This window comes from Rutidosis leptorrhynchoides, chromosome 7 (assembly GCF_046630445.1).
Source record: "Rutidosis leptorrhynchoides isolate AG116_Rl617_1_P2 chromosome 7, CSIRO_AGI_Rlap_v1, whole genome shotgun sequence".
In the NCBI taxonomy this organism is placed as follows: domain Eukaryota; kingdom Viridiplantae; phylum Streptophyta; class Magnoliopsida; order Asterales; family Asteraceae; genus Rutidosis; species Rutidosis leptorrhynchoides.
Window position 1 is genome coordinate 200,666,417 of NC_092339.1, and position 72,089 is coordinate 200,738,505.

The window sequence follows — 72,089 nt, forward strand, 5'->3', positions numbered from 1 at the left end:
TGTTAGGTGACTCAAATGGGCTGCTAAGAGCTGATCATTGGAGTGTATATACCAATAGTACATACATCTAAAAGCTGTGTATTGTACGAGTACGAATACGGGTGCATACGAGTAGAATTGTTGATGAAACTGAACGAGGATGTAATTGTAAGCATTTTTGTTAAGTAGAAGTATTTTGATAAGTGTATTGAAGTCTTTCAAAAGTGTATAAATACATATTAAAATACTACATGTATATACATTTTAATTGAGTCGTTAAGTCATCGTTAGTCGTTACATGTAAGTGTTGTTTTGAAACCTTTAGGTTAACGATCTTGTTAAATGTTGTTAACCCAATGTTTATAATATCAAATGAGATTTTAAATTATTATATTATCATGATATTATCATGTATGAATATCTCTTAATATGATATATATACATTAAATGTCTTTACAACGATAATCGTTACATATATGTCTCGTTTAAAAATCATTAAGTTAGTAGTCTTGTTTTTACATATGTAGTTCATTGTTAATATACTTAATGATATGTTTACTTATCATAGTATCATGTTAACTATATATATATATCCATATATATGTCATCATATAGTTTTTTACAAGTTTTAACGTTCGTGAATCACCGGTCAACTTGGGTGGTCAATTGTCTATATGAAACATATTTCAATTAATCAAGTCTTAACAAGTTTGATTGCTTAACATGTTGGAAATATTTAATCATGTAAATATCAATCTCAATTAATATATATAAACATGGAAAAGTTCGGGTCACTACAGTACCTACCCGTTAAATAAATTTCGTCCCGAAATTTTAAGCTGTTGAAGGTGTTGACGAATCTTCTGGAAATAGATGCGGGTATTTCTTTTTCATCTAATCTTCACGCTCCCAGGTGAACTCGGGTCCTCTATGAGCATTCAATCGAACCTTAACAATTGGTATCTTGTTTTGCTTAAGTCTTTTAACCTCACGATCCATTATTTCGACGGGTTCTTCGATGAATTGAAGTTTTTCGTTGATTTAGATTTCATCTAACGAAATAGTGAGAACTTCTTTAGCAAAACATTTCTTCAAATTCGAGACGTGGAAAGTGTTATGTACAGCCGCGAGTTGTTGAGGTAACTCAAGTCGGTAAGCTACTGGTCCGACACGATCAATAATTTTGAATGGTCCAATATACCTTGGATTTAATTTCCCTCGTTTACCAAATCGAACAACGCCTTTCCAAGGTGCAACTTTAAGCATGACCATCTCTCCAATTTCAAATTCTATATCTTTTCTTTTAATGTCAGCGTAGCTCTTTTGTCGACTTTGGGCGGTTTTCAACCGTTATTGAATTTGGATGATCTTCTCGGTAGTTTCTTGTATAATCTCCGGACCCGTAATCTGTCTATCCCCCACTTCACTCCAATAAACCGGAGACCTGCACTTTCTACCATAAAGTGCTTCAAACGGCGCCATCTCAATGCTTGAATGGTAGCTATTGTTGTAGGAAAATTCTGCTAACGGTAGATGTCGATCCCAACTGTTTCCGAAATCAATAACAGATGCTTGTAGCATGTCTTCAAGCGTTTGTATCATCCTTTCGCTCTGCCCATCAGTTTGTGGATGATAGGCAGTACTCATGTCTAGACGAGTTCCTAATACTTGCTGTAATGTCTGCCAGAATCTTGAAATAAATCTGCCATCCCTATCAGAGATAATAGAGATTGTATTCCATGTATGGAGATGACTTCCTTCAAATACAGTCGTGCTAACTTCTCCATCTTGTCATCTTCTCTTATTGGCAGGAAGTGTGCTGATTTGGTGAGACGATCAACTATTACCCAAATAGTATCAAAACCACTTGCAGTCCTTGGCAATTTAGTGATGAAATCCATGGTAATGTTTTCCCATTTCCATTCCGGGATTTCGGGTTGTTGAAGTAGACCTGATGGTTTCTGATGCTCAGCTTTGACCTTAGAACACGTCAAACATTCTCCTACGTATTTAGCAACATCGACTTTCATACCCGGCCACCAAAAATGTTTCTTGAGATCCTTGTACATCTTCCCCGTTCCAGGATGTATTGAGTATCTGGTTTTATGAGCTTCTCTAAGTACCATTTCTCTCATATCTCCAAATTTTGATACCCAAATCCTTTCAGCCCTATACCGGGTTCCGTCTTCCCGAATATTAAGATGCTTCTCCGATCCTTTGGGTATTTCATCCTTTAAATTTCCCTCTTTTAAAACTCCTTGTTGCGCCTCCTTTATTTGAGTAGTAAGGTTATTATGAATCATTATATTCATAGATTTTACTCGAATGGGTTCTCTGTCCTTCCTGCTCAAGGCATCGGCTACCACATTTGCCTTTCCCGGGTGGTAACGAATCTCAAAGTCCTAATCATTCAATAATTCAATCCACCTACGCTGCCTCATATTCAGTTGTTTCTGATTAAATATGTGTTGAAGACTTTTGTGGTCGGTATATATAATACTTTTGACCCCATATAAGTAGTGCCTCCAAGTCTTTAATGCAAAAACAACCACGCCTAATTCCAAATCATGCGTCGTATAATTTTGTTCGTGAATCTTCAATTGTCTAGACGCATAAGCAACCACCTTCGTTCGTTGCATTAATACACAACCGAGACCTTGCTTTGATGCGTCACAATAAATCACAAAATCATCATTCCCTTCAGGCAATGACAATATAGGTGCTGTAGTTAGCTTTTTCTTCAATAACTGAAACGCTTTCTCTTGTTCATCATTCCATTCAAATTTCTTCCCTTTATGCGTTAATGCAGTCAAGAGTTTTGCTATTCTGGAAAAGTCTTGGATGAACCTTCTGTAGTAACCAGCTAGTCCTAAAAACTGGCATATGTGTTTCGGAGTTTTCGGGGTCTCCCACTTTTCAACAGTTTCTATCTTTGCCGGATCCACCTTAATACCTTCTTTGTTCACTATGTGACCGAGGAATTGAACTTCTTCCAACCAAAATGCACACTTTGAAAACTTAGCGTACAATTCTTCCTTCCTCAATACTTCTAACACCTTTCTCAAATGTTCACCGTGTTCTTGGTCATTCTTTGAGTAAATAAGTATGTCATCAATGAAAACAATGACAAACTTGTCAAGGTATGGTCCACACACTCGGTTCATAAGGTCCATGAACACAGCTGGTGCATTAGTTAAACCAAACGGCATGACCATAAACTCGTAATGACCGTAACGTCTTCTGAAAGCAGTCTTTGGAATATCATCTTCTTTCACCCGCATTTGATGATACCCGGAACGTAAGTCAATCGTTGAATAAACAGACGAGCCTTGTAGTTGATCAAATAAGTCGTCGATTCTCAGTAGTGGGTAGCGGTTCTTGATGGTAAGTTTGTTCAACTCTCGGTAGTCGATACACAACCTGAATGTACCATCTTTCTTCTTGATAAACAAAACAGGAGCTCCCCACGATGATGTGCTTGGTCGAATGAAACCATGCTCTAAAAGTTCTTGTAATTAGCTTTGCAGTTCTTTCATCTCGCTGGGTGCGAGTCTGTAAGGAGCACGAGCTATTGGTGCAGCTCCTGGTACAAGATCTATTTGAAATTCAACGGATCGATGTGGGGGTAATCCCGGTAATTCTTTCGAAAATACATCAGGAAATTCTTTTGCAATGGGAACATCATTGATGCTCTTTTCTTCAGTTTGTACTTTCTCGACGTGTGCTAGAACAGCATAGCAACCTTTTCTTATTAGTTTTTGTGCCTTCAAATTACTAATAAGATGTAGCTTCGTGTTGCCCTTTTCTCCGTACACCATTAAGGGTTTTCCTTTTTCTCGTATAATGCGAATTGCATTTTTGTAACAAACGATCTCTGCTTTCACTTCTTTCAACCAGTCCATACCGATTATCACATCAAAACTCCCTAACTCTACTGGTATCAAATCAATCTTAAATGTTTCGCTAACCAGTTTAATTTCTCGATTCTGACATATATTATCTGCTGAAATTAATTTACCATTTGCTAATTCGAGTAAAAATTTACTATCCAAAGGCGTCAATGGACAACTTAATTTAGCACAAAAATCTCTACTCATATAGCTTCTATCCGCACCCGAATCAAATAAAACGTAAGTAGATTTATTGTCAATAAGAAACGTACCCGTAACAAGCTCCGGGTCTTCCTGTGCCTCTGCCGCATTAATATTGAAAACTCTTCCGCGGCCTTGTCCATTCGTGTTCTCCTGGTTTGGGCAATTTCTAATAATGTGGCCCGGTTTTCCACATTTATAACAAACTACATTGGCATAACTTGCTCCGACACTACTTGCTCTGCCATTACTCGTTCCGACACCATTTGTTCCTTTCGTTCTATTAACCCCTGGTCCGTAGACCTCACACTTCGCCGCGCTATGACCATTTCTTTTACACTTGTTGCAAAATTTGGTGCAGAACCCCGAGTGATACTTTTCACACCTTTGGCATAGCTGCTTCTGATTGTTGTTGTTGTTGCGGTTATTATTGTTGTTGGGATGATTGTTGTAGTTGCTGTTGTTGTTGTTGTTGTTGTTGTTGTTGTTATTGTTGGGCCGTTTGTTGTAGTTGCGATTGATGTTGCGATTGTTGGGATAATTGTTGCGATTATTGTTGTAATTGCTGTTGTTGTTGTATTGGTGATTCTTATCACCGTTTTCCTCCCACTTTCTTTTGACTTGCTTCACATTGGCCTCTTCAGCAGTCTGTTCTTTAATTGTTTCTTCAATCTGGTTCACTAGTTTGTGAGCCATTCTACATGCCTGTTGTATGGAGGCGGGCTTGTGTGAACTTATATCTTCTTGGATTCTTTCCGGTAATCCTTTCACAAATGCGTCGATCTTCTCTTCCTCATCTTCGAATGCTCCCGGACACAATAGGCACAATTCTGTGAATCGTCTTTCGTACGTGGTAATATCAAATCCTTGGGTTCGTAACCCTCTAAGTTCTGTCTTGAGCTTATTGACCTCGGTTCTGAGACGGTACTTCTCGTTCATCAAGTGCTTGAATGCTGACCATGGTAGTGCGTACACATCGTCTTGTCCCACTTGCTCTAGATAGGTATTCCACCATGTTAACGCAGAACCTGTGAAGGTATGCGTAGCGTACTTCACTTTGTCCTCTTCAGTACACTTACTTATGGAAAACACCGATTCGACCTTCTCGGTCCACCGTTTCAGTCCGATCGGTCCTTCGGTTCCATCAAATTCTAAAGGTTTGCAGGCAGTGAATTCTTTGTAGGTGCATCCTACACGATTTCCTGTACTGCTAGATCCAAGGTTATTGTTGGTATGTAGCGCAGCCTGTACTGCGGCTATGTTTGAAGCTAGAAAAGTACGGAATTCCTCTTCATTCATATTCATGGTGTGTCGAGTAGTCGGTGCCATTTCCTTCAAAATAGTCAAATGGAACAAGTTAATCATACAGAATATTAAGTGTAGTTAATAGTATTTCGTAGCATAATATGAACTCATTTATAAAAGCTTTTTCTTCATATTAGCGTTTTATAAGTTTAAATTCGGGTAGTACCTACCCGTTAAGTTCATACTTAGTAGCTAATATACAATTCAACTACTACAATTCTATATGAAAAACTGATTAAAATAATATTTCGCGTTCAAACTTTTACACAATATTTTACAAACTTAAAATACCGCTTATTTTACATATAGCATGAAATATAGCACACAATAAATTTGATACAAGATGGTTGTGAAGATAATTCTAGCTAGTACACAAGTCGTTCAGCAAAGGCAATAAAGACACGTAATTCATACGTCCAGAAACAAGTCGTGCATTCTGGTTTTACTAGGATTACTTCCCATCCTTGGTCTTGTGGAACATAACCGTTATCGCCGTTGATAAGACAGCGTGTTGTAATGTAGTCAAAGGGACGAGGGTTATGTAATGTCCAACAGTCCAGTAACAATCTAAAAACCTCATTTCTTACCCCAATTACCGACTCCGTCACTTGTGGGAACGTTTTGTTTAATAGTTGTAGCCCGATGTTCTTGTTCTCACTTTGGTGAGAAGCGAACATTACTAATCCGTAAGCATAACATGCTTTTTTATGTTGCATGTTAGCCGCTTTTTCTAAATCACGAAGTCCAATATTCGGATATATTGAGTCAAAATAATTTCTTAACCCATTGCGTAAAATAGCATTTGGGTTCCCCGCAATATATGCGTCAAAGTAAACACATCGTAACTTATGGATTTCCCAATGTGATATACCCCATCTTTCAAACGAAAGCCTTTTATAAACCAAGGCATTCTTGGAACGTTCTTCGAATGTCTTACAAACTGATCTCGCCTTAAATAGTTGTGCCGAAGAATTCTGACCGACTCTAGACAAGATTTCATCAATCATGTCTCCGGGTAGGTCTCTTAAAATATTGGGTTGTCTATCCATTTTGTGTTTTTATACTGTAAAATAGACAAGAGTTAAATTCATAAAAAAAAATACTTATTAATACAAGCAATTTTTACATATATCATAAAGCATAAGCACACTATATTACATATATTACACCATACGAATACAACTATCTTATTCCGACTCGCTTGTTTCTTCTTCTTCGGTTTTGGATCGTTTTGCCAAGTTTCTAGGGATATATGATGTTCCCCTAATACTAGCCGTCGTTTTCCACATTAGTTTAGAAAAACCTGGTGGTTTAGAGGTTCCCGGGTCATTTTTACAACTTAAGGACTTCGGGGGTTGATGATTCATATAAAGTTCATCGAGGTTGGAATTAGATTTCTCTATTTTTATGCCCTTTCCCTTATTATTTTCTTTTGCCTTTTTAAATTCAGTTGGGGTAATTTCTATAACATCATCGGAATTCTCGTCGGAATCCGATTCATCGGAGAATTGGTAATCCTCCCAATATTTTGCTTCCTTGGCGGAAACACCATTGACCATAATTAACCTTGGTCGGTTGGTTGAGGATTTTCTTTTACTTAACCGTTTTATTATTTCCCCCACCGGTTCTATTTCTTCATCCGGTTCCGATTCTTCTTCCGGTTCCGACTCTTCTTCCGGTTCCTCTTCGGGAACTTGTGAATCAGTCCACGAATCATTCCAATTTACATTTGACTCTTCATTATTATTAGGTGAGTCAATGGGACTTGTTCTAGAGGTAGACATCTATCACATAATATCAAACGCGTTAAGAGATTAATATATCACATAATATTCACATGTTAAAAATATATAGTTTCCAACAAAATTTGTTAAGCAATCATTTTTCAAGTAAACAAGGTCGAAGTCCAGACTCACTAATGCATCCTAACAAACTCGATAAGACACACTAATGCAAAATTCTGGTTCTCTAAGACCAACGCTCTGATACCAACTGAAATGTCCCGTTCTTATTGATTAAAAACGTTCCATATTAATTGATTTCGTTGCGAGGTTTTGACCTCTATATGAGACGTTTTTCAAAGACTGCATTCATTTTAAAACAAACCATAACCTTTATTTCATCAATAAAGGTTTAAAAAGCTTTACGTAGATTATCAAATAATGATAATCTAAAATATCCTGATTACACACGACCATTACATAATGGTTTACAATACAAATATGTTACAACAAAACAAGTTTCTGGAATGCAGTTTTTACACAATATCATACAAGCATGGACTCCAAATCTCGTCCTTATTTAAGTATGCGATAGCGGAAGCTCTTAATAATCACCTGAGAATAAACATGCTTAAAACGTCAACAAAAATGTTGGTGAGTTATAGGTTTAACCTATATATATCAAATCATAATAATAGACCACAAGATTTCATATTTCAATACACATCCCATACATAGAGATAAAAATCATTCATATGGTGAACACCTGGTAACCGACATTAACAAGATGCATATATAAGAAAATCCCCATCATTCCGGGACACCCTTCGGATATGATATAAATTTCGAAGTACTAAAGCATCCGGTATTTTTGGATGGGGTTTGTTAGGCCCAATAGATCTATCTTTAGGATTCGCGTCAATTAGGGTGTCTGTTCCCTAATTCTTAGATTACCAGACTTAAAACCTGTATCTATTTTGTAAATCATTTTGATAATTCAACCATAGAATGTAGTTTCACGTACTTGTATCTATTTTGTAAATCATTTATAAAACCTGCATGTATTCTCATCCCAAAAATATTAGATTTTAAAAGTGGGACTATAACTCACTTTCACCGATTTTTACTTCGTCGGGAAGTAAGACTTGGCCACTGGTTGATTCACTAACCTATAACAATATATACATATATATCAAAGTATGTTCAAAATATATTTACAACACTTTTAATATATTTTGATGTTTTAAGTTTATTAAGTCAGCTGTCCTCGTTAGTAACCTACAACTAGTTGTCCACAGTTAGATGTACAGAAATAAATCGATAAATATTATCTTGAATCAATCCACGACCCAGTGTATACGTATCTCAGTATTGATCACAACTCAAACTATATATATTTTGGAATCAACCTCAACCCTGTATAGCTAACTCCAACATTCACATATAGAGTGTCTATGGTTGTTTCGAAATATATATAGATGTGTCGACATGATAGGTCGAAACATTGTATACGTTTCTATGGTATCTCAAGATTACATAATATACAATACAAGTTGATTAAGTTATGGTTGGAATAGATTTTTACCAATTTTCACGTAGCTAAAATGAGAAAAATTATCCAATCTTGTTTTACCCATAACTTCTTCATTTTAAATCCGTTTTGAGTGAATAAAATTGCTACGGTTTCATATTGAACTCTATTTTATGAATATAAACAGAAAAAGTATAGGTTTATAGTCGGAAAAATAAGTTACAAGTCATTTTTGTAAAGGTAGTCATTTCAGTCGAAAGAACGACGTCTAGATGACCATTTTAGAAAACATACTTCCACTTTGAGTTTAACCATAATTTTTTAATATAGTTTCATGTTCATAATAAAAATCATTTTCTCAGAATAACAACTTTTAAATCAAAGTTTATCGTAGTTTTTAATTAACTAACCCAAAACAGCCCGCGGTGTTACTACGACGGCGTAAATCCGGTTTTACGGTGTTTTTCGTGTTTCCATGTTTTAAATCATTAAGTTAGCATATCATATAGATATAGAACATGTGTTTAGTTGATTTTAAAAGTCAAGTTAGAAGGATTAACTTTTATTTGCGAACAAGTTTAGAATTAACTAAACTATGTTCTAGTGATTACAAGTTTAAACCTTCGAATAAGATAGCTTTATATATATGAATCGAATGATGTAATGAATATCAATAATACCTTAAGTTCCTTGGATAAACCTACTGGAAAAGAGAAAAATAGATCTAGCTTCAACGGATTCTTGGATGGCTCGAAGTTCTTGAAGCAGAATCATGACACGAAAACAAGTTCAAGTAAGATCACCACTTGAAATATGATTGTTATAGTTATAGAAATTGAACCAAAGTTTGAATATGATTATTACCTTTTATTAGAACGATAACCTACTGTAAGAAATAAAGATTTCTTGAGGTTGGATGATCACCTTACAAGATTGGAAGTGAGCTAGCAAACTTGAAAGTATTCTTAATTTTATGTAACTAGAACTTGTAGAATATATGAAGAACACTTAGAACTTGAAGATAGAACTTGAGAGAGATCAATTAGATGAAGAAAATTGAAGAATGAAAGTGTTTGTAGGTGTTTTTGGTCGTTGGTGTATGGATTAGATATAAAGGATATGTAATTTTGTTTTCATGTAAATAAGTCATGAATGATTACTTATATTTTTGAAATTTTATGAGATATTTCATGCTAGTTGCCAAATGATGGTTCCCACATGTGTTAGGTGACTCACATGGGCTGCTAAGAGCTTATCATTGGAGTGTATATACCAATAGTACATACATCTAAAAGCTGTGTATTGTACGAGTACGAATACGGGTGCATACAAGTAGAATTGTTGATGAAACTGAACGAGGATGTAATTGTAAGCATTTTTGTTAAGTAGAAGTATTTTGATAAGTGTATTGAAGTCTTTCAAAATTGTATAAATACATATTAAAACACTACATGTATATACATTTTAATTGAGTCGTTAAGTCATCGTTAGTCGTTACATGTAAGTGTTGTTTTGAAACCTTTAGGTTAACGATCTTGTTAAATGTTGTTAACCCAATGTTTATAATATCAAATGAAATTTTAAATTATTATATTATCATGATATTATCATGTATGAATATCTCTTAATATGATATATATATATATATATATATATATATATATATATATATATATATATATATATATATATATATATATATATATATATTAAATGTCTTTACAACGATAATCGTTACATATATGTCTCGTTTAAAAATCATTAAGTTAGTAGTCTTGTTTTTACATATGTAGTTCATTGTTAATATACTTAATGATATGTTTACTTATCATAGTATCATGTTAACTATATATATATATATATATATATATATATATATATATATATATATATATATATATATATATATATATATATATATATCCATATATATGTCATCATATAGTTTTTTACAAGCTTTAACGTTCGTGAATCACCAGTCAACTTGGGTGGTCAATTGTCTATATGAAACATATTTCAATTAATCAAGTCTTAATAAGTTTGATTGCTTAACATGTTGGAAATATTTAATCATGTAAATATCAATCTCAATTAATATATATAAACATGGAAAATTTCGGGTCACTACAGATATGATATGTCAAAACCTTATATACGTGTCCCAATATTTAAAGTGCGTAAAATAAATAACAGAAATTAAATGACGATAAATTAAATTGCGAGAATATAAATTACGATAAATAAATTGCGATAAATAAAATGTAATCAGTTAGCTAGGAACAGTTAGCTGGAAACAGTTAGCGTGGATTCTTAATAAAATTTCTCATAATTAATTTGTTTGTTTCTAACAAATTTTATTTTTTTTGTCCAATGTTTTCTTCATTATGCCACTTGTTAGATTCTGATAGGTCAAAATCCAAATATGAAATTGAATGAAAATGCTTATTCTGCGGTGAACGAATACGTATATCGGTGGATGTAAGTAGGATAGTAAATGACTGTTGAATCAGATTCGCAAGAATGTACAGTGTAACTTATTAATGTGAAATCTAAATATTACTCAGGTATTACCTACCTGTTAAAATATTTTCACCATTAACAGTTTGTACAAAAGAACTTTTAATTACAATCTTTATTAAAATATATATACATATATATTTTCTTCAGATGAAATCATGGATTTAATGAGTCAATATAATACTAAACTCATCTGATTTTCGGTTTGAGGTAGATTAAGTAATCTCTAAAACTATTAGGAACCACATATTCTTCGCAGAATATTTCTTCAATGAAGTTATGGATCAATACTTCATCGTTCATTGTTGTTGGTACTCCTTGGTATCTATGGTGCATATGATGTTGATGTTCGAGGTATAAATTGTGATGACGAGATGTGTGATGCGGATGTTGTTGTTGTTGGTAATGGTACTGTTGATGCTGGTGCCGTTGCTGAAGTTGGTACGTTTTGCACCATATTTTCCAAAGCTACAACTCGGGCGCGAAGCACGTTCGCTTCTGCTATTACTCCGGGATGATTGTCGGTCGGAATGAGCGGATGAATAAAATCTAGAATTCAAGATAGTGTATAATCATGACAAGATACTCTGGAAATGAGAGAGAAAATGGTATTTCGAATAGGTTCGCCGGTAAGCGCTTCAGGTTCTTTGCCAAGAGGTGAATTCGGTTTGTGGAAAGGATCGACTTATTCTCATCTTCATTGATTAAGTCGACTACGAACCCATCCCCAATACATCCAAAATTGATGATGGCTAATTGGTTGATCCATTCCGGTTACACTGCTTTCGGAGCTCGAGTGGAAATCCATATCGAAATCCGAGGAACTTGAACTGGTGACGAGTTCCATTTCGTACGATTAAATAAAGGATTTTTGATATGAAATGAGTTCCGGCTATCGGATGGTATTATAATTACATAGAATATCTATATATATATATAGAACAAAGGATTTCATAGATTACGGAATGATTTACAGAATATGTCAGGCAAAGTTTTATAGTAACAGATACGCTAAGATATGAATTAGCAGATACGCTAAGATATGAGTTTTTTCTATACACTAATCATGCAGTCAATGCAGTAACATGTGTCTAGACTAAGAATAATGAGCAGGTAATTTCCTAAGGATGATACGCAGGTAATTTTTGACACGGAACGATAAGCAAAACTTTTGACATGCAGACACGGTCGAAGTCCAGACTTACTAATGTATCTAACCAACTATCAGTTAGACACACTAATGCAAGACCTGGTTCGCTAAGACCACCGCTCTGATACCACCTGTAGTGACCCGTCCTAATCCATCTGGACGAAGTCTTCAACAGTTGGTCCCATTGCAAGGTTCTGACCTCTATATGCCATGAACGACTCCATGTAATATGAACAAGTTTTATATATAGTTATTCATTAGTTATATCATTTTTATATTAATAATCTATATGTTTCATATTTTTAAAATCAATAAAACTATAAATTTTGTTATGTTATATGTATTTAATACATTATTATATGTATATGTATGTATATCTTTTGTTTTGTTAAAATTAAAATAATATTAGAAATGATTAAAATAATAATAATGATAATAGAGTTAAAAATGATACTTTTAATATTAATGATAAAATGATAACTTTTATACTAGTAATAATAATAATAATAATATTATTAGAAATGATAATTTTTATATAAAATGATAGTTTTAATAAAAGTGTTAATTCTTAAAATAAGGATACTAATAGTATTACTAATATCAATAATCTTAGTCATAATACTAATAATACCTATTCTAATACTAATTGTGTCATTAATAATACTTAGGATGATAATAATAATAATAATAATAATAATAATAATAATAATAATAATAATAATAATAATAATAATAATAATAATAATAATAATAATAATAATAATAATAATAATAGTAATAATAGTAATAATAATAATAATTTTGATAAAATTGATAATTTTTCTAATAATGATAATAATTATAATAATGATAAGACTAATAATAATAATGATAGTTATAATGATAATATTGATAATAATAATAATAATAATAATAATAATAATAATAATAATAATGGGTAAAAATAATAATAGCGATAATGATAATAATAATAGTTATACTAATAACTAATAATATTTGTAATAATAATTTTTTTAATAATGATAATACTAGTAATATTCTTAATGATAATACTAATACTAATGTTAATAATACTAACAATCATAATTTTAATATTAGTATTAATAGAATAATAACAATAAAAATAATAATAGTAATTATACCTTTCACAAGTAAATATATGTTGAAATGAAGTCCAATAACAAGAAGGCCCAAATTTGCAATTAAATCCATTTTATATAAGTGATCCAATCCATTAGCAAACCAATATCATTTATCCACTAAATGATCCATTTAGCAATTGCAAGTTAAAAGGTATATGGTTTTAGGGCAGTGAGCGGAAGCAGCACGAAGCTACGGTTCAAGCAGAGGTAATTAGCAACAATCTCTAGTTCAATCCATAAATTGCAGGTTAATTCTCTTGTAAATTCATATTCATTAATGTTTGTTTCAATTATTTGAAGCTTCAAACAGTTTTAAAACATCGAATATTTCATGAATTTTTTTGGATGTAGAGTTTATGACCGAAAAGTGAGATTTTCAATTGGATTGATGTAAGTGTTTTCTGATTCAATCAATGATCAACGAAGGTTATTCCAGGGATTTGCAACATATTATATGAAGAATTCGAGGTCTGAAAACACTTTGAAATCGAGTTTTAATTTTGAAGTTCCTAAAATGAAGTCCGTCACTGTTCATATTAAATTTGATAAGTCTGTTGTTGTTTGATTGATGATACTTCACAAATAGATTAATCGTTACATTTGTATGATTATGAAACCATTTTGGAGTTCAATCTCATCAAATTCGAATTTATGAATATTTGGTGCTTGTTGTTCTTGAAGGTTTCTGTACAATGAATCTGCTTCTCTGTGGTCAAAGCAAAATGAATCATCATTGAGCAAGTATCAAAACTTGAATTATATATTATAATAACTAATTGTTGAACTTACTAGAGAAAGCAAAAAATCCACAGAATAAAGAAAAAGGAACATGCACGTCCATGAGGTTTAGTTTTTAATTATTAATTTTGCATCGTCTTTTGCATTTGAATTCCGGATATCATTGTTGATGTTATTGCTGCAGTAAAAAAATACTGGTTTGATCAGGTGATGGTCGTTGAGGGTGACTAAACGAAAACAAAAAAAAACTATTTGCATAGGTAGTAGGTTTAAAGGGGTTTGGTTTTGGTTTTAGCTCATCTACAGGAACAGTCACGAAGTAGCAGCCTAAATTGGTCTCAGTGGTGGCAGTTTGGTGCTGAGCAGCTGTAATGCTACAGCAGTAACAACTGTAGTTTGTTTGGGTAGTGTTTGCATGATTAAATGGACGTTATAGTAGTATCTACGAAGCAGAAACAAGAATGAGGTGATTCGAAGGAGGTGGTGCTTTGTTAGGTGGTAGTTCTAATGGTGGTTATGAATGCTTGACTGAAGTATCCAAGGATGATGGTGGTGTTCGATATAGATCATGAAGGTGTCCTCGATTATTAAACAGAAACGGGTAGGGAGATTGAAGGATTCATTATGTAAGTATGTATATGTTTACACTAGAGAGATAGATGATTGATGATACTTCGGTGGTATGATCACATGGTGATCGATATATATATATATATATATATATATATATATATATATATATATATATATATATATATATATATATATAAATATATATTAATAATATAAAGATAAAAATAATAATAAGATAATAATAATAATTTTATATAAGTCAAATTTCCAGTTGGAGGCCACCTCTTTTGTCCACAATTATTGTGACTAGAATTATTGATTAGCTTTTGACAAAAGAGAAAAACAAATATAGTAATTGATACATGTTTTATTTGGTAAAAATTGAGACAAGTGTGGTTGTGAATGATGACTCAAAACAAGAAAAGATTGAATTATTATGTGTTGGTAATAATACGGCTAGTTTAATCGAGAGATATTGTCTACATTATATCACAAGCGAAATAGTATTTATTGGAAAAGTTGATGGAAATGTTTAACAACTTATACACATAATTATTTATTCTTATATATTATATTATATCTAATATTAACATTAAACAAATATAGGTATATTAATAATAATAAGTTTTAAACATGTGTTTGATGAAAGAAAAAAAAATAAGCAGTTTCAATGATTCATGGTGCCACATTAAATCACGAGAATGAATAAGGGAAGAGACAGTTTGACAGAGATGTTTAACGGATCCTAAATATCTGATGTTATAAATTATATTTATATTAATAATTAATAAATATAAATATATTAATAGTAATAATACTTTTAATATTAATAATAATAATATTAATGTTAATGATGATTATAATTGTAATAAGACTTAATAATAATACTTTGTTAATGTTTTTGCAAGTTATTTTATTTATATATATATATATATATATATATATATATATATATATATATATATATATATATATATATATATATATATATATATATATATATATATATATATATATATATATATATATATATATATATATATATAATCACATTTAATTATAAACTACTATTCGTGAATCGTCGAGGGTAGTCGAAGGTCAAATGAATATATGAAACAGTTCAAAATTTGTGAGACTCAATCATTGTAGACTTTGCTTATCGTGTCAAAAGATATTAAATCGTATCGAGAGTTTAGTTCAAAATTAGTCGAAATTTTTCGGGTCACTACATTTTCGATACGAAATGATAAGTAAAAGTTTTGACATGCAGACACGGTCGAAGTTCAGACCCACTAATGCATCTAAACAACTATCAGTTAGACACACTAATGCAAGACCTAGTTCGCTAAGACCACCGCTCTGATACCACCTGTAAATACCCGTCCTAATCCATCTGGACGAATACATTACATTTAGTTACATCGCGAGGTACTTGACCTCTATATGATACATTTTACAAATATTGCATTCGTTTTTAAAAGAAAAACTTTCATTACATCGAAAGTTGATGGCATGCATACCATTTCATAATATATTCAATTATAATTGACTTAATAATAATCTTGATGAACTCAACAACTCGAATGTAACGTCTTTTGAAATATATCATGAATGACTCCAAGTAATATCTCTAAAATGAGCAAATGCACAGTGGAAGATTTCTTTAATACCTGAGAATAAACATGCTTTCAAGTGTCAACCAAAAGGTTGGTGAGTTCATTAGTTTATCATAAACAATCATTTCTATTAATTTAATAGACCACAAGATTTTCATTTCGTTTCTCATAAACATTATCTCATATCAGGCATTTCGTAAACTGCATAGAGATAAAAATTATTCATATGGTGAACACCTGGTAATCGACCTTAACAAGATGCATATAGAATATCCCCATCATTCCGGGACTCCCTTCGGACATGATAAATTCAAAGTACTAAAGCATTCGGTACTTTGGATGGGGCTTGTTGGGCCCAATAGATCTATCTTTAGGATTCGCGTCAATTAGGTTGTCTGTTCCCTAATTCTTAGATTACCAGACTAAAAAGGGGGCATATTCGGTTTAATAATTCAACCATAGAATGGAGTTTCGATTACTTATGTGTATTTCGTAAAACATTTATAAAAGCAGCGCATGTATTCTCAGTCCCAAAAATATATATTGCAAAAGCATTTAAAAAGAGAGCAAATGAAACTCACTATCCAATATTTTGTAGTAAAAATATTCATACGACGGAACTGAACAATGCAAGGTTGGCCTCGGATTCATATTAACATATAAAATTAACATGTAATAATAATCAACTAGTTTATGCATATTACCTATTTAATTTAGTAATATATTTGTTATTTCAAAGGTTATATATATATATATATATATATATATATATATATATATATATATATATATATATATATATATATATAGTATATTAATATTTTTACATATGGTTGTACTAATACATATATATATCTATATAATTATTATTATATTGTTAAATTAAAAATTTGTTATATGTAAATATTTATGTAAACAATGTCATTAGGTTTAATATAATGTATATGTAATATTAATATAGTTATAGTATATGTAATAAGTATATTTTTATATACAAAATATTTATTTGTTAAAATGATAGTTTTGAAAATAATGATTTACTAATAATAATAATAATAATAATAATAATAATAATAATAATAATAATAATAATAATAATAATAATAATAATAATAATAATAATTGTAGTGACCCGAACTTTTCCATGATTATATATTAATTGAAAACTATATTTGCATGATTAAATGTTTCCAACATGTTAAGCAATCAAACTTGTTAAGACTTGATTATTTGAAATAAATTTCATGTAGACAATTGACCACCCAAGTTGACCGGCGATTCACGAACGTTAAAACTTGAAAAAACAACATGACGATATATATATGGATATACATATAGTTAACATGAGATTATGTTAAGTAAGTATCTCCATAAGTATATTAACAATGAGTTATATACATAAAAATGAGACTACTAAGTTAAGAAACTCGAAACGATATATATAACGATTATCGTTATTACAACGGTTTACTAAATACATATGTATCATATTAAGATATTGTTACACTATATTTATCATGATAAAATGATAATTATATATATCATTAAGTATGTTAACAATTAACTACATATGTAAAACAAGACTACTAACTTAAGAATTTTGAAACGAGGCATATATGTAACGATTATCGTTGTAACGACATTTTAATGTATATATATCATATTAAGATATATTCATACATCATAATATCATGATAATGTAATAATTTAACATCTCATTAGATATAATAAACAATGGGTTAACAACATTAAATGAGATCGTTAACTTAAAGGTTTCAAAACAACACTTACATGTAACGACTAACGATGACTTAACGACTCAGTTAAAATATATATACATGTATTGTATTTAGATGTATTAGTACACTTTTGAAAGACTTCAAGACACATATCAAAGTACTTCTACTTAACAAAAATGATTACAATTGCATTCTCATTCATTTTCATCAACAATTCTACTCGTATGCAACCGTATTCGTATTCGTACAATACCCAGCTCCTAGACGTATATACTATTGGTATATACACATAATAATTCAGCTCTTAGCAGCCCTAGATAGTCAACAAACATGTGGAACTAACAATTAGACAACTAGCATGACTTGTGAGCAAGGAAACAAAAACAAGAACTCCTTTTAACCACACTCACCTTCACCACTCACCACCTACTCCATTTCACTTCCAATTTTTTTCCCAATTCTCTCTCAAAACACACACACTCTTCCATGAACGTCTAAGTTACTATTTTTCTAGCAAAAATTATCAAATACAAGCTTTGGTTATTACTGATAATGCTAAAAATGAACATATATTTCATAGCATTATCCCTCAAGAAAGACAAGCTTTTAGTTGCAATTGTCCTATTTAACAAGTGATATTCGTTTAAATAATAAAAGGTGAAGACAAAAGACAGATTCGACGAATTGAAGACGCAAACGACCAAAAAGCTCAAAAGTACAAAATACAATAAAAGAGGTTCCAATTATTGATAAGAAACATCTCGAAAATTACAAGAGTACATGATTCAAAATGCAAAGTACAAGATATTAAATTGTACGCAAGGACGTTCAAAAATTCGGGACCGGGACCAGAGTCAACTCTCAACGCTCGACGCAACATACTAAAAATTACAAGTCAACTATGCACATGAATATAATATAATATATAATTAATTCTTAAAATTAATATATATATATATATTATAATATATTTAAAAATCGCCGGCAAACAAAGAGCCAAAGCTGGGTGAGCTGTAAAAACAAACTCCGCGACTCGCGAAGTTTGAAGAAGAAAAAGGCCGCAAGTCGCGGAGATCACCTGGACTCAATTCCCTATAAAAGCCAGTGCAGTTCGACGTAAAAAAATATCATATAATCTATCTCTCTCTCTCAATATATACGTAATATATATATATATATTTATATTTTAATTTTAATTTTAATTTTAATTTTAATAATAAGGGTATGTTAGCGAATGTTATAAGGGTGTAAGTCGAAATTCTGTCCGTGTAACGCTACGCTATTTTTAGTCATTGTAAGTTATGTTCAACTTTTTTAATTTAATGTCTCGTAGCTAAGTTATTATTATGCTTATTTAATCCGAAGTAATCATGATGTTGGGCTAATTACTAAAATTGGGTAATTGGGCTTTGTACCATAATTGGGGTTTGGACAAAAGAATGACACTTGTGGAAATTAGACTATGGGCTATTAATGGGCTTTATATTTGTTTAACTAAATGATAGTTTGTTAATTTTAATATAAAGATTTACAATTGGACGTCCCTATAAATAACCATATACACTCGATCGGATACGATGGGCGGGATATTTATATGTACGAATAATCGTTCATTTAACCGGACACGGGAATGGATTAATAGCCACTAGAATTATTAAAACAGGGGTGAAATTATGTACAAGGACACTTGGCATAATTGTTAACAAAGTATTAAAACCTTGGGTTACACGCAGTCGATAACCTGGTGTAATTATTAAACAAAGTATTAAAATCTTGTTACAGTTTAAGTCCTCAATTAGTTGGAATATTTAACTTCGGGTATAAGGATAATTTGACGAGGATACTCGCACTTTATATTTATGACTGATGGACTGTTATGGACAAAAACCAGACGGACATATTAAATAATCCAGGACAAAGGACAATTAACCCATGAGCATAAAATTAAAATCAACACGTCAAACATCATGATTACGGAAGTTTAAATAAGCATAATTATTTTATTTCATATTTAATTTCCTTTATTTTATATTTAATTGCACTTCTAATTATCGCACTTTTATTTATTGTTTATTGTATTTAATTGCACTTTTAATTATCGTACTTTTTAATTATCGCAAGTTTATTTCATCGCACTTTTATTTATCGCAATTTCATTATCGTTATTTACTTTACGCTTTAAATTAAGTCTTTTATTTATTTAATATTTTACATTTTGTTTTAACTACAACTAAAGTTTTTAAAATCGACAAACCGGTCATTAAACGGTAAAAACCCCCCTTTATAATAATAATATTACTTATATATATATTTGTATTTTTATAAAATAAAACTAATATAGCGTTAAGCTTTGTTTAAAAGATTCTCTGTGGACCGAACCGGACTTACTAAAAACTACACTACTGTACGATTAGGTACACTACCTATAAGTGTTGTATCAAGGTTTAAGTATATCCATTCTATAAATAAATAAATATCTTGTGTAAAATTGTATCGTATTTAATAGTATTTCCTTGTAAAATTTAATAGTATTTTATACCCCTTAGCTTTAACTATCAAGTATTTTTGGCGCCGCTGCCGGGGAACTTAAACGCCGAAAGCGCAACGCTAAATATTAAAAAAAAAAGATTTTTATTTTTAGTTTACTTTTATAAAAAATACGCTTTTGTAAAAATACGTGTTAATTATTCGAAAACATAAAAAGAAAACAAAAATATAAATATTTTTAAGAGTTTGTTAAATATTTAAGTTTTATAAAGTTTCTTTATTTTTATTTTATAAAAATATAAGTTTTATTTAAATATTTTATTTTTATTTAAAACATAAAATCAAAGAAAAAAATATATATATATATAAATCTATTTTTAAGATTTTTATAAAATTATAGAGTATTTCTATTTTTTTTAGTTTTTAAAACATAAGTTTTTATTTAGTTTTTATAAATATTTTATTTAATTATTAAAACAGAAAATATAAAACATAAAAACAAAAAAAACAAAAACGCGTCGAATTTAAATCAGCCTGTCATCTGAAATTTGGAATCCCGCGACTTGCGGCGTTTATTGCCATGTGGTACCGCGACTCGCGGAGCCGTCTGACACGGGCCACACAGGAACCCTAACAGCATTAATTACGGGATAATTATTATTATTATTAATTTTAAAACCTAATTAGGGTTTGATTAGTTAATTAATTTTAATTAATTTAGTTTTATTTATTTAATTTGTAATATTAAGTTTATTTAGTTTTATTAATATATAAAAATTAATAATTTTATAAAATAAATAATATAAAAATAATATTTTTATAAAAATTGTACTTTTTACAACTTTTAGTATATTTTTATATTTTATCCCTTTTTAATTGTTTTAGCGTAATATTTGTGTTTTTCGCTAGTTTTTAGTTTTAAACTCAGTTTTTGCCATAGTTATTTTTATTTCTAGATTTTTAGGCTTTGCCGTAAAATCCCTTAAGTGCTTTTTCTTTAGACTAAGATTTAGGTGCTTTAGAATTTTGCAACGCCTTTTTAAGTTTTAGTACCTTTTTAAGATGTTGCCATTTGGGATATAGTTTTACTTGTAAGCTTTAATATTTTTCGACGCCTTTTACCTATGTATCAATTATCATTCCAATTAGTAATCTCAATTTGCGATTATAATTTTAAGTTAGTGATAGTAATAAGGTTGGGTTAGTCGAGTGTTTTTAAGTTTTATAGTCATTCTCTGTTTCTTTCATTTTTCGACGCCTTTTTCAATTTTTTTTCTTTTTCGACCTTTTTCGACGCGCTCTTTTTCTTTCTTATTTCTCGCCATTCTAGTTTTTAGGACATAGATTTTTATTCTACTTCTTATCTAATATTTCTTAAAATTACGAAAAATTGTTTTAAGTGGTTAAATTGATAGACATCAAAATTTTCTGGTTCGTAGTAATAGTTGGATTTGTACGTGGACCGGGTTATTGGAGCCAAACAGTCCTCAATTATATTGAGACCAAACGAATCCTGCCCCTCTGCTGCATCTTTTGGCTATTCGAAACGTGGACAAAATCAGAAAAGTCTATTAATTGGATAACTTATATAATTTTTCTTTCCTTTTAAAAAAAACTAATAGGATATTCAGTGAATGCACCGAGCAAGATGTTCACCACCTTTTGTACGTTCACCACCTGTAACTAGATCAAGACATTTAGCAAATATTACCGCCGTTGATTTTTCTTTAGAATCGTCATTCAGTCGACCAAGTACTCCAATTCAAATTTCCGATAATCCATTTTTTGAACCCGACCTCACAATTGAGAATCCGGAGAATATTCAGGGACGATTCGTATATCCTGAACCATTAATTTTTCCTCCGGAACCACCAATCATTCAAACAGAGATTGTTGAGGAACGAACCATTAAATCAGAATCCTCTAGTGATTCTGATTCAACAAATTCAATTATGGAGAATCTGGAACCTTTAAGTATGGAAGACCGAATGAGAGCTAAACGCACTGGCCAAGGTCACGCAATTACTCATCCAGACATTAATGCGCCAGATTATGAAATCAAAGGATAAATTCTACACATGGTGACTAATCAATGCCAATTTAGTGGTGCGCCGAAGGAAGATCCAAACGAACATCTTCGTACCTTTAATAGGATCTGTACACTATTTAAAATAAGAGAAGTGGAGGATGAACAGATATATCTCATGTTATTTCCCTGGACTTTAAAGGGAGAAGCCAAAGATTGGTTGGAATCGTTACCTGAAGGGGCGATTGATACATGGGACGTTTTAGTTGGAAAATTTCTTAAACAATTCTTTCCTGCATCTAAAGCCGTAAGACTTCAAGCAGAAATTGTTACGTTCACACAGAAACCAAATGAAACTCTATATGAGGCATGGACAAGATTTGGAAAGTTATTAAGAGGATGTCCGCAACATGGTTTAGACACCTGTCAAATAGTACAAATATTCTACCAAGGATGCGATATCACTACAAGGAAAGACATCGATATAGCAGCTGGTGGTTCTATTATGAAGAAAACCGAAACTGATGCTTATAAAATTATTGATAACACTGCTTCCCACTCACATGAGTGGCACCAAGAAAAAGATATCGTTAGATCATCTAAAGTAGTTAGAGCCGATTCTAGCCATGACTTAGATTCCATTTCCGCAAAGATAGATGCTGTCGAGAGACGAATGGAAAAGATGACTAAAGATATACACTCAATACGAATTAGTTGTGAGCAGTGTGGAGGACCACATTTGACAAAAGATTGTCTCAGTATTGAATTAACAATGGAACAAAAAGAGAATGTTTCATATCTAAACCAAAGGCCTGGAAATAATTATCAGAATAATTATCAACCGCCAAGATCGATTTACAATCAAAATCAGAATTATAACTGAAATATTCCATACAACAACCAACAAGGTCCTAGCAATCAACAAGTATCCAATAATACTTACAATCAGCAAAGACCTAATTTTCAAAACAAACCACCACAAACCGATGATAAAAAGCCGAATTTAGAAGATATGATGACGAAGCTAGTTGAAACTCAAACGCAGTTTTTCACATCTCAAAAACAAACCGATGAACAAAATGATCAAGCATTTAGAAATCAACAAGCTTCTATTCAAAATTTGGAACAAGAAGTAAGTAACCTAGCAAGGTTAATAGGTGAAAGAAAACCGGGAAGTTTACCTAGTGATACAAATGCTAACCCCCGGAATGAAACAGCTAAAGCCATTACCACAAGAAGTGGTACAACACTTAAACCACCTGAAATACCTGTAACTTCTGATGAAGCTATTCCTACTCCACAAGAACCACAACCTGAACAAGATAAGGAAAAAGAACCGGTAGTTGAAAAGGTTAATGAAGATAACACAGTTAAGGCTAAAACTTATGTTAAACCATACCAACCACCACTTCCTTACCCGAGTAAGATGAAAAAAGAGAAACTTGAAGCCGAGCAATCCAAATTCTTGGATATGTTTAAACAGATAAATGTAAATCTACCTTTCATTGATGTAATTTTAGGAATGCCTAGATATGCTAAATTTCTGAAAGATCTAATCTCGAATAGAAAGAAATTGGAAGAACTCTCGGCTGTTACTATGAATGCTAATTGTTCAGCAGTGCTGTTGAATAAGATACCAGAAAAATTATCTGATCCAGGAAGTTTCACAATTCCATGTTTTCTGGGTAGTCTTAGTTCGATAGAAGCATTGGCAGACTTAGGTGCTAGTATAAATTTAATGCCGTATTCACTATACGCTAAACTAGACCTTGGAGAATTGAAACCAACCAGAATAAGTATACAACTAGCCGATCGATCAATAAAATATCCTAGAGGGATAATGGAAAACATGCTAGTTAAAGTTGGTACTTTAGTATTTCCAGTAGATTTTGTTGTTCTGGACATGGAAGAAGATTCTCAAGTTCCTCTCATATTAGAAAGACCATTCTTAAACACGGCTAAAGCAATGATAGACGTGTTTGGTAAGAAACTGACCGACCCTAAGTATAGAGGATGAGAGTGTTACCTTTTCAGTTGATAGAGCAATGCAACAACCGCAATCTGCAGATGATACATTTTATTATATTCAAACTATAGATTCACATGCAGAATTGTTAGAAGAATTTCCAGAATTACAAGGAACAGGAGAATGTTCTTTAGGAGAAGGTAATGAACCAATTGATGAAACTGAAATGTTAGCTACACTAATAGCTAATGGATATGAACCAACAACAGAAGAAATTCAAATGCTAAAAGAAGAAGACAGATATCGATATAAATCATCGATAGAAGAACCTCCGACATTAGAGTTAAAGCCACTTCCAAACCATTTGGAATACGCTTATTTACATGGTGAATCTGAATTACCTGTAATAATATCGTCTTCTATTACTAAAAATGAGAAATCACAACTCATTTCTGTGTTGAAAGCTCATAAACCAGCTATTGCATGGAAGATTCATGATATTAAAGGAATAAGTCCTTCGAATTGCACACATAAAATCCTTATGGAAGAAGGTCATAAAACGTATGTGCAACGCCAACGAAGACTAAATCCTAATATGCAAGATGTTGTTAAAAAAGAAATTATTAAACTGCTAGATGCAGGATTAATTTATCCAATTTCTGATAGTCCATGGGTAAGCCCAGTTCAATGCGTGCCTAAGAAGGGTGGCATAACTGTCATTACAAATGAGAAAAATGAGCTTATTCCTACTAGGACTGTAACAAGATGGCGTGTATGTATTGATTATAGAAAATTAAATAACGCCACCAGAAAAGATCACTTTCCCTACCCTTTCATTGATCAAATGTTGGAAAGATTAGCCGGAAATAGTTACTATTGTTTTCTTAATGGTTTTTCCGGATATTTTCAAATTCCAATAGCACCCGAAGATCAAGAGAAAACCACGTTTACGTGCCCTTATGGTACTTTTGCTTACAAACGCATGCCATTTGGACTTTGAAACGCCCCTGCAACCTTTCAAAGGTGCATGATGGCGATTTTTCACGACATGATAGAAGAATGCATGGAAGTTTTCATGGATGACTTTTCAGTCTTCGGTGATACTTTTGAATCATGTCTAGTTAATCTGGAACGAATGCTTATTAGATGCGAACAATCAAATCTAGTACTTAATTGGGAGAAATGCCATTTCATGGTTAAAGAAGGCATCGTTCTTGGTCATAAAATTTCAAAGGAAGGAATTGAAATGGATAGAGCTAAAGTAGATGTAATTGCTAAACTTCCACATCCCACCAATGTTAGAGGAGTTAGGAGTTTTCTAGGGCATGCCGGTTTTTAACGACGTTTCATAAAAGATTTTTCTAAAATTGCCACTCCTATGAATAAACTCCTAGAAAAAGATGCTCCATCATCTTTTCAGATGAATGCATCAAATATTTTAATATTCTTAAAGAGAAACTCACTAATGCGCCGATCATGATAACACCAAATTGGAATCTACCGTTTAAACTAATGTGCGATGCAAGTGATTTTGCAATGGGAGCCGTTTTAGGACAAAGGATTGAAAAATGATTTCAACCTATATATTATGCTAGTAAGATGTTACAAGGAGCACAAACGAATTACATAACTACTGAAAAAGAACTCCTTGCTATTGTCTTTGCTTTTGACAAATTTCGATCATATCTCGTTCTAGTAAAAACGGTGGTCTATACCGACCATTCTGCTCTCAGATACCTATTTTCGAAACAAGATGCCAAACCAAGATTAATCCGTTGGATCTTACTCTTACAAGAGTTCGATATTGAAATCCGAGATAAAAGAGGAGCAGAAAATCTCGCCGCTGATCATCTTTCTCGTCTTGAAAATCCCGAATTAGAAGTTCTAAATGAATCGGCCATATAAGACAACTTTCCTGATGAATATCTATTGAAGATAGATTATAATGAAATTTCATGGTTTGCAGACTATGCAAACTACTTAGTATGTGGATTCCTTGAAAAAGCATTATCGTACCAAAAACGAAAGAAATTCTTCAGTGATATAAAACACTATTTCTGGGAAGATCCACATCTGTTTAAAAGTTGTCCAGATAGAATAATACGCCGATGTATATTCGGAGATGAAGCTAGTAAAATTTTAAACCATTGTCACACAGGACCAACAGGAGGGCATTATGGGCCTCAACTAACAGCAAGAAAAGTTTATGATGCTGGATTCTATTGGCCTACAATTTACAAAGACGCACACCTTCTTTGCAAATCCTATGATGCTTGTCAAAGGGCCGGAAAAATAAGTCAACGTGATGAAATGCCACAAAATGTCATTCAAGTATGTGAAGTATTTGATATTTGGGGTATTGACTTTATGGGTCCATTTCCAAAATCTCATAATAATCTCTATATTCTCGTAGCCATTGATTATGTATCTAAATGGGCGGAAGCACAAGCTCTCCCAACTAACGATGCACGAGTTGTAGTCAACTTTTTAAAACGTCTTTTTGCAAGGTTTGGAACACCGAAAGCTTTAATAAGTGATCGGGGAACTCATTTTTGTAATAATCAACTTGAGAAAGTTCTTAAAAGATATGGAGTAACTCATAAAATCTCCACTGCATATCATCCACAAACAAGTGGACAAGTTGAAAATACCAACCGAGCTTTAAAACGTATTCTAGAAAAAACCGTAGGATCAAATCCGAAGGAATGGTCCATTAAGTTAGAGGATGCACTCTGGGCTTTTAGAACAGCCTACAAAACTCCAATTGGAACCACACCTTTTAGACTTGTTTATGGAAAAGCATGTCATCTTCCAGTAGAAATTGAACACAAAGCATTTTGGGCTTTGAAGACAAGTAATCTTGATTTACATGAAGCTGGACGTCTACGGTTAAATCAATTAAACGAATTAGAAGAATTAAGACATGAAGCATAAGAAAATTCGTTAATCTATAAGGAAAGAACGAAGAAATGGCATGATAAAAGAATCAGAAGTTCAAAAGAATTTAAAGAAGGAGACAGAGTTCTTCTTTTCAATTCACGATTCAAGCTATTTCCTGGAAAATTGAAATCAAGATGGTCTGGACCATTCATAGTCAAAAGAGTTTTCCCATACGGAACGATAGAATTAATAAATTCAAATGGAATTGAATTTAAAGTTAATGGTCACAGAGTTAAACATTACATAGATAGTCCGATGGAAGTCGACAACGAAGTTAATCACAATTTCGATACCACAGCTAACTAAGTGTGGGGAGAATCAAGTCTTTTAAGGATTTTATATATTTCTGTTAGAGTTAGATTTTCTGTTTTCGTGTAGTTCTCGAAAATAGAACCCGAATGGTCTTTCCCTAGCAGACCTTAAAGAACTAGTCTTTTCCCCCCATTCTGAATTTTTATTTTTTTTAGGTTTTTACGAAATGAAGACTTCCTGTGAACTAAACCATGGTCTAATGCTACACGCTTTGATCACTAAATGTAATAATGACACACTTCCGAGTGAAATAGTATCAGTAATCAGAGAAAGATTGGACGGAGTAAGAAAAGAATCCAGATGCGAAGATAATAAGTTACAATTTGGTAAAGGAAAATCAAAATCCGCAGCGAAAAGAAGAGCACGACACCTAGAAAGATGTCACAAATGCGAAAAATGGTCACATGGAGGTAAATGTTCAAATAATCAAACATATTCAAACACCGAATTTGTTACTTTATGCAGAGACGGACCGTTCATATGTTTAGAAGAAAAAACACTGAATGCTCGAGGTTACGCCTATGTAGCCATGGAAAATCAATTAAACCAACTATCTTATGAATGGGATAGATCATATCACTAAGAATACTATCTCACATGTAAGTCTGTACAGTTTTTATTTTTTATTTTCATTTTTAACCTTTTGATAATAAACGCTAATTTGTTTGCTATAAAGTATTAAATTGGTATTCGATGAAATTAGGTTTGGCGACCGAAATTATTGATATCATTCAAAAATTTATTACATTACTGCGAAATTTAACGTTTATTCTTAAGGTATAAATATCTTTAATCAATCAACCCAAAATATTTCAAAAATTCGTCATGATTTAAATTAGGTCATGGAACCGAAATTACTTTACCGAAAAGAGGGGCGCATATTTTTGATAATATTTGATTGATTAAAGTGGGATAAAAGACCAAAAAGATTTTTTATTTTATTTTTACCATGTTTTTAAAATTAATATATAAATCTTAAATTAATATTGTAAACTTTTTAATTTAATATATTTAAAATTGTAAATATTTGAACAATTGATATTTTTAAGTTTGTATGTATAAAAACAAAAATATAATATAAGTTTGGTGTGAATTTTTAATTTTATGCATTTTAAAATTAAGTTTGGTGTGAATTTTTAATATTATGCATTTTTAATTAAGTTTGGTGTAAAATTTTAATTTTATGCATTTTTAAATTTAAGTTGTGTGAATTTAAAAACAAAAATTTACTTTATTTCGTTAAGTTAAAAATATGATTTTTAAAATTCGTCGTAAGTTGAAGACTAGGTCTTTCAACCGAAATTACTTTACCCGAGGGAGGGACGAGAACTTTTATTATCATTATTTTTAATCTTATTGAATTAAAGTATGCCAAAACCATTAAAAAAACCCAAAAATCTAAGGTTTTAAAACAATCGCTTGAAAAAGACAAATTTTAAAATTTTGTCGAGGGACGGACTAGGACATCGTTCCGAAATGACCTCGTCCTAAATAACAAGGGAAACAAAATTTTAAAATTAATTACTTAATTGTTTTAATTAGTATAAGATGTTTAAAAAAAAAATACAAACTCCGCGACTCGCGGAGTTTGAAGAACAAAATCACCGCGACTCGCGGAGAGACCAAAATCCAGAAAAAAAATAAAACGGCCAGAACAGATCAGTCAACACACCCAACCCAAAATTACTGCGAAAATACACACGAAAAACACACACAAAAACCTCCGAAATTCACAATTTTTCACCATTTTTCATCACATTTTTTACTAAAATCATGTTGAGAAGGATGCTATCAAGGAATTACTCAAGGAAAACGGTAAATTTCTACACCTAAACACCATTTAATCCGAAAATTAGTGTTCTTGAGCAATTTTATACCCAATTCGATTTTGATGCTTTTTAGTGTAATTATGCTTAAATTGCTTATGTATTATGCTTGTATAACCTAGATTGATACTATTTAACATGATTAGAAGCCTTAAACTTCAAATTTTGAGTAATCTAGGGTTTGTGTTCTTGAGCAATTTAGGGCTTTTTGATATAAACAGGTTATGACCGATTTTTGTCATGAATTGTTGCTAAATTAAGTAGTGTAACATGTTTAGGTAGTTAAATGATCCAAACTTTGAGCCTAAACATGATTTTGAGAATTAAAGTGGACTTTTTCAAGTCTAAAATTCATGAACTTGATTTTTGAGAGATAATGCCATTTGAAACTTGTTTAATTGCTAGTAATGATTATTTTGACATGTTATTTGAGTTGAATGCTTATGAACTTGGCGAACATTTTCGTATATGCTTATTTGAAAAAGTGTAGATTTGATAAAAATATGAAAATGAGCATAAGTTTGATATAAATTGGACATGTCATTGTAATTATTTTGATTGATGATTTTGCTGACACTAATGCATATTTGGATGCACAAAAAGTGTGTTTGATGTATTTTGCAGACTGAAAGGGGTAAATCTTCATCCCAAGCTCGCAATGCTCCTCCTGAGAATGCGGAACAACAGGATGTTGATAGCTATTATAAACAAGATATACCTCATCCAGTTATGAAATTTTCAGATATGCACTTGGAAGATTTGCACCCGAACTTGAAATTTGATAGACGTTGGATAGATTATCCAAAATACCAAAGGGGCTTGCATACTCTTCATTCTAAAGTTGTTGAAGTACCTAGGGTAATAGAATGGGGACCATTAGAAGCTGTAGAATTGGCCTGGCCAATTAGAGAATTACTTACACAGAGGTATGGTGATTCTACTTTTAACGATTGGGTACGATTATTCAGCATGCGTAGACCTGTATATAAAGTATGGTGTGAAGATTTATTGTGTAGTATAGAAATAAATGATCCGGTAGTTAGTTTACCGATCGATCTTTTATTAGATTTTTGTTAGGAGGTTCGATGCGCCACATGTCTCTACTAGACATGGCTCAGGCCTTACGTATATATACGTCTGAGGAGTTAGCATCTGCCGATTGTAGAGGGTTGATATTGAACGGTAGGAAAATTGATGAAAATTTTGATACGCATGGTGTATGGAGTCAAATGACTAGCCATCACCGATTTAAAGGGGAAATTACTCTTATTTAGATATAGATAGAGCAGAGTTAAGAGTAATTCATAGGTTTTTAGCCAATTCGATTACACAACGAGGTAAATAAAAAGGATTTGCTTTACCACATGTGTATTCGAGACCCACAAAGCGCTGTAAGTATACCTTATTGTGTGGGTTATTATTTATCAGCTATGGTTAGGGGGATGAGATCGCATAGCATAATAGGAGGTGGTATATTTATTACTTTGATTGCTGAATATCTCGGTGTGGATATAAGTGGGGGGGGATTATTAATCGAAGAACCAGAACCCCACGATACAATTGGTTTAAATGTATACCATGGTGCTAAAGTTTTGAAGAGGCGAAATAACGCCGCAGTACGATATAATGGTAGACATCCACAGGTTGAGAGAAACCAACAGCCAGGTAATGTGGGAGGGGGAAATGAAATGACAGAAATGTAAAGGTTTATAGCTTCACAAGAGTAGGAAAATGCTAGACATAGAGCATTTGAAGATTGGCAAGTTCATCAATACCAAATCATAGCTCATTTCCAACATGTAGGTAGAAACTATATTCCTACTCCATCGCCCGTATTTCCTCCCTGGTCTATAGAGATCCAACCACCGTATCCTAGATATAACCCAGCCGAAGCATTCTATAACACATACGGTTATGCATGGAACCCCTACTGGTATCAGTATCATCCCTAGTTTACTTAGTTTTATTTATTTTATTATTTGTAATGTTGATACATTTAACACTTATGTTGGAATTGTATTAGTTTATATAATTTACTAACTTTTATTATTAGATTTTAATAATTTTTGAATGTGGGATAATATACCAAACTTCAAAAATATGTATATATGTTTGCAGTTTATCTTATGTACACAACAGGGTAAAACAACGCATTTTCAAAGACTGGCATTAAGTTCAGCAAAAGCAACTAATTTTGACGACAAGATGCAAAATATATGTGAAATAACAACAAGACTGAATGAACAAATGATGTGCACCATTTATCATTCAACACAAACAACAATATGTTTGGAAACTTTGGTAAAATTTAATCATTTCTAAGCTAATCTCCCTCAATTATTTAAATTGTTACTGATTTCTTGTAAATGAGGGCATTGCAAGATCTTAAGTGTGGGAAGGGGTTAAATTCTTTCGGATTTTTAAAATTTTTATCTTAAACACTTGGTTACCATTAAAAATACTAGTAAAGCAGTAGTTGTATTAGAATCTAGTGCTCTCTAATAATAAAGAACAGCCCTAGTCTTATATACTGACTACCCAATTCTAGTAAAATTTTCAAAATTTTCAATTAAATGAACTCAAAATCATATTTATACATATTTATGAATGATAAAACTAGGTTTTAACACCGAAATTATTGTTATCTCGGAAAGGACATAAATTAAGAAACAAACTAAAATGTTAAAATTCGTTTAAAATGGAATAGAGGACAATAAAAAGTAAAATAAAAACCAAGTGTGGGAAATTTTCACCAAGTTATTCAAAATATATATCACATATTTTTGTACAAATAATTGAAGATACTTTTGTTTTGGACTAAATTAACTGTTTTACCCGATGAAAGAAAAGAAGAGATGGATCTACACGATGAATCAATTCCATCATTAAAAGGAAGTAAAGTCTTCCGAAAAAGAAACGCGCTTCTTGATTTAGGTCATGAAGTTGTCGTCCAGACCAGCTGTAGGTTGACGAAAAATCTAGAAAAGTCATCACTAAAATCAGCAGGAAATCCACGGACCTCAGCATCAAACAGGGTCGCCAAGTGGTCAGATTTATCCTAACCATGAGAAGGATTTATCTCGTACAATGGGGGGGACACCGTGCAAATTAGCATGATAAGACTAATGAATCAGATCCCCAGAAAGGATAATCTCCTTAAAAATCAAAAATCAGCTTTTAAGACTGATATTACTCAATCCTAGAGATTGACCTTAAAGATTGAGAATTACAAACTAATGGAATTCGATGATATCTAAACTCGAGCTTGAACGAGAAAATATTTTGATCAAATTAAAACCGATTTGTTTTCTGAAAACCCCATTTTAAATGCGTTCATTACCATTGAATGTAAAATCCTAGGAATTCACCTGGAATTCATTAGGTCACCTGAACCAAATCGGGTGTCAACCGTAAGAACGGTGGTTGCATAGGATGGTCAAAGACAGGACCTTGGGCCAGACCGACAAATTATAAGGGTGAGCTTTACTATTGCTCTTACAAAGGATAGTAATTACGTCCGACACGTTATATACCATAATTAAAAGCATGTCAGGGGACATTGCCTTAACAGTTGCTTGTTTAACGCTTTCCTTTACAACCGGACGGTAGTTTATCGAAAGGTAATATTTGGAACAAGTAAACTGGACGTGTTGCTTTCCCAATACAAGGTTAGCAAGTGGGTGACACAAAACCGCAAGTTTTAAGCTTAAATTTTCAAATCTGAAACCCACCAAACCCACAAAAAGAATTTGCAAACACCGGTGAAGGGTTATTCAGGAAAACTTATCTAGGGTAAAAACTAGATTTAATTTTCAAAAAGATCAAATGTTTTCATAAAGATCCAATTTCCTTAAAGGATCTAAATTTTTATAGTCATGTGGGACTGTAAACCATATCGTTACTACCATTGTTTATACCGCCGTAAAGAAATCACTGATGTACAAAGTGCGAAGAATAAAGAAGTGATTCTAGTATTTCAAGACTATATTGCTTGAGGACAAGCAACGCTCAAGTGTGGGAATATTTGATAATGCTAAAAACGAACATATATTTCATAGCATTATCCCTCAAGAAAGACAAGCTTTTAGTTGCAATTGTCCTATTTAACAAGTGATATTCGTTTAAATAATAAAAGGTGAAGACAAAAGGCAGATTCGACGAATTGAAGACGCAAATGACCAAAAAGCTCAAAAGTACAAAATACAATAAAATAGGTTCCAATTATTGATAAGAAACGTCTCGAAAATTACAAGAGTACAAGATTCAAAACGCAAAGTACAAGATATTAAATTGTACGCAAGGACGTTCGAAAATTCGGGACCGGGACCAGAGTCAACTCTCAACGCTCGACGCAACGGACTAAAAATTACAAGTCAACTATGCACATGAATATAATATAATATATAATTAATTCTTAAAATAAATATATATATTATAATATATTTAAAAATTGTCGGCAAACAAAGAGCCAAAGCTGGGTGAGCTGTAAAAACAAACTCTGCGACTTGCAGAGTTTGAAGAAGAAAAAGGCCGTAAGTCGCGGAGATCACCTGGACTCAATTCCCTATAAAAGCCAGCGCAGTTCGACGTAAAAAAATATCATATAATCTATCTCTCTCTCAATATATACGTAATATATATATATATATATATATATATATATATATATATATATATATATATATATATATATATATATATTTATATTTATATTTTAATTTTAATTTTAATTTTAATTCTAATAATAAGGGTATGTTAGCGAATGTTGTAAGGGTGTAAGTCGAAATTCTGTCCGTGTAACGCTACGCTATTTCTAATCATTGTAAGTTATGTTAAACCTTTTTAATTTAATGTCTCGTAGCTAAGTTATTATTATGCTTATTTAATCCAAAGTAATCATGATGTTGGGCTAATTACTAAAATTGGGTAATTGGGCTTTGTACCATAATTGGAGTTTGGACAAAAGAACGACACTTGTGGAAATTAGACCATGGACTATTAATGGGCTTTATATTTGTTTAACTAAATAATAGTTTATTAATTTTAATATAAAGATTTACAATTGGACGTCCCTATAAATAACCATATACACTCGATCGGATACGATGGGCGAGATATTTATATGTACGAATAATCGTTCATTTAACCGGACACGGGAATGGATTAATAGCCACTAGAATTATTAAAATAGGGGTGAAATTATGTACAAGGACACTTGGCATAATTGTTAACAGAGTATTAAAACCTTGGGTTACACGAAGTCGATAACCTGGTGTAATTATTAAACAAAGTATTAAAATCTTGTTACAGTTTAAGTCCCCAATTAGTTGAAATATTTAACTTCGGGTATAAGGATAATTTGACGAGGATACTCGCACTTTATATTTATGACTGATGGACTGTTATGGACAAAAACTAGACGGACATATTAAATAATCCAGGACAAAGGACAATTAACCCATGGGCATAAAATTAAAATCAACACGTCAAACATCATGATTACGGAAGTTTAAATAAGCATAATTATTTTATTTCATATTTAATTTCCTTTATTTTATATTTAATTGCACTTCTAATTATCGCACTTTTATTTATTGTTATTGTATTTAATTGCACTTTTAATTATCGTACTTTTTAATTATCGCAAGTTTATTTCATCGCACTTTTATTTATCGCAATTTCATTATTGTTATTTACTTTACGCTTTAAATTAAGTCTTTTATTTATTTAATATTTTACATTTTGTTTTAACTACAACTAAAGTTTTTAAAATCGACAAATCGGTCATTAAACGGTAAAAACCCCCCTTTATAATAATAATATTACGTATATATATATATATATATATTTGTATTTTTATAAAATAAAACTAATATAGCGTTAAGCTTTGTTTAAAAGATTCCCTGTGGACCGAACCAGACTTACTAAAAACTACACTACTGTACGATTAGGTACACTGCCTATAAGTGTTGTAGCAAGGTTTAAGTATATCCATTCTATAAATAAATAAATATCTTGTGTAAAATTGTATCGTATTTAATAGTATTTCCTTGTAAAATTTAATAGTATTTTATACCCCTTAGCTTTAACTATCAATTACCTATAATCATCATAAAAACAATTACTCAAGAACACATCAAGAACACTTCCAAGTTTACAAGTTTACTTCCAAGTTTCCTAATCCATTCCAAGCAATCATCTAAGATCAAGAAACCTTTGTTATTTATAGTAGATTATCTTTCTAAATCAAGGTAATATTCATATTCAAGCTTTGATTCAATTTCTATAACTATAACTATCTTAATTCGAGTAATAATCTTACTTGAACTTGTTTTTGTGTCACGATTCTATTTCAAAAACTTCCAAGCCATCAAAGATCCTTTGAAGCTCAAGTTATTTTTTCATCATTTCCAGTAGGTTTACCTACTAAAATTGAGGTATTAATGATGTTCATAACATCATTCGATTCATATATGTATAACTATCTTTTTCGAAGATTTGAACATGTAATCACTAGAACATAGTTTAGTTAATTCTAAACTTGTTCACAAACAAAGTTAATCCTTCTAACTTGACTTTTAAAATCAACTAAACACATGTTCTATATCTATATTATATGCTAACTTAATGATTTAAAATCTGAAAACACGAAAAACACCGTAAAATCGGATATACGTCGTCGTAGTAACACCGCGGGCTGTTTTGGGTTAGTTAATTAAAAACTATGATAAACTTTGATTTAAAAGTTATTCTTCTGGGAAAATGATTTTTCTTATGAACATGAAACTATATCCAAAAATCATGGTTAAACTCAAAGTGGAAGTATGTTTTCCAAAATGGTCATCTAGACGCCGTTCTTTCGATTGAAATGACTACCTTTACAAAAAAGACTTGTAACCTATATATCCAACTATAAACTTATACTTTTTCTGTTTAAGTTCATAAACTTAAGTTCAATATGAAACCATAGCAACTTGAATCACTCAAAACGGATTTAAAACGAAGAAGTTATGGGTAAAACAAGATTGGATAATTTTACTTGTTGTAGCTACGTGAAATTTGTAACAAATCTATACAAATCCTAACTTAATTAACTTATATTATATTATACATGTATTCTAACATATATTATGTAATCTTGGGATACCATAGACATGAATACAATGTTTTGACATATCATATCGACCCATTTATATATATATATTTCGGAACAACCATAGACACTCTATATGCAGTAATGTTGGAGTTAGCTATACAGGGTTGAGGTTGATTCCAAAATATTATATATACTTTGAGTTGTGATCTAGCCTGAGGCTTGTATACACGACTTCGTGGATTGATTCAAGATAAAAATATATTGCTTTAATTCTGTACATCTAACTGTGGACAACTAGTTGTAGGTTACTAACGAGGACTGCTGACTTAAAACACTCAAATCATTAAAACATAATAAAAAAATGTTGTAATTATATTTTGATCATACTTTGATATATATGTACATATTTGTTATAGGTTCGTGAATCAACCCGTGGCCAAGTCTTACTTCCCGACGAAGTAAAAATCTGTGAAAGTGAGTTATAGTCCCACTTTTAAATCTAATGTTTTTGGGATGAGAATACATGCAGCTTTGTAAATGTTTTACAAAAAAGACACAAGTACTTGAAATTACATTCTGTGTTGGATTATGAATACCGAATATCACCCTTTTAGCTTGATAACCTAAGAATTAGGGAACAGACACCCTAATTGACGTGAATCCTAAAGGTAGACCTACGGGCCCTAACTCCCCCCATACTGGAAAATGGTATGCTTTAGTACTTTGAGTTATTAGTACAGATGAATTTCTGTTTTGGGGATATTCTATATCCATTTTGTTAATGTCGGTTAACAAGTGTTCAACATATGAATGATTTTTATACAGATTGTATATTATTGGAAAATGAAATCTTGTGGTCTATTATTACGATTTGATAAATATATAGGTTAAACCTATAACTCACCAACATTTGTGTTGATGTTTAAAGCATGTTTATTCTCAGGTGATTATTAAGAGCTTCCGCTGTTGCATGCTAAAATATGGACAAGATTTGGTGTCAGCATGCTTGTATAATATTGTTTAAAACTGCATTCGAGATTTACTTTGTTGTAACATATTAATATTGTAAACCAATATGTATTGGTAGTGTGTAAGTGTGATATTTTTAGATTATCATTTCTGGATAATCTAGGTGGTGACTTTTTAACCCTGTCGATAAAATAAAGGTTATGGTTTGTTTTAAAAATGAATGCAGTCTTTGAAAAACGTCTCATATAGAGGTCAAAACCTCACAACGAAATCAATTAATATGGAACGTTTATAATCTATATGAACGGGACATTTCAATTGGTATCCGAGCGTTGGTCTTAGAGAACCAGAATTTTGCATTAGTGTGTCCTACCAAGTTGTTAGGATGCATTAGTGAGTCTGGACTTCGACCGTGTTTTCTTCTAAAACGATTGCTTAACACTTTTTGTTGGAAACTATATATTATTAACATGTATATATTATGTGATATATTAATCTCTTAACGTGTTTGATATTGTGTGATAGATGTCTACTTCTAGTACAAATCTCATCGACTCACCTATTAATAATGAAGAGTCGAATATATTTTGGGAAGATTCACAAAATCTCGAGGAGGGACCGGAAGAGGAGGAACCGAAAGAGGGGGAACCAGAAGAGGAGGAACTGGAAGAGGAGGAACCAGAAGAAGAAGAGGTTCCGGAGGAAGAAATATTAATACCAACAGGTAAACGATTAAATAAAAGAAAATCCTCAACCAACGGACCAAACTTAATAATGGTCAATGGTGTTTCCGCTGAGGAAACAAAATATTGTGAAAATTACCAATTTTCTGATGAATCGGATCCCGACGAGGATTCCGATGATGTTATAGAAATTACCTCGACCCAATTTGAAAAAGCAAAAGAAAACAATAAGGGAAAAGGTATCAAAATAGAGAAACCTGATTACAACCCCGACGAACTTTATATATATCCTAAACGCCCATATTTCTTAGATTTTAACAATAATCCGGGAACATCCAGGCCACCAGGTTTTTCTAAACCATTTGTGAAAATGACGGCTCGTATTAGAGGATCACCAAGTATCCCTAGGAAATTAGCCAAATGAACTAAGTCCGAAGAAGAAGAAACGAGTGAGTCGGAATAAAGAGTTGTAATCATGCTGTGTAATATATGTATTGTAGTGTGTTTATATTTTTTTTATATGTAAAAATTGCTTGTATTGTTAATAACCTTTTACGAAACTAATCCTTGTTTATTTTACAGTATAAAAACAAAAATGGATGTTAAGGATAGACAACCAAAAATTTTAGAAGACCTACCAGGAGATATGATTGATCAAATCTTGTCTAGAGTCGGGCAGAATTCATCAGCACAATTAGTTACTACAAAATTAGTTTGTCATACATTTGAAAGACATTCCAGGCATGCCATAGTATATAAAAGGCTTTCCTTTGAAAGATGGGGTATATCACATTGGGGAGACTTTAAGTTACGCCAAGTTTTCTTTAAGACATTTAGTGCGGGAAACCCAGATGCAATTTTACGCTACGGGTTACGAACCTATTTTGACTCAACATATCCCAATATAGGACTCCGTTCTTTAGAAAGAGCTTCTAACATGCAACATAAAGAAGCATGTTATGCTTACGGGTTAATAATGTTCGCTTCTCATCAAATTGAGAAAAAGAATATTGGGTTACAACTTTTAAATAAAACATTCCCATAAGTGACGGACTCGGTAGTTGAGGTGAGAAACAAGGTTTTTAGATTGTTACGGGACTGTTGGGCATTACGAAACCCTCGTCCTTTTGACGATGTTACAACATACTGCCTAGCTAACGGTCATAATGGTTATCTGCTACATAACCAAGGATGGGAAATAATATTAGTACAACCAGAATGCATGACTTGTTTCTGGACTTATGAATTACGTGTCTTCATTTCTTTTGCTGAACGGGTTGCGTACTAACTAGAATTGCTTTTATAGCTGCCGAGTAGCAAGTTATTATGTGCTATATTTCATCCTATATGTATAATAGTGGTATTGTATGTTTGTAAAATATTGTATAAAAGTTTGAACGCGAAATATTATTGTAATAAGTTTTTCATATAGAATCGTAGTAGTTGAATTGTATAATAGCTACTAAGTATGAACTTAACGGGTAGGTACTACCCGAAATAAAACTATAAAATGCTAATATGAAGAAAAAGCTTTTATAAATAAGTTCATATTATGCTACGAAATACTATTGACTACTCTTAAATTCTATATGATTAACTAAATTCTTTTAGCTATTTTTGAAGGAAATGGCACCGAGGACTCGTCAGAACTTGAACATGAGTGAGGAAGACTTCCGTGTTTTCCTTGCTGCAAACATAGCTGCCGTGCAGGCCGCAATGCAAAATAACAACAATAATTCTGGTTCTAGCAGTGGAACTAATTCCACAAGAAATCGTGTAGGATGCTCCTACAAAGAATTCACTGCTTGCAAACCTTTGAAATTTGATGGAACCGAGGGTCCAATCGGATTGAAACGGTGGACCGAGAAGGTTGAATCGGTGTTTGCCATAAGTAAATGTACTGAAGAAGACAAAGTAAAGTACGCTACGCATACCTTCACAGGTACTTCGTTAACATGGTGGAATACCTATCTCGAGCAGGTGGGACAAGATACTGCCTACGTGTTACCGTGGTCAGCATTCAAGCACTTGATGAGCGAGCAGTATCATCCCAGAAATGAGGTCAATAAGCTCAAGGTAGAGCTTAGAGAGTTACGAACACAAGGGTTCGACATTACTACATATGAACGACGATTCACAGAATTGTGCCTATTGTGTTCGGGAGCGTTTGAAGATGAAGAAGAGAAGATCGACGCGTTTGTAAAAGGGTTACCAGAAAGGATTCAAGAAGATGTGAGTTCACCCGAGCCCGCTTCCATACAAAAGGCAAGTCGAATGGCTCATAAACTCAGAAATCAGATTGAGGGAAGAATTAAAGAGCAGGCGGCCAAAGAAGCCAACACGAAACAACTCAAGAGGAAGTGGGAGGAAAACGGTGATAAGAGTCACTAGTACAACAATAACAACAACAACAATTACAACCACAATCGCAACAACTATCCCAATAACCGCAATAAAAATCGCAATAATAACCGTAATCCTAACAATAACTACAACAAATGTCCCAACAACAACAACAACAAACACAACAACAACCATTCTAACAATAATAACAAAAGGCAAAAACCATGTCAGAGGTGTGAAGGATACCATCCAACTGGGTTCTGCACGACAACGTGTACTAAGTGTAAGAGAGGTGGTCATAGCGCGATGAAGTGTGAAATCTACGGACCGGTGATTAACAAAAATAATGCAACGAGTAATGTCAGGACAAGTAATGCTGCCTTTATTTGTTATGGATGTGGAAAATCGGGCCACATCAAGAGTAAATGTCCAAACCAAGGAAATACAAATGGGCAAAGCCGTGGAAGAGTCTTCAACATTAATTCGGCAGAAGCGCAGGAAGACCCGGAGCTTGTTACGGGTACGTTTCTCATTGACAATAAATCTGCTTATGTTTTATTTGATTCGGGTGCGGATAGAAGCTATATGAGTAGAGATTTTTGTGCTAAATTAAGTTGTCCACTGATGCCTTTGGATAATAAAGTTTTACTCGAATTAGCAAACGGTAAAATAATTACAGCAGAAAACATATGTCGGAATCGAGAAATTAAGCTGGGTAGTGAAACATTTAAGATTGATTTGATACCAGTAGAGTTAGGAAGTTTTGATGTGATAATTGGCATGGATTGGTTGAAAAAGGAGAGGGTAGGGATCGTATGTTACAAAAATGCAATTCGTATTGTACGGAAAAAAGGAAAACCCTTAATGGGGTACGGAGAAAAGAGCAACGCGAAGCTAAATCTTATTAGTAATTTGAAGGCGCGAAAGCTAATAAGAAAAGGTTGCTATGCTATTTTAGCACATGTTGAGAAAGTACAAACCGAAGAAAAGAACATCAATGATGTTCCCATCGCAAAAGAATTTCCCGATGTATTTTCGAAAGAATTTTCGGGACTACCTCCACACCGATCCATTGAATTTCAAATAGATCTTGTACTAGGAGCTGCACCAATAGCTGGTGCTCCATACAGACTCGCACCCAGAGAAATGAAAGAATTACAAAGTCAGTTATAGGAACTTTTAGAGCGTGGTTTCATTCGACCAAGTACATCACCATGGGGAGCTCCTGTTCTGTTTGTCAAGAAGAAAGATGGTACATTCAGGTTGTGTATCGACTACCGAGAGTTGAACAAACTTACCATCAAGAACCGTTACCCATTACCGAGAATCGATGACTTATTTGATCAACTACAAGGCTCGTCGATTTATTCGAAGATCGATTTATGTTCTGGATATCACCAAATGCGGGTGAAGGAGGATGACATTCCGAAGACTACTTTTAGGACGCGTTACGGTCATTACGCATTTATGGTTATGCCGTTTGGATTGACTAACGCACCAGCTGTGTCCATCGATCTCATGAACCGAGTGTGTGGGCCATATCTTGACAAGTTTGTCATTGTTTTCATCGATGACATACTTATTTACTCGAAGAATGATCAAGAGCACGAAGAACATTTGAGAAAAGTGCTAGAGTTGCTGAAAAAAGAAAAACTGTACGCTAAGTTTTCAAAGTGTGCATTTTGGTTGGAAGAAGTCCAATTCCTCGGTCACATAGTGAACAAAGAAGGTATTCAGGTGGATCTAGCAAAGATTAAAACCGTTGAAAAGTGGGAAACCCCGAAAACTCCGAAGCATATACGCCAATTTTTAGGACTGGCTGGTTACTACAGAAGGTTCATCCAAGATTTTTCCAAAATAGCAAAACCCTTGACTGCATTAACGCATAAAGGGAAGAAATTTGAATGGAAGGATGAGCAGGAGAAAGCGTTTCAATTTTTGAAGAAAAAGTTAACTACAACACCTATATTGTCATTGCCTGAAGGGAATGATGATTTTGTGATATATTGTGATGCCTCAAAGCAAGGCCTCGGTTGTGTATTAATGCAACGAACGAAGGTAATTACTTATGCGCCCAGACAATTGAAGATTCACGAGCAAAATTATACGACTCACGATTTGGAATTGGGCGCTGTTGTTTTTGCATTAAAGACTTGGAGGCACTACTTATATGGGTCAAAAGTATTATATATACCGACCACAAAAGTCTCCAACACATATTTAATCAGAATCAACTGAACATGAGGCAGCGTAGGTGGATTGAATTGTTGAATGATTACAACTTTGAGATTCGTTACCACCCGGGGAAGGCGAATGTGGTAGCCGACGCTTTGAGTAGAAAGGACAGAGAACCTATACGGGTAAAAGCAATGAATATAATTATTCGTACTAACCTTACTACTCAAATAAAGGAGGCGCAGTAGGAAGTTGTAAAAGAAGGAAAGTTGAAGAATGAAATACCCAAAGGATCGGAGAAACATCTTAATATTCGAGAAGATGGAACCCGGTATAGGGCTAAAAGAATTTGGGTACCAAAGTTTGGAGATGTGAGAGAGAAGGTACTTAAGGAAGCACATAAAACCAGATATTCAATACATCTCAGAGCGGGGAAGATGTACAAAGATCTCAAGAAACACTTTTGGTGGCCGGGTATGAAAGCCGATATTGCTAAATACGTAGGAGAATATTTGACGTGTTCTAAGGTCAAAGCTGAACATCAGAAACCATCAGGTCTACTTTAACAACCTGAAATCCCCGAATGGAAATGGGAAAACATTACCATGGATTTTATTACTAAATTGCCAAGGACTGCAAATGGTTATGATACAATTTAGGTAATAGTCGATCGTCTTACCAAGTCAGCACACTTTCTGCCAATGAGAGAAGATGATAAAATGGAGAAGTTGGAGCGATTATACTTGAAGGAAGTTGTCTCCAGGCATGGAATACCAGTCTCTATTATCTCAGATAGGGATGGCAGATTTGTTTAAAGATTTTGGCAGACATTACAACAACCATTGGGGACTCGTCTAGACATGAGTACTGCTTATCATCCACAAACTGATGGGCAAAGTGAAAGGACGATACAGACCCTTGAAGTCATGTTACGAGCATGTGTTATCAATTTCAAAAACAATTGGGATCGACACCTACCGTTAGCAGAATTTTCCTACAACAACAGTTACCATTCGAGTATTGAGATGGCGTCGTTTGAAGCACTTTATGGTAGAAAGTGCAGGTCTCCAATTTTTTGGAGTGAAGTGGGGGATAGACAGATTACGAGTTTGAGATAATTCAAGAAACTACCGAGAAGATCATCCAAATTCAATAACGATTGAAAACTGCCCAAAGTCGACAAAAGAGCTACGCGGACATTAAAAGAAAAGATATAGAATTTGAGATTAGAGAGATGGTCATGCTTAAGGTTTCACCTTGGAAAGGAGTTATTCGATTTGGGAAACGGGAGAAACTAAATCCTAGGTACATTGGACCATTCAAGATTATAGATCAGGTCGGACCAGTAGCTTACCGACTTGACTTACCGCAACAACTCGATGGGGTACATAATACTTTTCATGTCTCGAATTTGAAGAAATGTTTTACTAAAGAAGATCTCACCATTCCATTAGACGAGATTACAATTAACGAAAAACTACAATTCATTGAAGAACCCGTCGAAATAATGGATCGTGAGGTTAAAAGACTTAAGCAAAACAAGATACCAATTGTTAAGGTTCGATGGAATGCTCGTAGAGGACCCAAATTCACCTGGGAGCATGAAGATTAGATGAAGCTGAAATACCCTCACCTATTTCCAGAAGATGCGTCAACACCTTCAACAGCTTAAAATTTCGGGACGAAATTTATTTAACGAGTAGGTACTGTAGTGACCCGAACTTTTCCATGATTATATATTAATTGAAAACTATATTTGCATGATTAAATATTTCCAACATGTTACGAAATCAAACTTGTTAAGACTTGATTATTTGAAATAAGTTTCATGTAGACAATTGACCACCCAAGTTGACCGGCGATTCACGAACGTTAAAACTTGTAAAAATGACATGACGATATATATATGAATATACATATAGTTAACATGAGATTATGATAATTAAGTATCTCCATAAGTATATTAACAATGAGTTATATACATAAAAATGAGACTACTAAGTTAAGAAACTCGAAACGATATATATAACGATTATCGTTATTATAACGTCTTACTAAATACATATGTATCATATTAAGATATTGTTACACTATATTTAACATGATAAAATGATAATTATTTATATCATTAAGTATGTTAACAATGAACTACATAGGTAAAACAAGACTACTAACTTAAAATTTTTGAAACGAGGCATATATGTAACGATTATCGTTGTAACGACATTTTAATGTATATATATCATATTAAGATATATTCATACATCATAATATCATGATAATGTAATAATTTAACATCTCATTAGATATAATAAACAATGGGTTAACAACATTAAATGAGATCGTTAACTTAAAGGTTTCAAAACAACACTTACATGTAACGACTAACGATGACTTAACGACTCAGTTAAAATATATATACATGTAGTGTATTTAGATGTATTAGTACACTTTTGAAAGACTTCAAGACACATATCAAAGTACTGCTACTTAACAAAAATGATTACAATTGGATTCTCATTCATTTTCATCAACAATTCTACTCGTATGTAACCGTATTCGTACTCGTACAATACCCAGCTCCTAGATGTATACACTATTGGTATATACACATAATAATTCAGCTCTTAGCAGCCCTAGATAGTCAACGAACATGTGGAACCAACAATTAGACAACTAGCATGACTTATGAGCAAGGAAACAAAAACAAGAACTTCTTTTAACCCCACTCACCTTCACCACTCACCACCTACTCCATTTCACTTCCAATTTTCTTCCCAATTCTTTCTCAAAACACATACAATCTTCCATGAACATCTAAGTTACTATTTTTCTAGCAAAAATCATCAAATACAAGCTTTGGTTATTACCTATAATCATCATAAAAACAATTACTCAAGAACACATCAAGAACACTTCCAAGTTTACAAGTTTACTTCCAAGTTTCCTAATCCATTCCAAGCAATCATCTAAGATCAAGAAACTGTTATTATTTACATTAGGTTATCTTTCTAAATCAAGGTAATATTCATATTCAAGCTTTGATTCAATTTATTTAACTATAACTATCTTAATTCGAGTAATAATCTTACTTGAACTTGTTTTTGTGTCATGATTCTTTTTCAAAAACTTCCAAGCCATCAAAGATACTTTGAAGCTCAAGTTATTTTTTCATCATTTCCAGTAGGTTTACCTACTAAACTTGAGGTAGTAATGATGTTCATAACATCATTCGATTCATATATGTATAACTATCTTATTCGAAGATTTGAACATGTAATCACTAGAACATAGTTTAGTTAATTCTAAAATTGTTCGCAAACAAAGTTAATCCTTCTAACTTGACTTTTAAAATCAACTAAATACATGTTATATATCTATATGATATGCTAACTTAATGATTTAAAACCTGAAAACACGAAAAACACCATAAATCCGGATATACGCCGTCGTAGTAACACCGTGGGCTGTTTTGGGTTAGTTAATTAAAAACTATGATAAACTTTGATTTAAAAGTTGTTCTTCTGGGAAAATTATTTTTCTTATGAACATGAAACTATATCCAAAAATCATGGTTAAACTCAAAGTGGAAGTATGTTTTCCAAAATGGTCATCTAGACGTCGTTCTTTCGACTGAAATGAGTACCTTTACAAAAATGACTTGTAACCTATATTTATGACTATAAACTTATACTTTTTCTGTTTAGATTCATAAACTTAAGTTCAATATGAAACCATAGCAACTTGAATCACTCAAAACGGATTTAAAACGAAGAAGTTATGGGTAAAACAAGATTGGATAATTTTGCTTGTTGTAGCTACGTGAAATTTGTAACAAATCTATACAAATCCTAACTTAATTAACTTATATTGTATTATATATGTATTCTAACATATATTATGTAATCTTGGAATACCATAGACCCGAATACAATGTTTTGACATATCATATCGACCCATCTATATATATATATATATTTCGGAACAACCATAGACACTCTATATGCAGTAATGTTGGAGTTAGCTATACAGGGTTGAGGTTGATTCCAAAATATTATATATACTTTAAGTTGTGATCTAGCCTGAGGCTTGTATACACGAGGTCATGGATTGATTCAAGATAAAATATATTGCTTTAATTCTGTACATCTAACTGTGAACAACTAGTTGTAGGTTACTAACGAGGACTGCTGACTTAAAACACTCAAATCATTAAAACGTAATAAAAAAAATGTTGTAATTATATTTTGATCATACTTTGATATATATGTACATATTTGTTATAGATTCGTGAATCAACCCGTGGCCAAGTCTTACTTCCCGACGAAGTAAAAATCTGTGAAAGTGAGTTATAGTCCCACTTTTAAATCTAATATTTTTGGGATGAGAATACATGTAGCTTTGTAAATGTTTTACAAAATAGACACAAGTACTTGAAATTACATTTTATGTTGGATTATGAATACCGAATATCACCCTTTTAGCTTGGTAACCTAAGAATTAGGGAACAGACACCCTAATTGACGCGAATCCTAAAGGTAGATCTACCGGCCCTAACTCCCCCCATACTGGAAAATGGTATGCTCTAGTACTTCGAGTTATTAGTACAGATGGATTTCTGTTTTGGGGATATTCTATATGCATTTTGTTAATGTCGGTTACCAGGTGTTCAACATATGAATGATTTTTATACAGATTGTATATTATTGGAAAATGAAATCTTGTGGTCTATTATTACAATTTGATATATATATATATATAGGTTAAACCTATAACTCACCAACATTTTTGTTGACGTTTAAAGCATGTTTATTCTCAGGTGATTATTAAGAGCTTCCGCTGTTGCATGCTAAAATATGGACAAGATTTGGTATCAGCATGCTGGTATAATATTGTTTAAAACTGCATTCGAGATTTACTTTGTTGTAACATATTAATATTGTAAACCAATATGTATTGGTAGTGTGTAAGTCTGATATTTTTAGATTATCATTTCTGGATAATCTAGGTGGTGACTTTTTAACCTTGTCGATAAAATAAAGGTTATGGTTTATTTTAAAAACGAATGCAGTCTTTGAAAACGTCTCATATAAAGGTCAAAACCTCGCAACGAAATCAATTAATATGGAACGTTTATAATCAATATGAACGGGACATTTCAATAATAATAATAATAATAATAATAATAATAATAATAATAATAATAATAATAATAATAATAATAATAATAATAATAATAATAATAATAATAATAATAAGTAAACTACCTCAAAGAAGTATTCCTTAAAAAAAATGTCCAAGTCCGGGTTTGAACCCGCGATGTCCCGCTAACCCGATAACATCCTTAACCATTACGCTATGTGTTTAAATTCTGAAATAACACCCAACTTGAATTATTTTTAACCTTTACTTCTGTATCCTTTTTCTTCTTTTTCTAAAAAAAAATGCCCGAGCCCAGGCTCGAAATCGCGACCTCTTGATACTACGACACACACACAAACCAACTGATCCATTTCATTTTTCCTGTCTTCTTCTTAATCATCAAGACTTTAATCACAATCATCATTGTCTATCTTATCCTTCATAACCATCACAGTTCTAATATCATAACAATCATTTATCTTCATCAACTAATCACGAGATCATCACCTTTTCAAATCATTATCCATCGTTCATCTTCGTTTATTGTTTTCTTAATCCTAATCACATACTCATTCACTAATCCTTATCACCATTATTCTCGGCCCAAAATAATCGGCCCATTAATAAACTAGTGGTATATGGCTTACTTCAAAAAGAGCCCAAGTTGCAATCTATACAACAACATTGATCGATGGATCATTGGTTTCTTTTTTTTATAGGACGCAGACACACACACCCGGACAGGTTAGGTTGATCAATAATTATCATTGCTGTAACAATATCACCTTCACTCATCATCTTTATCATCAGCTTTCACCATTATCACGATCCCTGTTCATCATCATCTTCAACATCATCGTACATCATTTTTCATTATCACCAACATGCTTCACTAATCACGTTTTAATTCTAACAGGGATATTACAGTAGTCCAAATCACTTGTGTTGGTTGTCGATTTTAAACAGCAATGGTAGCTGTCAATTGACAGTTTTGTTTGCAAAAGAGGAACAAGATCTTGAATCGAGAAAATAGAAAGATAGACGGTTTCAACGGTCTGTAACAGTAGTAGCGTAATTAGAAGTAAACCCTGGTGGTTTTCGTGTGTGTTTTGGGTCCTTGGTGGTGCTTTTGCTACGGTGGTTAATGGGTGGATGGAGTGAAGGATGGTAAAACAGAAAATGAACAATAGCAGTGGCGGTTTGCATAGTGTTTGATTGGTGATAGGTTGTGGTTCGAACAAAGAAAGAAATAGCAATAGCGGGCTTTTAAGTGTTCCTTCCTCGATCATAATAAAAAAGAAAGGGACCTAGTTGGTGGTGATGGTTCGTAGTGTTTTTCGAAGGTGAAGTGGATGGTTCGAATAAGAAAGGTTGTTCATGGTGGGGATGACTTCATGAAGAAGAGGGTGATGGTGGTGGCAGGAGGTGGGTTGCTATGGAGGTTTGGGATGGTGTGTAGTGGTTCTAGTAATAGGAGGAAAGAAGTGATTGATGAAATGGTGGGATATATCCCTATATTACTTGCATACATATGATTATATATAATTCAGATAATGAAAATAAAAACAAAATTTAAAAAGTAAAATCCAAATAATATTATTAATAATCAAACAATAATTTAAAACGTTCACAATTCTTAGCCGCCTTCAACTATTCTATCACGGAGTAGACCTCATGCTCCGTTGTTAATTAGTGACGGATAAAAGTCCACAGAAAAATCCCAAATTTTTATGATAATTATATTTATTTATTTCAGTAATTATAGTATAAAATTCAGTCATTAACTATTAAATAAAAATTACATTAATTATTCACTCACAACCCCAAGTAAAATATAAAAAGTTTTAAAATTTAATAACTAGGTCCTAAATACATTTTTAGTAAGCCTAAAGTTTATAGAACTCATTTTCGAATCACCGTTTATTTTAAAATCATATAAGTTTGAATTTTAACATGCTTAATATCAATCGAATGACAATTGAGTGTTACTGTCGTTTACTAAATAGATTCGAATTCACAAAATATATATTTAATATACTTTATTTATATAATCATAATTTTCATAATATCATATAATTACATTTAATAACAACAACATATAATATTTCAAATTATATTTCCAATTATTATATATATATATACACACACATATCTATTTACAAATAGTTGTTCGTGAATCGTCGGACACAGTCAAAGGTCAATTAAATATATATGAAATAGTTCAAAATTTGTTGAGACTCGTCATTACAGACTTTGCTTATCGTGTCAAAATCATATAAAGATTAAGTTTAAATTTGGTCAGAAATTTCTGGGTTGTCACACATTCCACCATTTCTATCTCATTGCACTCAATCCTTAATTAAGTATCTTTAATTTAGGATTGATCAATTGGCGCCATCCGTGGGACACGTTCAAAATTAAACTCGAAATTTTTTGTTTTGTGCTATCAAACAATAAATTGGCCTGTTTAATTCTAATCGTGTATTGTTTTGATGATTCACAGGTAAACGCGTTTGAAATTTGCGACAATTTGATTATTCATTGAAATGACGAATGATATTGGAAACATTCGTGACACTGCTGCTGCTATGCAAGGAAATGCTCAAAAGAGGGGAAGAAAGCGAAAATCTGCAAAAATGCTTCAGCAATGGTAGTTCGCGCCAATAAGTTTCCCCAAAATGCAAAGCGAAGATTTTTCTGAAATGCCGATAGCAATATCATGCAAAATCACAATTATGAAAGTTCATGTTGATAATGGCAGTAGTGTCGATATCGTTTATGAGCAATGCTTTGTTCAATTTCCAGAGAGTATTAGGGCAAACTTAAAACCTACCGCAACCTTGCTAACTGGTTTTGCTAGAGAATCTTCATTGCCTATAGGGCTGTTATCTTTAAATATTGAGCTTTTTGATGAAAATGATGCTAACTTGGTGTGCCAAGCACAATTAGATTTCTATGTTATGCGGACTTCTTCCCGCTACAACATGTTATTAGGCAGATCCGCGTTGGGTAAATTCAGAATTGTTCCATCTACCATTCATGGCATGATTAAATTTACAATGCGTAAAGGTGTGGCGACGGTAAGCTCGGCGAGTATTATCTGTAAAGACCCGTCCTAATCCATAAGGACGAATACGATAACATTTGATTACATTGCGAGGTATTGACCTCTAAATGATACATTTTACAAACGTTGCATTTGTTGTTTTTAAAAGACAACCTTTCATTACATCGAAAGTTGACAGGTATGCATACCATTTCATAATATCCAACTATAAATGACCTAATCTGTCATTTACTTAATAACAATCTCTAATGAACTTCAACAACTCAAATGCAACGTCTTTTGAATTATGTCATGAATGACTCCAAGTACTATCTTTAAAATGAGCAAATGCACAGCGGAAGATTTCTTTCAAACCTAAGAATAAACATGCTTTAAAGTGTCAACCAAAAGGTTGGTAAGTTCATTAGTTTATCATAATCATTCATTTCCATCATTTTAATAGACCACAAGAATTTCATTTCCAGTTCTCATAAATATACTTCCCATGCATCGAGACAAAAATTATTCATATGGATTGAACACCTGGTAACCGACATTAACAAGATGCATATAAGAATATACCCTATCATCCTGGGAAATCCTTCGAACATGATATAAAATAACATCGAAGTACTAAATCATCCGGTACTTTGGATGGGGTTCGTCAGGCCCAATAGATCTATCTTTAGGATTCGCGTCAATTAGGCGTGCACTAATTCTCAAAATTAGTGATGTTCCCTAATTCTTAGGCTACCAAGCTAAAAGGGGCATATTCGGCTTCGATCATTCAACCATATAATGCAGTTTCGATTACTTGTGTTTATTTCGTAAAACATTTATAAAAATTTCGCATGTATTCTGAGCCCAAAAATATAAAGGGTAAAAAGGCAAATGAAACTCACCATACTGTATTTTGTAGTAAAAATACATAGGACGACATTGAACAAGTATAGGGTTGACCTCGGATTCACGAACCTATATCATTTATATATATATATATATATATATATATATATATATATATATATATATATATATATATATATATATATATATATATATATATATATATATATATATATATATATATATATATATATATATATATATATATATATATATATATTTATATATTAACACATATAATAAACATGTAATAATAATCAAACCAGTTTGTATATATTAGTTATATATTATTTATTTAAATTAGTAATGTATTCGTTATTTCAAATGTTATGTATATATATCTATATATATGTTATGTTAATACTATATATTTAAGTATTTATTTCTATATGGTATTAATAATAATATTTACATATTTGATTATACTAAAATATATTTATATTTTATATGTAACTTAATTAAAATTATATAATAATATATAATAACATTTTATCTAAAAAAAATAGTGTATAATATTTATATAGTTATCATATATGTATTAGATATATTTTTATATAAATATATTCTGTTTGTGAAAATAATAATAATAATAATAAAATAATGATAATAATAATAATAATAATAATAATAATAATAATAATTAGATTTGAAAATATAATAATAATAATAATAATATCAACAATAATAATAATAATAAGATACTACCTTATAAAAAGCTTCTTAAAAAGAAATAGAAAATCGCCTCTGCCCGGTCTCGAACCCGCGACCTTCCGCTCATCAAGCATACACTCAAACCATTACACCACTTGTTAATTTTTGAATCAAATGGTACATTAATTCTTTTAACCCGTTTAAGTTTTTGATCACAATCTCTCAGTAACACTTTCATCTATTTTTCTTTTACAACGTCATCATCATTATCATACTATCCTTATCAACATAATCCCATTATATGTCATAATCCTAATCTAACTTCACGTTACTCTATCTTCATCTATATCACTCGTCATCTTTTTAAATATCAATATCATCATGCTTTCTTAACCAGCACCATCATCATAATCATAACTTTCATCGTCATTCTTCAATCACGACATCATTAACACGTTTTCATTTATCACCACATCATTAACAAAACCATACTCGAATTCATTAACTAGTTTCTTATTATAATTAAATTCCTCGGCTCAATCTAAAAGCAAGTACACAACCCAATATCCCTTTGCCCATTTAGACAAACATAATACTAGCCTGTTGGAGATTCACGGCCCCTCAACATCACAACTAATCGACCCTATTTAGTAATCTGCAAGCCCAACAATTAAAAGGGTTTGATTATAATAGGATACGGCCAAAAAGGAAAAGTGAAAAGGATTTGATTCAGATTCATTCTAGTGGAACGGTTTTCTTTTTAAAAAAAAAAATACAATACGCCTCTCCTTGGATACCCTAACTTCCTTTACAGCTCATCATAAAAATTCTTAAATAACCTCAAGTGGAATTTATGGGTCATAATTCTCGGCTAAAAAAAATATAAATAGCAGCAAAAGTTGTGGTGTTTGTTTTGATTACCACAGAAAAGAAGGCAGCAGTAGGTTAATTGCAGGTTTGGTGTTTTGGATGGTTTTACAAAGAAGGAGGGTGGTCTCTGGTCGATTACAACATATTTGCAGCAGTGTTTTAAGGTGGTGGTGCATGATGGATGGCAACAATAGAGGTGGTTATCGAGGTGGGGATTCACAGATAGAACAAAAATGAATACATGAGTAACAAGGGTTGTTCGAGGGTGACAGAAATAGTTTAAAATGAAATAGAAAAACTTGAGCAATAGCAATTGGTATTGGCTGTTTTGGTGGGTTAAGGTGGTTAAATAGCTTCAGCGTAGTAGAACATAAGTAATAGCAACAGCGTAGTAGTCGCAGGTTTTAAGTGTTGGTGTTAAAGGCGTTCGTATTAAGTCTTAACCGAAGTGGGTGAACTTGTGGTGGGTCAATGGTGATGATTGATAATATTCGATGATTTTCATAGTGGTTAATCGAGCAAGAAAAAGAGAGAGAGAGATGAGATATGGGGTGATGGCGGTTTTGATAAAAATGGTGAGAGTTTGATGATGGCATCGATGAAAATGATGATGATTATCAAAGGTGGTGAGTTGATGCAATCGAATAAGATATAAGTGAGTTACTCTTTGGTTTGCAGCTGGGAAACAAGTGATTCTCGGTTAGGATTGTGAATCGAACCCAGAAGCAGTGATTGAATTGAAGGTAGGATGGTTGTTTGGAAAGGATAGTTCAAGGTGATGTTACTTGGAAAGTTTTAATTTAATGTTTCTGTTTTTCCATTGTTTTGTATTAGTAGAAGTTTATATGGATACTAAGATATGATTACAGCTAATGTAGTTAAATTAACGTCTGTTTGATAGCTTGATTTACTCGACACTTTCTTTATCTTGTCAGAAGAAAATTCATATAATTACAATCGATTGAAATTGAATTTGTCTGATATTATGACTAATTGATAAAGATTCGTACGATATGATGTAAGATGTAACAAACTTGAGTCAGGATTCAATCAGTAGCAGGGAATGAAGGAAAAAACCAAAACAGACAAGGACATAAACAGACAAGGACACAAACAGATTTTAGGAATTTATTGATTTTAATTATCTTTAATTAATTTATAATAATAATATTGATATTGTTATTAATAATAATAAATATACTAATAATAATGATAATAATAATAATATCAAAATAAATTCAATAACAATAAGTCTAATGATAAAAGTAGTAATGATAATAATAAAATTTATAATTTTTAGTAATAATAATATTATAACAATTTAAATGTATAAACTTTCATATTTATATATTACATGTAGTAATACTGATAATATTGATATTAATATTATTATTAATAATCATAAAGTAATAATAACATTAGTATAACAAATATATTTATTATTAAATTTAAATTGAATATATCAATATTACATATTATTAATTATGTAATATAATATATATTAAATAATAGTAATTATTTAATATTTAATATTTTTATATTTTTATATATATTATAATATACATACAATTAATAATTATGTATATTAATCATATATATATATACATATATGTATATATATATACATATATGTATATATATATACATATATGTATATATATTTGTACATTTATATATTTCACTACTTCATATATAATCATATTTTATATATCAATTTAAGTTTTCTATCTAAATCACATACTAGTTTATTAATATATTTAATTTATAATATATAACTATTTACATATATATTTATTTATACTTACATTTCTGTTAACAATTATAGGTTCGTGAATCGTCAAAACTAGTCAAAAGGTCAATTGAGTATATGAACATAGTTTCAAAGTTTTTGAGACTTCAACATTACAGACTTTGCCTATCGTGTCGGAAACATATAAAGATTAAGTTTAAATTTGGTCAGAAATTTCCGGGTCGTCACATTATCCCATCTATGCATCTGTTAATATGAAAAGTGCAGTTAAAGAATGCGCTGATGTTGAGGGAAACATGGTGGTGGTTAATCTTGAGTATCCGGATCAAAAAATTAAAATTGGCTTCAATATTAGTGCGGATACAAAAGCGCAGATTGTGCAATTACTCATGGAATACATGGACGTTTTTGCTTGGTGTGAGAAGGATATGACAGGTGTTCTGCGTCATATTGCGGAACACAAACTTAATGTCAATCCTATTTTAAAGCCTGTAGTCCAGAAACGTAGGGGTATAGCCCCAGATCGCACTAAATGGTTATGCGAGGAGATAACAAAGCTGGTGGCAGCAGGGATTTTGCACGAAGTTAAATATCAATCATGGGTTGCGAACCCAGTTTTTGTAAATAATCCTGATGGCTCATGGAGGATGTGTATTGATTTCAAGGATCTAAATAAAGCGTGTCCTAAAGATAATTATCCGCTTCCAGAAATTGATTTGAAAGTGGAGTCATTACATGTTTTTCCGTTCAAATATTGTTTAGAGGCCGTGAGGGGATATCATCAGATTCCAATGGCTAAGGAAGATGAAGATAAAATCGCTTTCCACACAGGCAAAGGTATATTTTCTTATATAATGATGCCCTTTGGTTTAATCAATGCGGGTGCAACATACCAACGGTTAATTGACACTGCGTTTGAAACCCAAATTGGGCGCAACCTTGAGGCTTATGTGGATGATTTAGTAATCAAAAGCATAACACAAACACGTATTATGGATGATATGCGGGAAACATTTGATACATTATGCGGGATAAATATGAAGCTCAATCCGTCGAAATGTAGTTTTGGCGAGACAGAAGGAAAATTTTTGGCCTATTTTGTTACTTAGCAGGGTATTCAAGCTAACCCGAAGAAGATAGCGGCTACTGAGAATATGACTGCGCCTAAGATAGTTAAAGAAGTGAAAAGTTTGACGGGTAAGTTGACCGCGTTAATACGTTTCTTGTCCAAGGTTGCGGAAAGGCAATTGCCATTTTTAAAAACTTTGAAAGGTTGTTTAAAGCAAAAGAGCTTTGTATGGACAAGCGAGGCTGAAACCGCATTTCAGGAAATGAAGAAATTGTTGAAAACTTTTCCTGCATTAACGGCACCAATTAAGGGCGAAATTCTTTACCTCTATATATCAGTGGCAAATGAAGCTTTTGCTTCAGTTTTAGTTGCAGAAAGAGACAAAATAAAAATCCAGTGTATTTTGTCAGCAAAGCTCTTGCGGGTAGTGAAGTAAACTATGCTCCCATTGAAAAATTTGTGTATGCGCTTATATTAACATCGCGAAGATTGCAGAGATATTTTCAAGGGTACCCAGTACATGTGTTAACTAACATGCCAATCAAGCAAGTTTTAACAAAACCAGAAATATTTGGTAGGCTTGCGATGTGTGCAGGTGAGTTAGGTGCTTATGAAATTTTATATCTACCGCGCAACGCTATAAAAGGGAAAGTTTTAGCGGATTACCTCGCAGAAATGTCTGGCGAGATGGAAGTAATTAATGAGCGAACAGAGCTAAAGCTAGTGCAAAGTGACACATGGGATTTATTTACTGATAGAGCCTCATGCACAGAAGTGCTGTTGCGGGTCTCGTCTTAGCAGCCCCAAGTGGTGAGAAGCATACGTACGCATTACGTTTCAATTTTGATGTAACGAATAATGAAGCCGAATATGAAGCACTACTTATCGGTTCGAACATCGCACATAAAATGCATGTCACCAAATTGCGCGCTTTTACAGATTCACAACTAATGGCAAATCAGTTCAATAGCTCTTTTGACGCGTATGAACTCTCAATGCAAAAATATTTGAAGTTATTGCAAAAATCAGCTGTGCGGTTTGAGCATTTTGAACTTGCACAGGTACCAAGAAGTCAAAATAAGAAAGCAGATGCGTTAAGTAAGTTGGTTGCATTAACATTCTCGCACTTTCAAAAGCAAGTTTGGGTTGAGGAGTTACCAAGAAAGTCAATTGATAATGATCTAATGGTTGCATATGTTGATGAAGAACAACCAAATTGGATGGAACCAATCACACAGTATATTCGCAATAATGTCCTGCCAAATGACAAAGACGAAGCTCGTTTAGTTCATGAGCGAGCACTAATGTACATCATTCAACATGATATTTTATATCATAAGTCATATTGCAGCTCAATGATGCGGTGTGTCCGCCCAATTGAAGCTGAGATGATAGTGGATGAAGTGCATAATGGTTCTTGCACATTGCATTTGGGCTATAAAACCATTTTTGCTAAAAATTATGCGGATGGGCTACTTTTAGCAATCCTTATATCGCGATGTTGCAAAAATTGTTAAGCGTTGCAAGAGTTGCCAAAGGCATGTGTCGCGGAATAGGATGCCAAGGCACGATATGATCCCTGTTAACTCGCCATGGTAATTTCACAAATGGGCTATTGACATTGTGGGACCATTTCCCACATGTCCTGATAATGTCAAATTCCTAATTGTAGCAATCGACTATTTTACAAGATGGGTTGAGGCGGTTCGCACTACATTGGAGTGTAAGTGCGTAATTTTGTTTGGGAATATATCGTGTGCAGATTTGGTATTCCGTGGGAGTTAGTTAGCGATAATGGGGCTCAGATAGCGAAAGACCCATTCAAAACATGGTGCACTGATTTGAATATAGTACAGAAATTTACATCAGTTGCACATCCATAAGCTAATGGCTTGTGTGAAGTAACTAATCGTGACATTGTGAGTGGAATAAAAAAGCGCTTATATGAAATACGTACTGGCTGGGTAGATGAGTTACCCAATGTTTTATGGGCGCATCGTACTACTTTTAAGAAGAGTACGGGTGAAACACCTTTTAGTTTAGTATATGGCTCTGAAGCAGTAATACCCGCTGAAATTCTTGTGCCAACACATCGAGTCGCTAACTTTGATGAAGAAGCAAATAGCGAGGCTTTATGTGAAAAATTGAATCTAATAGAAGAGCGTAGGTTAATGGATGCTATCAGGGAAGCAAATAACAAACAGCAAATCACTAAGTATTACAACAAAAGAGTGCGTGCATTGTCCTTTGATGTAGGCGAATGGGTACTGCGGAATAATGATGCAAGTCGAGCAGAAAAACTTGGTAAGCTAGGGCCTAACTGGGAGGGTCCTTATCAAGTTGTTGCTATTAAAGCAGCAGGTTCATACAAACTCGCAGACATAGAAGGGAGAAATCTCCCCAATGCGTGGCATTCTGCTTTGTTGAAGCGATATTATGCATAAATTTTTAAGAATAATGTGTTAAGAAATGCATGTATGTATTCAAAGTGTCAAATGAAAAAAAAGAACGCGGTTGCTATTTTTCTATGTGTTTTTTATTTTTGCAAGTCTTGATCACACTTGTAAAAATATAATAAGTGAACACGCGAATTGCATAAGTGTTAGAAAAGCCCACTTATATTGTTAAATTTAATAAAAACTTTGCGGCATATTTACAGTTCATGAAATTTTCTATAAAAATTGATTTCAATATACTGGTATGTTTCGCGAAGGCTAAGTCGCGTAGTGATGACATTGCCCGCTAACGCAGAAAATAAATATTGCGAAAGGATATTAATGAAAGGACCCGTCCTAATCCATCTGGACGAAGTCTTCAACAGCTGGTCCCATTGCAAGGTTCTGACCTCTATATGCTCTGAATGACTCCATGTAATATGAGCAAATGCACAGCGGAAGATTTCTTTCACACTTGAGAATAAACATGCTTTCAAATGTCAACCAAAAGGTTGGTGAGTTCATAGTCTATCGTAAAACAATAAAATTCATCATTTTGATAGACCACATGATTTAAATACTGCATGGTACAAATGGGCCCGAATCCTATACCCACCTGTAATGTACATGCTATATCTTTTAAATACAGTACATCTTTCTCGTGTACGAAACCATTTTCATAAATCATAGTAACCGTACACATATCTTGTGCACAAAAATAACATACACATAACCTGTGTATAAAATCATTCTCTCAATATATAACATTCACATCAACTTGTGGCAATTATCATGTCCACATAATTTAATGGTGGAAATTATCATGTCCACATAATTCAATGGTGGCAATTATCATGTCCACATAATTCAATGGTGGCAATTATCATGTCCACATAATTCAATAATAATCCACAGAACTTCTGTCTGCAAAATAATTCATTCGAGGAATGTTTTACTTGTGTCTATCTCGTCAAACATTTATAAAAGCATTTCATATATTCGCAATTCAAAAATATATTTCAAAAAGCATTTAATAAAGCAGTTGTAAAAACAGCGCATGTATTCTCAGTCCCAAAAATGTAAAGAGTAAAAGGGAATCAAATGAACTCACATACTGTATTTTGTAGTAAAAATACATATGACGTCATTTAACAAGTGTAGGGTTGACCTCGGATTCACGAACCTATATTAAGTATATATATCAACACACATAATGAACACATAATGGTATTCAACCTAGTTTATATATATTAATTACATAATATACTACTTATTTAATTTAGTATGTATTTATTATTTCAAATGTTATATATATATATATATATATATATATATATATATATATATATATATATATATATATATATTACTTTTATATTAACATAGTAAATTAGACATACTTATTATATATAAAAAAATACATTTTTATACAAGTACCTTTTGTTTGTTAAAATAATAATTGTGATTTTACTAAGATAATGATAATAAAAATAATGATATTTATAATAGTAATAATGATAATAATTTAGTAATAATAGCAATGATATTTTTTAATATTGATAATAAACGTATTAATAAAATAATACTACTACTACTACTACTAATAATAATAATAATAATAATAATAATAATAATAATAATAATAATAATAATAATAATAATAATAATAATAATAATAATAATAATAATAATCTAATAAAATAACAATAAACTACCTTTAAGGAAACAAGCTAAAAATAAACGTCACTGCCCGGGCTCGAACTCGCGACCTCTCGATTAAACTTAAAGGCCCTTAACCAACTGCTCTGTTTATGTTCACTGGTTATATTCATACGAAATTTCTTTTAACCCTTAAATATGTACAGCTCAAAATTCAGTTCATCACAACCCAATTATATGCTAAGGAGCCCAATTATAATGGTCCATTAAACAGTCCATCATATACATCATCCAAGGCTCGATCAGTTTGCAGTTTTAGGAAGTGGCAGTACAACGAAGAAAAGATAAAAATATGGTAGGGTTTACAAAAGAAGCTGCAACAGTCGATCACCACCTCATTCATCTTCATTAACTCATCTCGTTCATCATTGTGTATTATCATTACCAACATCGACTATCATCATCCCTGCCATCCTCTTCAATTCATAACTATCCAAATTCCATCGTCATCATAATTCCTAACATATCATCATCATAATCGAAATCATGATTGATCATCACCAAAATCATCATTATTAACTTAACATCGTTCTATTACCTCATCATCCTCATCTATCTTTTTGTATTATCTCTTTACCATCACAGTCCATAAACCGTTGTGTAGCTTGGCCCAACAGTTAAAGCATGTAACCATCTCGATCACCAATTTATCTAAGCCTAACTAGTATAAGTGGCCCAATAGTTTCAAGTAATATGGGAGGTTCGGTTTATAAAAAAAAATATAGGACACCTAATTTCTAGGCTTTACAGCGTGACATCCTATTTTGATAATGATGATTTACAGCTCGACAGAAATATTGAATCCATAAAATTCTGTTTTGCGTCAACTAGAAAAACAGGAAAAAAAAATATTATAAAGAGAGGAGTGGTTGTAGTGGTTGTCGAATAGAAGGAAAAGAATACTAGGAAATTGATGTCACTAGGAACCCCACATGTTTTCCTTGGATACTCCATCAAAGCTTTACCACTTAATTACTTAATTCATATCCATCAGTACGCATCATCATAGTTTATGTATTTTAACCATCATTATTTTATTATTCAGCCCACTACCATCACCTTCATTAATATCACACTTGTATTATTGATATTGATGTATTAGAAGCATAAGAAGGAACAACTAGTGGCAGCTCAACAATATTTGTGTGTCGACTGAACATTAAACAGAAAGAAATATAGTAGATAGTAACAGATTTCGCTATGATGTCGGTTCAAACAACCAAGCAGTAGAAGCTGCTGTTCGAGGCCAAATGATCGAGCAAATAGGTAGCAAAACAATTAAGGTGAGAGGTGATGGCCAATAGCCCGTAATAGTAACAGAAATATGGGTTTGCAGGTGGGTGTTGGAAGGTGACGAGTTTGAAGTGATGGTGGTCGTGAGGTGATTTGGTTTGTGATGATAGTACGATGGTGGTTTAATTGGGTTTTATTAATTTGGAAAAATAACACAGGAAGTTGGTGATTGTGTTTCAACTTCTTATGCCATGTATTTGAATACATAAAGTTATAGATAGTTGGAAGAAAAGCAAGGCACAGTAATCTCTAATCATAAACCCACTATCACGGATATTACATATAATATTACAATATAATACTATCATGAATCAATTAGTCACCTTTATGTCGACATGAATGAATAATTAAATAAAATAATAATAATTATAAAATAAAACGCGTCTTCTACTATTCTTTTCACGGATTGAATTTCGTATTCCGTTGTTAATCAGTGGCAGATAAAAAGTCTTCAGAAAAATCTCATAGTTTTAAATTAAATATATTCAATTATTCTGGTCATTATGGTATAAAATTCGATCATTAATTTATTAAATAAAAATTTTAGTCAACTGTCCCTCTCAATTACGGGTAAAATATAAAAAGTGTTAAAATTTAATAAGTAGGTCCTAAATACATTTTTAGTAAGCCTAAAATTTATAGATCTCATTTTCGAATCACCGTTTATTTTAAATTTGTATAAGTTTGTTAAAATAACCATTTGAATGATATACGAGTGTTATTATTGTTTCCTAAATGAATTTAAAATAATTAATTTTCGAATTACATTATATTTACTTAAATATATATTAACTAACAATTTAATTATTAATTTAAAACAACAAATCATATAATACTTTATTTAATACCTCTAAGTATTATTTATGCACTTTTATATATATATATATATATATATATATATATATATATATATATATATATATATATATATATATATATATATATATATATATATATATATATATATATATATATATATATATATATATATATATATATATATATATATATATATATATATATATATATATATACATACATATATATTTTTAAATAATTGTTCGTGAATCGTCGGAAATGGTCGAAGTCAAAAGGTAATTGAATATATGAACGTAGTTTCAAAATTTTCAAGACTCAACATTACAGACTTTGCTTATCGTGTCGAAATCATATAAAGATTAAGTTTAAATTTGATCGGAAATTCCCGGGTCGTCACAGTACCTACCCGTTAAAGAAATTTCGTCCTGAAATTTGATCGAGGTCGTCATGGTTAACCATAAAAATGTTTTCAAGACGAATATGAGTTGATAAATAGAGTTTTATCATTATTGATTAATATAGATAAAATATTCAATTATGTGAAGCGTATGAGTGAAGTTGTTACAAAAAAATGAAATGAGTAAATGCAGATTTGTCTTAACCGATGACGTAGTCACGGTTAATTTCCGGAATTCAAGGGATTTTAAGAAAATCTTCGTAATCTATATAAGATCTGATTCTTCGGTGAAAAAGGAAATTAAGATCTCTTTAATTAAATGCGATGATTTGCCTCGATTGCTTAGTTCGGTATTTCACTATAAATCAACCTCTTCTGTTCCCTTTATTTTCATCATCCCTATAACTTCTTTCTTAATCTATTCTTCCAAGGATTGTGTAAATACTCAATCCAGTTTTAATTCTGAGCATTATCCTGGTCATTTCAACAATAATCCTTATCTTTCAATTGCCTCCAGAGGAATCTGTTTTCTTCTATTATGCCTTAGGGATTATTATCTTTCCAATTCTCCCGTGTCTTTATTTTGCTATTCACATTGATATACACGGTTTGTAATTTATGTGTTTGTGATCAGCCTTGTATTTTCCTTTATATTTCGGAGCTCCATGCTCTTGTTTTCTCTTCCCGACTTCAAGTCAAGCGAACAATGGTCCAGAATTCATAGGTATGAATTTTCGATTTCTCATAATGTTCTAAGCAGGAAGGAATGTAATAGCACAATTTGATTTTGTAAATTACCAGAAATCACGGAAGTTAGAACTATCAAGAATATATTTTCTTGATATGTTCAGGAGTTAAGTAGAATGAAAGAGTTATGTAACATGACACATGATAATGGTATGGTCTACTATGAACCATCATCACATTTCATTAGAAACTCAGCATGACTTACTGTAATATAATCACGTTGGCCAAGCGTCATTATATTATACTAACCCATGCTTCAATTCCTAACATTTCTCCACAATTCATTCATAATTTATACTTAGATTTTACAGAAGTTTCCAATATAATGGAATACAGATAGCACGAAGAAGTATATATTTTCGGACGAGAATATTTATGAAAATATCTTCAGAAATATCGAAGATATTTATGATGATATTTTGGAGTTTCTAAGTTCGAAGGTTGATGAAAAAAAATTTCCGCATGATTTTAACATGACTTCGGAGCAAGATATTCTCTAAAGATTTCATCGGATCCAGAATTACCGGGATTCTTTGAATATATGGTATGGTCCTTGTATTTGTCCTTGGTCTCCTTCATGGTTAGCTCAATCCGTTTTTCAGTACCAAATTTTCTATCGAGCGTTTCCAACACTCCATACTTTATCATCAAACTCTTGGCCATTTAGGCCATCTACAATTTTACTGTTTCGTCTGCATTTAATGCAGCCATATCTGAATCGTCGGTTATCAATCGGAGGTGATTTCAAAAGAATCGTGTTTTAGATGATTAAACACTGATGGTAATATGGTGGAATATAAAAGGTTCCCCGGTAACAATAAAGAGCACGCATATATATCAAAGTTATAATAAGGTTGTTTCGAACGAAAAGTCGAAGTTGACTTGCTGGAGCTGTGACAAAATTTGCTACTTTGAAAGGAATCACCAAGTTATTTTGGGTGATAATAACACTAAATAAATTAGCACAGCTACGGGTTAAACGTTTACTCAGTTTTCGAGTGTTTTCAGGTGCATAACTATATGCATCAATCTCTTCGTCCGTAGATGGAGTGCGGTTGGTTCATCCTATCGATTGAAGTGTTTTCAAGAATTATGAAAGGTTTGAATCGCAGATTGTAATCGTCAAGATACAAATGAGGTTTAAGACGAAATCAAGTGGCAAACTTCAAGAATTGTTTAGTTTCATATTTTATAATAAATATTTTAATTCATTTTAATTGTTCAATGTCGGCAGTCCACAATTGATAGTCCACAGTTAACAGTCCAATATTTCATATATAGCTTAATATATAATATTCGAATTAATTAATACGTATCGTGACCCGTGTACATGTCTCAGACTCGATCACAACTCAAACTATATATATTATTGTAGAATCAACCTCAACCCTGTATAGCTAACTCCAGCATTACTGCATATAGAGTGTCTATGGTTATTCCAAATAATATATATAGATGCATCGATATGATATGTCAAAACCTTGTATACGTGTCCCGATATTTAAAGTGCGTAAAATAAATAACAGAAATTAAATGATGATAAATAAAATTGCGAGATTATAAATTGCGGTAAATAAAATGTAACCAGTTAGCTAGGAACAGTTAGCTAGGAATAGTTAGCGTGGATTCTTAACAATGTTTCAATTAGTTAATTCGTTTGTTTCTAACAAATTTTATTTTGTTCAATGTTTTCTTCATTATGCCACATGTTGGATTCTGAGAAGTCAAAATCCAAATATGAAATTGAATAAAAAATGGTTATTCCGTGGTGAACGGATTCGTATATCAATGAATGTAAATAGGATAGTAATTGACTGTTGAATCAGATTCGAGGAATGTACAGTGTAACTTACTAATGTGAAATCTAAATATTCCTCGGGTATTACCTACCCGTTAAAATATTTTCACCATTAACAGTTTGTACGAAAGAATTTTTAATTACAATCTTTATGAAAATATACTTACATATATATTTTCTTCAGATGTAATCATAGATTTAATGAGTTAATATAATATTAATCTCATTTGATTTACCGTTATAACTAGAATACATAGTCTCTAAAACATTAGAGATTACATAATCGCCATGAAGAACGAAGATAATTGATGTAGAATGATACGTAGAACGATAATTGTACTCGAGGTACTGAATGGGATGTTGAGGCATAGATTGTTGATGGTACTGGTGCTGTTACTGATGGTACTGTTGGTGCCGGTGATGTTGTTGAAGCTGGTAAATTTTACACCATATTCTCCAAATTAATTACTCGAGCGCGAAGCTCGTTGACTTCTTCTATTATTCTGGGTTGATTATTAGTCGGAACGAGTGGATGAATAAGGTTTAGAATTGTAGAAATTATGTGATCGTTGTGAGATATTCTGGAAATGAGAGAAACAAATGGTGTTTCGGATTGGTTCGCCGGTGAATGATTCAAGTTCTTCGCCGAGCGGACAATATGGTGGATGAAAGGGATCGTTTCTTCTTATCTCCAATGATTAAGTAGACTACGAACCCATCAGATGAATTGGGGATGGCTGATTGGTTGATTCATTCTGGTGACGCTGCTTCCGAAGCTTAGGTGAATATCCATGTCGGAATAGCTGTCGGAATAACTATCGGAATAGCTATCGTAATCTGAGGGACTCGAACTGGTTGAGGGATTCATCTCGTACGATCAGAAGAAAGATTTTGGATAAGAAATAGATTATAAGATGTAGATTAGTACCCTGCAATACATAGTTTACATATGCATATATAATACTAAAATCCCATAAGTTACGGAGGAATCTACGGAAGCTGTTAGGCAAAGGTAATAATAACAGATACGCTAAGATATGAATTTATCTAAACACTGTCTATGCAATAGAGGCAGTAGGACATGTCTAGACTAAGAATGATAAGCAGGTAATTTCCTAAGGATGATAAGCAGATGATTTCCGACTAGAAATGATAAGCAAAGCTTTTGACATGCAGACACGGTCAAAGTCCAGACTCACTAATGCATCTAAACAACTATCAGTTAGACACAATAATGCAAGACCTGGTTCGCTAAGACCACTGCTCTGATACCAACTGAAAGGACCCGTCCAAATCCATCTGGACGAAGTCTTCAACAGCTGGTCCCATTGCAAGGTTCTGACCTCTATATGCTCTGAATGACTCCATGTAATATGAGCAAATGCACAGCGGAAGATTTCTTTCACACCTGAGAATAAACATGCTTTCAAGTGTCAACCAAAAGCTTGGCGAGTTCATAGTTTATCGTAAAAAAATAAAATTCATCATTTTGATAGACCACAGGATTTAAATACTGCATGGTACAAATGGGCCCGAATCCTATACCCACCTGTAATGTACATGCTATATCTTTTAAATACAGTACATCTTTCTCGTGTACGAAACCATTTTCATAAATCATAGTAACCGTACACATATCTTGTGCACAAAAATAACATACACATAACCTGTGTATAAAATCATTCTCTCAATATATAACATTCACATCAACTGGTGGCAATTATCATGTCCACATAATTTAATGGTGGCAATTATCATGTCCACATAATTCAATGGTGGCAATTATCATGTCCACATAATTCAATAGTGGCAATTATCATGTCCACAAAATTCAATAATAATCCACAGAACTTCTGTCTGCATAATAACTCATTCGAGGAATGTTTTACTTGTGTATATCTCGTCAAACATTTATAAAAGCATTTCATGTATTCGCAATTCAAAAATATATTTCAAAAAGCATTTAATAAAGCAGTTGTAAAAACAGCGCATGTATTCTCAGTCCCAAAAATGTAAAGAGTAAAAGGGAATCAAATGAACTCACATACTGTATTTTGTAGTAAAAATACATATGACATCATTTAACAAGTGTAGGGTTGACCTCGGATTCACGAACCTATATCAAGTATATATATCAACACACATTATGAACACATAATGGTATTCAACCAAGTTTATATATATTAATTACATAATATACTACTTATTTAATTTAGTATGTATTTATTATTTCAAATGTTATATATATATATATATATATATATATATATATATATATATATATATATATATATATATATATATATATATATATATATATATACATATATACATATATATATATATATATATATATATATATATATATATATATATATATATATATTACTTTTATATTAACATAGTAAATTAGACATACTTATTATATATAAAAAAATACATTTTTATACAAGTACCTTTTGTTTGTTAAAATATTAATTGTGATTTTACTAAGATAATGATAATAAAAATAATGATATTTATAATAGTAATAATGATAATACTTTAGTAATAATAGCAATGATATTTGTTAATATTGATAATAAACATATTAATAAAATAATACTACTAATAATAATAATAATAATAATAATAATAATAGTAATAATAATAATAATAATAATAATAATAATAATAATAATAATAATAATAATAATAATAATAATAATAATAATAATCTAATAAAATAACAATAAACTACCTTTAAGGAAACAAGCTAAAAATAAACGTCACTGCCCGGGCTCGAACTCGCGACCTCTCGATTAAACTTAAAGGCCCTTAACCAACTGCTCTATTTATGTTCACAGGTTATATTCATACGAAATTTCTTTTAACCCTTAAATATGTACGGATCAAAATTTAGTTCATCACAACCCAATTATATGCTAAGGAGCCCAATTATAATGGTCCATTAAACAGTCCATCATATACATCATCCAAGGCTCGATCAGTTTGCAGTTTTAGGAAGTGGCAGTACAACGAAGAAAAGAAAAAAATATGGTAGGGTTTACAAAAGAAGCTGCAACAGTCGATCACCACCTCATTCATCTTCATTAACTCATCTCGTTCATCATTGTGTATTATCATTACCAACGTCGACTATCATCATCCCTGCCATCCTCTTCAAATCATAACTATCCAAATTCCATCGTCATCTTAATTCCTAACATATCATCATCATAATCGAAATCATGATTGATCATCACCAAAATCATCATTATTAACTTAACATCGTTCTATTACCTCATCATCCTCATCTATCTTTTTGTATTATCTCGTTACCATCACAGTCCATAAACCGTTGTGTAGCTCGGCCCAACAGTTAAAGTATGTAACCAGCTCGATCACCAATTTATCTAAGCCTAACTAGTATAAGTGGCCCAATAGTTTCAAGTAATATGGGAGGTTCGGTTTATAAAAAAATATTGGACACCTAATTTCTAGGCTTTACAGCGTGACATCCTATTTTGATAATGATGATTTACAGCTCGACAGAAATATTGAATCCATAAAATTCTGTTTTGCGTCAACCAGAAAAACAGGAAAAAAAAATATTATAAAGAGAGGAGTGGTTGTAGTGGTTGTCGAATAGAAGGAAAAGAATACTAGGAAATTGATGTCACTAAGAACCCCACATGTTTTCCTTGGATACTCCATCAAAGCTTTACCACTTAATTCATATCCATCAGTACGCATCATCATAGTTTATGTATTTTAACCATCATTATTTTATTATTCAGTCCACTACCATCACCTTTATTAATATCACACTTGTATTATTGATATTGATGTATTAGAAGCATAAGAAGGAACGACTAGTGGAAGCTCAACAATGTTTGGGTGTCGACTGAACATTAAACTGAAAGAAATATAGTAGATAGTAACAGATTTCGCTATGATGTCGGTTCAAACAACCAAGCAGTAGAAGCTGCTGTTCGAGGCCAAATGATCGAGCAAACAGGTAGCAAAACAATTAAGGTGAGAGGTGATGGCCAATAGCCCGTAATAGTAACAGAAATATGGGTTTGCAGGTGGGTGTTGGAAGGTGACGAGTTTGAAGTGATGGTGGTCGTGAGGTGATTTGGTTTGTGATGATAGTACGATGGTGGTTTAATTGGGTTTTATTAATTTGGCAAAATAACACAGGAAGTTGGTGATTGTGTTTCAACTTCTTATGCCATGTATTTGAATACATAAAGTTATAGATAGTTGGAAGAAAAGCAAGGCACAGTAATCTCTAATCATAAACCCACTATCACGGATATAACATATAATATTACAATATAATACTATCATGAATCAATTAGTCACCTTTATGTCGACATGAATGAATAATTAAATAAAATAATAATAATTATAAAATAAAACGTGTGAATATATTAGCCGTCTTCTACTATTCTTTTCACGGATTGAATTTCGTATTCCGTTGTTAATCAGTGGCGGATAAAAAGTCTTCAGAAAAATCTCATAGTTTTAAATTAAATATATTCAATTATTATGGTCATTATGGTATAAAATTCGATCATTAATTTATTAAATAAAAATTACCTCAACTGTCCCTCTCAATTACGGGTAAAATATAAAAAGTGTTAAAATTTAATAAGTAGGTCCTAAATACATTTTTAGTAAGCCTAAAATTTATAGATCTCATTTTCGAATCACCGTTTATTTTAAATTTGTATAAGTTTGTTAAAATAACCATTTGAATGATATACGAGTGTTATTATTGTTTCCTAAATGAATTTAAAACAATTAATTTTCGAATTACATTATATTTACATAAATATATATTAACTAACAATTTAATTATTAATTTAAAACAACAAATCATATAATACTTTATTTAATACCTCTAAGTATTATTTATGCACTTTTATATATATATATATATATATATATATATATATATATATATATATATACATATATATTTTTAAATAATTGTTCGTGAATCGTCGGAAATGGTCGAAGTCAAAAGGTAATTGAATATATGAATGTAGTTTCAAAATTTTCGAGACTCAACATTACAAACTTTGCTTATCGTGTCGAAATCATATAAAGATTAAGTTTAAATTTGATCGGAAATTCCTGGGTCGTCACAGTACCTACCCGTTAAAGAAATTTCGTCCTGAAATTTGATCGAGGTCGTCATGGTTAACCATAAAAATGTTTTCAAGACGAATATGAGTTGATAAATAGAGTTTTATCATTATTGATTAATATAGATAAAATATTCAATTATGTGAAGCGTATGAGTGAAGTTGCCACAAAAAAATGAAATGAGTAAATGCAGATTTGTCTTAACCGATGACGTAGTCACGGTTAATTTCCAGAATTCAAGGGATTTTAAGAAAATCTTCGTAATCTATATAAGATCTGATTCTTCGGTGAAAAAGGAAATTAAGATCTCTTTATTTAAATGCGATGATTTGCCTCGATTGCTTGGTTCGGTATTTCACTATAAATCAACCTCTTCCGTTCCCTTTATTTTCATCATCCCTATAACTTCTTTCTTAATCTATTCTTCCAAGGATTGTGTAAATACTCAATCCAGTTTTAATTCTGAGCATTATCCTGGTCATTTCAACAATAATCCTTATCTTTCAATTGCCTCCAGAGGAATCTGTTTTCTTCTATTATGCCTTAGGGATTATTATCTTTCCAATTCTCCCGTGTCTTTATTTTGCTATTCACATTGATATACACGGTTTGTAATTTATGTGTTTGTGATCAGCCTTGTATTTTCCTTTATATTTCGGAGCTCCATGCTCTTGTTTTCTCTTCCCGACTTCAAGTCAAGCGAACAATGGTCCAGAATTCATAGGTATGAATTTTCGATTTCTCATAATGTTCTAAGCAGGAAGGAATGTAAAAGCACAATTTGATTTTGTAAATTACCAGAAATCACGGAAGTTAGAACTATCAAGAATATATTTTCTTGATATGTTCAGGAGTTAAGTAGAATGAAAGAGTTATGTAACATGACACATGATAATGGTATGGTCTACTATGAACCATCATCACGTTTCATTAGAAACTCAGCATGACTTACTGTAATATAATCACGTTGGCCAAGCGTCATTATATTATACTAACCCATGCTTCAATTCCCAACATTTCTCCACAATTCATTCATAATTTATACTTAGATTTTACAGAAGTTTCCAATATAATGGAATACAGATAGCACGAAGAAGTATATATTTTCGGACGAGAATATTTATGAAAATATCTTCAGAAATATCGAAGATATTTATGATGATATTTTGGAGTTTCTAAGTTCGAAGGTTGATGAAAAAAAAATTTCCGCATGATTTTAACATGACTTCGGAGCAAGATATTCTCTAAAGATTTCATCGGATCCAGAATTACCGGGATTCTTTGAATATATGGTATGGTCCTTGTATTTGTCCTTGGTCTCCTTCATGGTTAGCTCAATCCGTTTTTCAGTACCAAATTTTCTATCGAGCGTTTCCAACACTC